At 36.6% G+C, this 72,089-nt stretch overlaps 3 protein-coding genes and 1 pseudogene across 3 annotated transcripts in view; all 4 read right to left on the bottom strand.

The window, feature by feature from the left end:
• Positions 1-5,030, bottom strand: part of LOC125471534 (eukaryotic translation initiation factor 4G-like) — a 7,857-nt gene extending 2,827 nt beyond the window's left edge. The window contains exons 1-3 of the mRNA XM_048572046.1: positions 4,652-5,030; positions 4,352-4,501; positions 137-2,132 (exon numbers count right to left, since the gene is read on the bottom strand). Of these exons, the coding sequence (XP_048428003.1) occupies positions 137-2,132; positions 4,352-4,501; positions 4,652-4,877 (2,372 nt within the window). The 5' untranslated portion in view covers positions 4,878-5,030. The remainder of the gene's footprint in view (positions 1-136; positions 2,133-4,351; positions 4,502-4,651) is intronic.
• A 20,676-nt stretch (positions 5,031-25,706) lies between these two features.
• LOC103964210 lies at positions 25,707-32,769 on the bottom strand (annotated as a pseudogene).
• Positions 32,770-40,789: 8,020 nt separating this feature from the next.
• LOC125471536 (eukaryotic translation initiation factor 4G-like) lies at positions 40,790-42,625 on the bottom strand. The gene is made up of 3 exons (XM_048572053.1): positions 41,961-42,625; positions 41,608-41,802; positions 40,790-41,508 (listed from the first exon to the last, which is right to left on the bottom strand). Exons 1-3 carry the CDS (start codon positions 41,990-41,992, stop codon positions 41,178-41,180), a joined length of 558 nt encoding a protein of 185 aa, XP_048428010.1. The 5' UTR covers positions 41,993-42,625; the 3' UTR covers positions 40,790-41,177.
• Positions 42,626-68,804: 26,179 nt separating this feature from the next.
• Positions 68,805-72,089, bottom strand: part of LOC103964209 (eukaryotic translation initiation factor 4G-like) — a 6,198-nt gene continuing 2,913 nt past the window's right edge. The window contains exons 4-6 of the mRNA XM_048572039.1: positions 71,123-72,089; positions 69,461-69,655; positions 68,805-69,364 (exon numbers count right to left, since the gene is read on the bottom strand). The exon at positions 71,123-72,089 is cut by the window's right edge and continues 1,599 nt beyond it. Of these exons, the coding sequence (XP_048427996.1) occupies positions 69,253-69,364; positions 69,461-69,655; positions 71,123-72,089 (1,274 nt within the window). The 3' untranslated portion in view covers positions 68,805-69,252. The remainder of the gene's footprint in view (positions 69,365-69,460; positions 69,656-71,122) is intronic.

Genomic DNA, 72,089 nt, shown 5'->3' with positions numbered 1-72,089 from the left:
ACATCTGAAAGATGCATTGAACTAAGAAAATTACAAAAAATAATTAGAAGTCTAAAGCATGCATGAGACAAGAATTTCTTAACCCCAAAAAAAGAAGTAATGCGACAGGACTGCTGTCTCAAAAATAAGAATATACCTGTAAAATTCTCTAATTGCTGCCAAAGACATATCTCTAAGACGGTCTTCAGTCAACACATTTTCTGAAGGAACATTTTGTGCAGCATCTCTGTGCACTTCCTCAATATTTTTTGGTCCTTCAACTTTGCTCCTCTGCTGCCATTTATTCTTTCTCAAATCAATTGCATCCTTCAACATGAACCTAACCCTAGAAGATAATTTCATGTTATTCGATAAGCTTTTCATCCTTTCAAAATATGCATCCATGTGCTTCTTGGCTTTCGGATGATCAATCATCTCCCCAATTGTGCTCATTAGTATGCACAAAGCTTCAATATCTTCCTCATCTGGAGTCTGTTGCTGACCTAGCAACTTTTTAATGCATTTGTGCATAATTCTCTCCGTCAACATTTTCTTTTTGTATAGTTCCCCAATTAATCTAATGTTACCCAATGTTCGTCTTCGCGCTTTGATTCCTTTCTCCTCTTCTTCTTCTTCAGACTGTTTCACCTGACCCTCTTCATTGGCCTTATAGGCCTCCTTTTGCTCTCTTTCTCCCCTCTCAAATTCCTTCTGGCACTTGCACAAAAGCAATCTCTTAAAAGTTATCTTTTCATTGTCTTCACTGAAACCAGGCAACTCTCCGGCAAGATAAAAACAGAAGTTAGCATACATCTCACAGAAAGTAGGCTCCATAACAGCCTTGTCAAAGATCTGTGAAGTGACACCAGTTAGAGTCGTCACATTCTCTATATTGACAGCTTTCACTTGCTCGAATAGTTTTTCAAAATTTTGAGGAGTTAACTCGTTCAGTATAGCCTTTAACTGCCTTTGCTTGGCCTGCTCTTCCTCACTCACTTTACCCACTTCATATTTCCTGTCAGCTTTGTGCATCACCTGTAATGGAGCATGAGGAGAAGGCATCAAGCCCTTAGGTTGAAAATTCGTATCTCTCTGCCACCTGTCAGCATCAGAATTATTTCTTTGCATCCCTCCCTGATGATCAACAGAGTGAGCAGGCCCAGGCAGGATCCCTCTAACATGCTGCTGAACTGGTGTCGGTGCACGTGGATTCCTCAAAACACCAAAATTTGGTCCTTGGCCAGTTCGGAAATTGGCAGCACCTCCCTTATTCCATCTATCATAATCCATTATTCCACTCCCACGACGGTCAAGTCTTGCGGCCCCTCCTTGCCTATCAACAATTCTTCCCGGACTAGGGAGCGAATCATAATCAATGGAAGGAGCAGCATTCACATTAGCATCCAAGATCTCTGCTATATCAGACTTAATTTCAAAACCTTCTGGAAGCTCAGTAAATTGCTCAGAAAACTTCAACAGGAAATCTCTGGAATATTTCTTCGCCCCATGTTCATGTCCATCTTTGTCAGAATCATCCACTCCACAGACCTGCTCTCCAGTATCTGAGGTTTCCAGTTTTGGGGGAGAGATGTCAGCAGCGTCTTCCCAATCCTCTGGCTCAGCTTTAACCGGTGCATCTTTCTCTCTCCCTACAGCATCTTGCTGAGGAGCATCAGTAGCTACCTGCTTTGAAATTATACTGGTCATAATACTTTCAGTGTTTTCAATACCCTTCTTTTCTTCAGGGTTCTTGTATGCCCCATAAAGATCAGAGGTCACGTCAGCAGCACCTGTCTTAGAAACAATTTCTTTTCTTTTCTTCTCCAAAAGAATTTCTTTTCTTTTCTTCTTCCCCTTTGAAATAGTACTCTTAGTTCCACTCAGTCCAGGTGTATCTGGATGTATAATGTCGACAGGAGTTTTACGAGAGCCGCCAAACTTCCTACTCTGTTGCTGGGGGCATTGTGACGCCCTGCTGATCCCCAAGTTGCCCATCTGAGGTATCCGAGGAACCATTTGGGGGGTAAAAGTCAGGTTCTGGCCCTGATGAATAATTCCATGGGGCTGCATTGGATGGGGCAGCATCCCATTCATGAAACCAGGGCTTATAGACCCAACCTGAATGGCAACGCCCTTGGACGTATCTCCTGGGCCTAAAACCAACAGAAAATATTAATACCTGATTATTTGCACTTATCAATATATCATATCAGCACCTAGGTTGCACGGACACTGCGAAACCCTAAGTGTCGGACACTTTGACACTCCTACTCCTCCGGCCGACACGGTAAACGGTTGGACACGGTCAAGACACTGGTCAACGGGTTGGACACGCCGCGGACACGGGTTCAAGGCTGTTTTTGAAATATTGAAACATATGGGCATTCTCACTGTGGGGGTGGAGACACCGGTTGGAGGGTGGGCGGCTGGGGATGGGCGATGGTGGCTGGGATAATGGGATGGAAGCAGTGGCGGATCCAGGATTTCAAGATCGGGGGTACCAAGATAAAAGTTCATTAAAAAAAAAAAATTAGACTAGTTTGGTTCCATAGCACTATTTTTTATTAAATTTGGTTCATTGAATAATCAAAATTAATCAACCACATCAAGTGGCCAAGTGGTAAGGGCGCGGATTTCGGCTCTTAAAATACAAAAAACAGGAAGGTCCCGGGTTCAAGGCTCCAAGCTAGTGAGTCTGCTTGACTGTGACCATGTGAAAGCTGAAATGCCTTTGTGAGTATTCTCCTTTCTTCTTCTTTATAAGCACTGCTGCATACACATCCATGGAGGCAACAAACCTTTCCGCTGCACCTGTCCAATGCAACAAACCTTTCCGCTGCACCTGTCCAAATTGTTGGAGGGTCCTGGAGGTCGATCACAAGTGTTTCTTCGAGTTTCCAGAGGGTCTCGAGACCTTCCGGGTCCCTATATGGATCCGTCCATGGATGGAGGGCTGGTAGTATTTAAGCTAGGGACAATCAGCCTAAAAAAATTGTTTTGTTTATATTTATAAATATAAATGATGTTATTATTATTATTTTTTCATTTATTTGTTTTTCTTTCCATGTATGCCTAGTTAAACATAGAGGTAAGCATATCCATTTTAGAGGCTTTATCACGAAGAATCCTTATACATCCATGTTTGTCACATCCCGGCCCGGGCCCCCACCACAACCCGGGCCCGCTCCACCACCGTAGCACGATATTGTCCGCTTTGGGCTTACCATTCCCTCACGGTTTTGTTTCTGGGAACTCACACGAGAACTTCCCGATGGGTCACCCATCCTGGGAGTGCTCTCGTGCGCTACTCGCTTAACTTCGGAGTTCCCAGGGAACCCGAAGCCAGTGAGCTCCCAACAGGCCTCGTGCTAGGTAGGGATGGAAATATACATTTAAGGATCACCCCTGGGCGATGTGGAATGTCACAATCCACCCCCCTTAGGGGCCCGACGTCCTCGTCGGCACACACGCGACCAGGGTTAGGCTCTGATACCAATGTCACATCCCGGCCCGGGCCCCCACCACAACCCGGGCCCGCTGGGAACTCACACGAGAACTTCCCGATGGGTCACCCATCCTGGGAGTGCTCTCGTGCGCTACTCGCTTAACTTCGGAGTTCCCAGGGAACCCGAAGCCAGTGAGCTCCCAACAGGCCTCGTGCTAGGTAGGGATGGAAATATACATTTAAGGATCACCCCTGGGCGATGTGGGATGTCACAATCCACCCCCCTTAGGGGCCCGACGTCCTCGTCGGCACACACGCGACCAGGGTTAGGCTCTGATACCAATGTCACATCCCGGCCCGGGCCCCCACCACAACACGGGCCCGCTCCACCACCGTAGCACGATATTGTCCGCTTTGGGCTTACCATTCCCTCACGGTTTTGTTTCTGGGAACTCACACGAGAACTTCCCGATGGGTCACCCATCCTGGGAGTGCTCTCGTGCGCTACTCGCTTAACTTCGGAGTTCCCAGGGAACCCGAAGCCAGTGAGCTCCCAACAGGCCTCGTGCTAGGTAGGGATGGAAATATACATTTAAGGATCACCCCTGGGCGATGTGGGATCTCACAATGTTTAATTATAAATTTGAAGTATTATTTTTAATATATGTAATATATATTATATTTTAATTAACGTGTCCTATCTGTGTCCTATTGTTTTTAGTTTTGTCGTGTCGCATGTTGCCGAATCTATGTCCGTGCAACTTAGATCAGCACGTTAAACTCATTACTAAATCGCCTATTTGGGAGAAAACTGTCAAGAAAATCTAGCATTGACGTCATAACGTTGCTATATAACAGTGAAAATAATGCCTACAATCCCCAACATCGAGTGCAACAACATCCCCATGGTCCAGAGTGTGAACTTACGCTTTGCTGGTATAGTGGGTTTTCTTGTGTCAGAAGTCACGGAGACAGATTGAGAAGTCGGAGGCTTTGGAACAATTTGGGAGCTTCTCTGAGGGGCTGATGCCTCAGCTGTCTGGGGAGCTGTGCTTGCAATGGGCACATCAGAACCTCCTATATTAAATCAATCGCAGGAAAACATTGCCAAGAAATGAAAATCAAACAAAATGGGAAACACAGATTTTAATCTCAGATTCCCAAAACAATCACGATATTATCCAATAAATTTCTAGACTGATAGAACTGAAACTTCGAAATCTGTACCATGCAGTTGGGGCTGTGAATTATGAGCTCCATTTTGTACGTCGCCACGTTGTGCAGGAACCATACCGGAAACCTGAGGACTTACACTGGTTACACTTACAGTGGCGCCGGTGCCCTTAGGGTAAGCGGGTGAGTATCCCCGGTGCTGCTGATTAGAGCTTGCAGATCGCCCTGTTTTCCGGTACCGAGTCTCGTTCTTATCCGACGTTGATTGATTGAAGGACATATATTCCTACGATTAATTCCGAAATTTTTTGTTCCTAAATCTTCTCTGCAACCAAAAATGCAGATCCACAAACCCCAAATCAAATCAATCAAACCTAATTAACCGAAAATCGTACCGTAAAGCGAGTGCTTAAGAGAATTATTAGGGTTTGATTGGAGTACCTTGAGAGTGAGGAGAAAGAATTAAGGTTTTATTCAGAAACCATGAGAAAGTGCAGAGAGTGATATGAGAAAGTGCAGAGAGTGATATGAGCGTAAGTGACTTTAAATGATCGAAAAAGACTTGTAATCCTTCGTACCAAGTTTTTTTCTTTCCTTTTTCCTCACTAAGCAACCTCCTCGCTAAGCAAACTCACTAACCTAAGATAACGGATCCAGATCATCTCCGGACCCTTCTGTGGGGATCCATCGGGATGCTTGCTTTCATTCTGGCCGTTAGATGAGATCGTGCGGCCAGAGATTTATTTATTTATCCATCTCCTCTCTGCAAAACGAGGTCTTCTTCCTCTTTCCTTTCATCTTAAGACCTTACTTTCTCTGCTCTTCCTCCTCCTCCACCTTCCCCATAAATTCAACAATTCAAAGTTTATTTATTTATTTATTTCTAATTCTCCTACGTGATGGATAACCAAGATTCAAGGAAATTCTTGTTCTGTAATTTTTAAAGCTCTAACTAGCTCGGTTCTTGGGTTGTCAAAAATTATTGGACGAAATTTTCGATATTTTCTTCATTGATTGTTTACAAATTGAGAGAAAGACAGACAGAGACGAAGGAAATGAATCCAAATTTAAAGAAAGAAATGGGGGTTCCCAATTCTTTCCCACGCCCAATGAGATATGCCTTCAACTAGCAGTTGATTCAGGGCATGTCCCTTGGACTTGCTTCAAGGCGCCCGAGGACTTGTGCCTTCATTTCCTCTATGGGCTAGGGTGAATACTACCAGCGGATCTGGTGAATCCTTGAATAGTCGTCCCTCTGCTAACCAAAAAGAAGCCACTGATGCGGATAAAAAAAGACGGGGTGGAAGGTTCCCAGGAGAGATTTGGAGCATAGGGAAAAAAGACTTTTGGAAAGGATTTTTCCAAATAAAAAAACCCGTAATTTAGAAATTAAAATAAAGTTGCGCAGAGATGGAGATGGAGATGGAAAAGGAGAAGACAGCACCAGCGACAGAGAAATATGAGCAAAATATTGCAGAGACCGGTGCAAGTGTGTTATGAACCTAACAAAGAGAAGGGGAAGACTGAAGAGAGACAACCGGAACGGAAGGAGAGTATACCTGCCGACCTCGTTTTGCGAAGAGGAGTTTTAAAAAAACAATTAATCTGTGGCCGCACGATCTCATCCAACGGACATAATGAAATCGTCCGGTCGGATCCCCAGAGAAAGATCCGAAGATTAGCTGAATCCTATAATAACGACAAAAACATAAAAAGTTTATTCGTGCCTATTTAATTTTCTAGTGTCACCTCTTGGTACTGTGTAATAGTGTTCAATTTTATTTGTAAATGAGAGATGTTAGATTTGATTTTCGTTAAAAATGAATTTGAACTACATTATTATTAGCTCATTATGAGGCTTAGCCCACTTCCTCATCCTTTAATGAAGATAATATCATATGTTAAAAAAAAAAAAATTCTAGTATCATTGCTGCTTTGTATTACGATTTAATAATATTAATTTTCAGTTGTAAGTGAAAGTTTTTCTTTTCTATCAATTTGGTGCACGCACACTATTTGATCAATTTAATAAAAGTTCAACAATCAATTCGGTCAAAGGCTAACTTGATACAATTTTAATACCTTATAGTGTCAACTAACCAATGTAGTTCGTCAATACTTATCAATTTTATTGTTTAATTTTCTTTAGTTTTTTACTTTTTATATGTTTCTATGATTATTATTTTTTGTTTGTTTTGCTTTGTGATCAGTGGCGAAACCATAGAGGCACAAAGAGGTGCAGCCGCATCTCTATCGTCTGAAATTGACCCTAAAAGCGAGAATTTGCACCCTAATTTCTCTGAACTTGCACGAAATAGACACAGAACGTTGCTGCTGCACTGTGCGAGGCTTTTCTGCCGGTACTATCGGCAAAAATTCGCCTCATCGATATAAGTGAATATCCGTTTAATATTGGTACTATTGGCGAATATTGAAGAAATAAGTCAAAATATTGGCCTTTCCGGTGCGAGCAACGATTGTTGCAAAAGTAGCGGTTCAAAAAACGTCGCGAGAAAGAATAAGCATGCAGTTCTTGGGTTTACTTCTGTAAGTTGAAATGTATAGTTTTAATTTTGTTGTGGCTAACAATGAAACTATAGCTGCAAGCACTTCTGATTTTTTTTTCTTCTTTTTTGTTCTTTTCTTTTTTTTTTTCAAATATTATAAACAAAAAAAAAAAAAAATCAACCTCAAACATGCCGTTCAGATAAGAAAAAAAAACCATAAAGTTTACGTTAAGATGAAATTATTAATCAAACCATTCTTAAAATTTTCTTTCTAGTTCAGAGTTTCATAAAAAATAGAAAGTAACTCACATTATATAAGAAATGTATTTTTCTTTTTAGTAGCATCGTTTGTATTAAAGAAATGCGCACCTTATATATTTTCATAAAAGAAACTCAATTTCATATACATGTGTAAAACATGGTATATAATGCAATATAATAAGATACATATTACTTAGCTTATATACCAAATGTCGTTCATATACAAATATTTTCTCAAAATATTCGTCGATATATTTGTAAGTTACGCTATCGGTATTTTCACAAAAATTGATATCTAAAACCTTGGATATTGTGAAAACACCAATGCGAAATAAAATGGAAGATCAATGGATGAGTAATAGTATGGTTGTTTACATTGAGAGATGTGTTTTTGCTTTTATTGATAATGAGCCTATTATGCGACGCTTTCATGACATAAAACCTTATCGACATCAATGTATTAATCAATTATGAATGACATTAACATTATTTACTATCTAAAAGGATATTTTTGTCTAAATTTTTTTGGGACATCTAACCCTTTTAAATTTTGCCCTCTCCGGACAACTCTTGGCTTCGCCACTGTTTGTGGTAGTGTTCATGCAGTGATATCTTTTGATGAAGCTTTTGTGTCTTGATATTTATGTTTGTGTTTCGGATGGACCATTTTGAGTTGTCCATTGTATCTTATTATTGTGTTTTACTAAAGCATTTTAGCCTAACAAAAAAGATGTACACATCTCTACCTTAGTGCATCAATCCCATGTGTCATTTTGTTTACCGCGTGTCGATAATTTTCTATTATATGCACAGGTCGTCTAATGAGTTTTGTTCTTGTTTACCGCTTCTCTTATGAAAATTTACTTATGTTAATTCATTCTTTTTCAATTACTAACTAGTCAATTTCTTAAAAAATTATATTGTTCATTGTTAGTTTCAATTTCTTTTACCTTTTAATCTTTATCTTCGTCTTTAGGAGATGTATTCTATTGAGTGTTTGAAGGATTTGAAAAAGAATTATAAATCCATGAAGTTTAATGGGGTTTCATAGACTTCATGTGAGTTTTAGGTGAATTCATTCAAAATCTTAGGGGAGAGAGGCCTAATTTCCTAATGCCTAAAAAACATTATAAAATTCTTCACTCTTTAAGATACTTTAAAATCAAATCCTTATTGAATACACATCGAGTTTTATGAACTACTTTAAAATCTTGAAGAATACACCCGGATTTATGTGGAACTCTATAAACTTCTTTAAAATCTTAATTGAATACCCCCTTAATTTTTAAGTATTGCAGATTTTCTATTAGAGAAATGCCAGCAGGACTTGCCTAAAAAGCAAGTCCAGCAAGACTCTTTATTCAAAAAGTTATAATTACATGAAGAATTGGACTTTTGTGTTTTTACAAAACCCCAAAAGTATGTGTTTTGCATTATAGCCCAAGTTGAGGTTATTGCATTTTAGCCCAAATTAGGATGAGAACAAAATAGTCTTCTTTTTAAATGAGAATTGGATTTTCATTTCATTTATTTCTATTTAAATCAATTCTACGGATACAAAGACCAAATGACATTATTGCATTCAAGTTTAATGAGTTAAAGTTTTAATTAATTAAAGAAATCATGATTATGAACCTAAGCCTTCGATAATTGAGTTAGGTGATAGGTCGTCTCTCAAATTTATTTGAACCATGGGAAAGTATAGATTAGATTTTTGTTTTAATTTGATATGATCAAATGTTGTAAAAGAGCACAAGCTTTTCTTTACATTAAAAGTACTCCTCTTATGTTTTTTTTTTTTTTGTAACAAACAATATTGTCTACACTAAAGGGGTGGGCTAAACCTCACAATGGACTAGCTATAATGTGATTCAAATTCACCTTTGGCGACAATCGAACTTAAGACATCTCACTTACAAGTCAAGATCGATCTTTACAAAATATCTTAACTTCTTTTTTTTCTTTCTTTAATAAAGATTTGATAGAAATGTAAGTTTCTCCAGTAATGTGACTTTCTATGTGAAAAGAAAAAAGGAAATCTATAAAGAATGAAAGAATATGTCTTTCCAAATCGATCTTACTAAACATCTTAACTTTGTCTTCTTCTTTTTTTTAATAAAGATTCCATTGTGGTGTAAAGTGTCTCCAATAATGTGAGTTTGGCCTTTACAGCTTTTATCTTTACCAAAAGCATGGATGTCATGGTTGATCTTTACTAAATATCTTAAACCTTTTATTCTTTTTGTTTTAATAAAAATTCAACTGGGAATTTTGCACATACACCACTTGGACGATTATGGTTTCTGCAAATATCCCTTAAAGAATTTCTTTTGACAACTAACCATGGTTCAAAACAGACTAAAGGCCAACAATACCAATACATAGAAGCCGACCAAATGAACAAAATTTGGAGACTGATTAACCAAACAATAGTCCCAAAATCACCAAGACACATAATTGAAAAGGAATACCAGTTGACCGTAGTACTAAAATCAATCACCATTCCTAGACCGAGATCCAACACTAGCTCATGTTGGATCAAGTTAAAGGTTAATAGTCATCCTAAGGCCTTAAGGCAACTATACAGTCCATCAAAGAATACAAAGTTTATGTTAGTAGTACCATAAAATCTTGCTTTAAAAATGTTTTACAAGCATAGTGGGAGTATCATATGCTATTAAATCAATCACATGGACCAATAGTTGTAATAAGACCAAATTGTTTTAATGTGATTAAAATGCATGCTTATATGTGAAGAGCAAAAACCCTCAACCAATCAAATATTAAGTTGACTAGTGAGAGGGTTTTTTTAACATTCTTTTGTGGCCTTCCATCATGGTAGGCTCTTTTCGAATGTACACAAGTGCACCGTGCTTTAACCCTACATTACAAGGGCGCAAAACCTGCATTTACATTTAAGGAGTCTATTCTACGCATTTCAGCGTCCTTCCTCTCCAAAGAGTCTGTGACCCAAAGAGATATCATCGACGGATGGAAGCTTGGTGAGTTCAACTCTTTAATGCATAAAGCAACCTCTTTCTCGTCTCCAGCACTGAAATAGAAGGGAAAACAAAATTAAGGAAGAGCATACGAAAAATCTTAACAAGGGTTATCAGAAGTTGTATAATACATCAAACTATATATATCTAGAACGAATCTAAGACGAGTTCTTGGAAAGCCAATGACTGAACATCAACAAGATGTATTTAAATCTTTAATGTCAAAGATTGGGAGCATCCACCAAGGTCTGACGCTGACATCAAGTGGATGCATCAGGGCAAGAATGAGTTGTTATATTATGGTAAGAAGAAAGCAGGGGAAAACGAGGCTGACAACAATTAAACTAAACACATTTAGGGGGTGCAGTCAAATTCGGATTTGAAAGAATTTTAAAAGACTTTAAAATCTTAGTGTAGTCAATTAAAGGATTTAAAGGATTTTAGAATCCCTTCAAATCTAGGTGTAGTCAATTAAAAGATTTTAGAATCCATTTAAATTCAGATGTAGTCAATTAAAAGATTTTAAAGTATTTAAAATCCATCCAAATTTAAGTGTATTAAAAAAAATTCAGATTTTGGAGGATTTCAATAAGTTGTGGATTTTATGGGATTGAAGAGTAAAAAGTATATATAACCAAGAGTAAAAAGGATCCAAACCCACCCCCTAGGATTTCAAATCCTTCCACCACAATTCACTACAATTCATTCAAATTCTTTAAAATCCATATAAATTTTGTTGGAGTCTTTAATCCTCTTTAATCATATCAAATCTCTCACTTTTAAAATCCATTAAAATCTTAGTTTAACTACACCCCCTTAGATATCACATTACTTGTCATTACACTCACTGCATACAAGTCAACCTAGAAGTTTCCAAAGTAGCAGGTCAAATGTTGTACGAAGTCTACAATTCTCCATGCAAAATAACTTCCCAAGGTTTCTCAATATCCTTTAATGCACAACAATAAATTCAGCAAAACATTACGAGGGCAGATAACCTTCCAAAAAATTAAGACATACATGGAAAATTATAAAATTATCCAAACTTATTTCTATATCTGCGCAAGTTATGCAAAGAAACCCTATAGTATATTTTTCGATAGATGTGAAAAAAAAAAAAATAAATGAACATTCAAACAATTGCAATCATGTGGTTTAACTAAAACAACTAGCCAACTGCATAGGAAGTGAATTTTCCAATTGAGACCTAACGATTATAGATGAGTAGGTTACCAAGAAGAATGTTAGAGTAGATAGAAATCACTGTCTTACGGCCTACATTCTTTTATTTTCTTTTCTAACACAGATATTCAAACTTAAGGACCTCTACCTACACCTTGTTAACTACATTGCAAAATATAAAGTTGGTACAGAGGAAAAGGAAGATGATAGAGAGAAAACCAAAGAGATTGTATTGATTGAATGGATAAAATGTATACAAATGAACTTTTGGAAATGATAGCTATATAATCCCTTATATAGCCATATAACCTACTTACAATAATACCCCTCTAACTATATTTCTGTTATATCAGTTATTACTCCCCCCTCAAACTAAACTTGGAGGATCCAAGTGAAGTTTGAGCTAGCTAGGTATTTGAGACTGATCTGGAACTACAAAACGAAGATGTCTGCACTGCTTCAACCCCTGTCTCTTGCAGTTTGGAGCAGTGTATGATAGTCTGGAGTTGTTGAAATTAAGGCACTGTGTGACTGGACCCTTTTTGGAACCTCTGATTTGCTGCAAACTGGTGACGTGCTTCTTGAATTTACCTTGAATGCAACCAAGAACTCACTGAATACTTGGAGAATGGCACTCTAAGAAACTAAATCTACCAAGGAGAATGACACTCCAAGAAACTAAATCTACCAAACTAAATCTTCCAAGGAGAATGACACTCCAAGAAACTAAATCTACTATGGAGAATGACACTCCAAGAAACTAAATCCTCCAAGGAGAATGACACTCCAAGAACCCAAATCAACCAAGGAGAATGACACTCCTTTTCACTTCGCTGACATGAAACTTAACAACAAAAAAATTATACCGGGAGATTGATACTCTGTTGCTTTTCTCAAAATACACAAATCTCAGATATAATACTCCTCAGTATGAATAACCTTCTTCATTCTTCACACAAAACGAAATCATAGAGAGTCCAAGTCACAAAAATTGTAGATCAACCTGCACAATACCACCACGGCCGAGGCCAGAGTTGCCTTCAACAATACCTGGATGTTGCGACATAAACACAAATCACACAAGCCTCATAGATCACATGTGACCAAACTCCACCAGGGTCCCAGAAGTTCGACAGAAAGAGAAGAATACCATCTAACACCAAAGGACGGAAATATACAAAGCCAAACCATGTTGCTCAATGGAAACGCTTTGCTCGTAGATTCATCCAGGATCATTCCTAGCTTAAACCCTGTGTATGTAAATGCATCGGAACCAATTTTGGTCGGTCTGTCCTCAATGTCCCAAGAATCGTTGGAAGCATCCTCATTATAAACAACCATTCATAATTTTTCAAGATGATTTGTGAAAATGATGAACCTGATGTCGAGATAGGCATACCAGCTGCTCACGAAACCATTAAAAACCACCAAAAAACCCAGAAAAGATTCATTCTAATTGTTCAGAATTCAGAGAAAAGGAATTGAAAACATAACCTGCACAAAAAAATCTTGAGTTGTGCATTTTGTCAAACATATATACTGCACAAAGTTTTGAGATGTCCTCCACAGTAGAGAGCAGAGCATTGATCAAAGCCACAGAAAATAAAATTCAGAGAGTTGATCTGGAAACACCACCAAGAATTCAGAAGCCTAATCTTGTACCAAGACACCAACATAATCACTCTTGCTCTCTTACTTTTGTCCGATCAAAACGCGAAGGCAAACATTAACAGACAGATCAAGAAACGGGGTTTCCATCTCTCTATCTCTCTCTGGTGTTAATAGACAACCATTCCCTTGTGTCGTGCGGTTTCCACTTCAAACCCACAAATCAAGAACTCATCCATCACTTCCTCCGCGACTTTCTGATGAACAGACCGCCGTTACTGCTGCCAGATCCGAAACCTTTGAGATATGGGAAGCCTATGAAACTTGATTTTGAAACCTTAGACGATATAGTTGAAAACCATAAACAATTCATCTCTGGAATCACAGATAACTAGCGGAAGCAGTAAAGATCACACCACCAATAGTCATAATCTCAATCCGAAAAAAAAATGAAGAAGAAAGAAAGAAAAAGAAACTAATGAAAAGCAAAAGGGAAAAGGAATTGACCACCAGGATCCATGGCATGAGCCTGGTGACTCTGATACCTTGTTAACTACATTGCAAAATATAAAGTTGGTATAGAGGAAAAGGAAGATGATAGAGGGAAAACCAGAGAGATTGTATTGATTGAATGGATAAAATGTATACAAATGAACTTTTGGAAATGATAGCTATACAATCCCTTATATAGCCATATAACCTACTTACAATAATACCCCTCTAACTATATTTCTGTTATATCAGTTATTACACCTTACTCATCCCATGCCACTTGAGCTTTGCTCATGGATCCCATATTCTGACACCAACTATAATAAGATACATATTACTTAGCTTATATACTATATATCGTTCATATACAAATATTTTCTCAAAATATTCATCGATATATCTGTAAATTAAGCTATTGGTATTTTCACAAAAGTCAGTATTTAAAACCTTGGATATTGTGAAAACAGCAATGTGAAACAAAATGGGAGATGAATGGTTGAGTAATAGTATGGTTGTTTACACTGAGAGAGGTGTTTTTGCTTTTATTGATAATGAGCCTATTATGTGACGTTTTCATGACATAAAACCTCGCCGGCAACAATGTATTGATAAATTATGAACGACATTAACATTGTTTACTATCTAAAAGGATTTGGTTGTCTAAATTTTTTTGGGACATCTTACCCTTTTAAATTTTGCCTCTCTCTCGACAGCTCCTGGCTTCGCCACCGTTTGTGGTAGTGTTAGAATTTTTTTTTTTTTTTTTTTTGACATCTTACCCTTTAATATAGATAATATCGTTGGTTAAAAAAAAAAAATTCTAGTGTCATTGCTACTTAGTATTACGGTTTAATAGTATTCTTTTTCATTTGTAAGTGAAGGTTTTTCTTTTCTATCAATTTGGTGCAAACACACTATTTGATCAATTTAATGAAAGTTCAACAATCAATTCGGTCAAAGACTAAATTGTTACTATTTTAATATCTAATAGTGCAAACTAACAAATGTAGTTCGTCAATACTTATCAATTTTATTGTTTAATTTTCTTGATTTTTAACTTTTTATATCTTTCTATGATCATTATTTTTTGTTTGTTTTGTGATCAATGGTGAAGCCATAAAGGCATAAGGAGGTGCGGCCGCATCTTCATCGTAAAAAATCAACCCCTAAAAGCGAGAATTCGCACCCTGATTTCTCTGAACTTCAATGAAACCGACACAGAACGTTGTTGCTGCACTGCAGATAACTTTTTTTTTTTATCGATACTATCTGCAAGAATCCACCCCACCGATATGAGTGAATATCCATTTAATATTGGTACTATTGGCGAATATTGAAGAAATAAGTCGAAGTATCGGACTTTCCGGTGCGAGCATCGACTATTGCAGAAGCAACAGTTCAAAAAAGTCATGAGGAAGAAACAAGCATGCAGTTCTTGGGTTTACTGCTATTTAAGTTGAAATGACAATTTTATTTTTGTTGTGGCTAACAATGAAACTACCGCTGCAAGAACTCTTGATTTTTTTTTTTCAAATATTATAAAAAAATCAACCTCCAAAATGAAAACATGCCCTTAAGATAAGAAAAAAGAAACATAAAGTGTACGCTGAGATGAAATTATTAATCAAACCATTCTTAAATTGTTCTTTCTACTTCAGAGTTTTATGAAAAATAGAAAGTAACTCACATTATATAAGAAATTGTTGCAGTCCTATTAGATTAGGAATGTGATTGTGTAATGCCTAGTGTATCTAGGAATATCTCTTATATTCCTATTAGGAGTTGATTACCTATTAAGAGTTGTAATCCTAAAAGGGTAAGGAATTAACCTTCCATACTACTATAAATAAAAGAACAATGGGGTGAAATAGAACACACATCACAATTACACATCTCTCTCTTCTCTCTTTATGCCGCACCCTCTCTCTCTATATGACCTCCATAATCATTCAATAAATTATGTCTACAACACGTTATGAGCATGCTCTTGATGTTGAGCTAACAAGAGTTTGATCTTCAATCAGGTGAGTATTACGTTTTAATCATTCTTATTATGATTAATCCATTATTTTATTGAATTGATCTACATGCCATTGATTCAATTTAATTTTTCTATGTTGAACGTGATACAACGCATTGGAGATGCAATTCCGGCTTTTTGAGAAGGATCTTCTACAAATTCAAAGGCTTTTGTGGTTTTCTGTCAATCAGGTACGCTTAAAATGAAGGAAGATATTTGAAATGACCATGAAGCATGAAAACATTCCCCATGATGCATGAACCCCCTACATTTTTATTTACCTTCCGATATATATATATATATATTGTATATGTTCATATATTTGTCTATACATATATATATACACACACATTTCATGCATTACGGAATTATGCTGTGTGGAATTTGTGAGTCAAAGCGTATAAATAAATTAGAAGCAATTTAGGGTTTGTCAAACCCTAACTATGTCGAAAAAAAAAGAAAAAAAAATTTGGGCATTATGCGGCACCACCGCCGTACCTCCACCATAGTAGCAGCCTTCTAGGCTTGCTGCAACCACATGGACACCCACTCGAGCCTTTAGCCTAGTTAACTTGCATCGGCACGAAGCCCAGCCTGCTCCCTAAGGAAGCTTGCTGTAGACTTCCTAGCCCGTCCTTGTGAACTTGGCCCAATCTGCTAACAAGCTTTGTGCTTGTTGGGCTTTGCATCTGCCACAGCCTGTGATTCTATATGCCAGCCCATGTGGCTGGGCTTGTCCCATGACCCAATGAACAGAGCTTCGGCTGGGCTTGCCCCTGCACCATGGTCTTGACCCACATATGCCAATAGCTTGTTGTTGGGCTTAAAAACCCTTGGCCCGTGGCCTGTTGCCACTTTTGTGCTATTTTTGCAACCAACCCAAGCATCTAGGGCTTTGCCTTACTCATTGCACCTAGCCCAATTTTTTGGGCTATGGTTTTTTTAAATAAGTGATATTTAAATAATTTTAACCCAAATGTCATTATTATTTTTGCTTCTACGATTGACCTCGAATGGTCCCGATCTATTGAATTAATTAAAAGTAACCAGCAGTTCATTAATCTGACATGACATCCAAAATTATTGGCCTGAAGCCCACTTTTGGACATTAACGATTCAATATTTTATTTCTCTTCTTTGAACTATTGACTCACTTTCGAGTCTCGAAGCGCTCACACTTGAGTTCCTAAAGCAAATCAAATCCACTACACTTAAATCAGCATATTGCATTATGTGTTCTAGCAGGAATCTCTCTTTTATATAGTAAACGTTCATAAACTAAATTGAACTTGTAGTTTCAAATTTAGTGACCTTGAAACCCGAAGTTTTCATAAAAAAATATACCCATGAAAACCTGACGTTTTTCATGCAAACCATGTCTTAGAACTCGAATGTTCTAACTTTGATGCTTATGGATGATTCATTCCTATAGCACCAATCACAATCTTGTTCTCTCCAATTCAATGGATTGTCGAACTGTCACAAGTTTGATTTCCCTTATCTGGATGTTTTTAATAGAAACCACTTTATGTGGGTTACAAGACATTGCTTGAAGCACACCATGATTACGTCCATGAATGTGTACAATTATGAAGTTTATAAATCTGATTGAATTTTGACTAGAGAATACTTTTCTCGTCCTTTTTTCTAACTTGCTTATGAAGCACCAAGTGTAGAAAGTAGAAGTTTACCAAATTCTCAGATTTGATTACTACCACAAATGTGAAAGAAAGGTATGGACCCAGTTCAACTAAAGTCTATCGAATGGCTCAACCCAGTTCGGTCAAAGCCTACCGAATGGTGATGCCCTACTTCTGCAGGAATGCATATGGTCTGCTTCGACAGAGATGCACTGAACGGTACTACTTTGCGTCGGCAGAGACCTACCAAACAGACCCCTCTAGCTTCGGCTGGAGCCTACTGAACCCAATTTGGGGTCTGTCTCTCTCACCATCCAATTTTGAGTTTGTTTTTATAATATATGGTAGAATCAGGGCCTGCCAAGGTGTGGCATCATGCCCGAAGCATGATCCTTGGCATCTAAGACCTAAAACTTCAAGAATAAGGGATATTATTCCCGAACCTCAACCCTACAGAATCTACTTCCATCTCGATTGAATAGATCATTGGTTATGCACCTGTTTATGCCTCTACCAATGTCATTGAGGAGTACCATTCTCGTAGTCAATTTGTGAGACTAATTTTGCTTCACCAAATACTGTTGGAAGAGTAGAATTTTGACATGGATGGCCTTGTTGGCCGAATCCCCATAGTAAACCATTTACTTTGTGAATACTTTTCCATGTTCTTGGATTCAAGTTTGGTGTATGTTTTAATTATGGATAATCTTATTGATATTGTCCTCGAATATGAGTTAATTGAATCATGTTTCTTGTATACGTATGATCAAATTCAATTAAACACGTGATTAGGTAGGAATGTGGGAAAGTTAGTCGTCTGGATGAATGCGATACTACGCACACTAAATTTACACCTAAATCACATCTCTAACAACGACTTCAGGTCTATCCAACCCGATTAGGAACATTGGCATGCTCCTCGTTGTATGAATGGTACTGAATTACCATTTAAGATGCCTTATATTCTCACTGTTCTGGGTTTTTAAGGATATTCGAAATGACAATGATCATAAATGAAACCATCGAAGAAAATAGAGTGGAATATCTTTACACCACCTCTAAAAATGAGCATGCAGCTTTGATTTGGGGCCAATCAACACATTTTCTTACTCAAAGTAAGGATTTTGTGCCTACAAGCACACTTTGCCAAGCCTGCTCATTAGGGAAATTGATTTCTATATCATTCCTTGCAATGATACAACACGACTCTCATAATGGATTCAGGGGAATATATGTGGACTAATCCAAACAAAATGCAGACCATATAAATACTTATGGTTTTGGTTGATGAATCGACAAACTGGTTGCATGTTTGTCCACACACATTGCTGCTAAACCTCTTGGCCGATTAAGGGTTCACCACCCTACTTATCCTATAAAGTCCGAGAGACTGGATAATGCCGGAGAGTTTATATTAACCGTTTGCAATAAATTATTACCTGTATTTTGGGTTTATAATTGAACATCGAATTCCCATGATTCACCCCAAATAGCCTCGCCTAACGATCATAAAGCGCAATTTAAATGATTGTTCAGATTTTGGTAAACATACCAAGTTTTTGGTTTCTGCCTAGGGCTATCCAATCTTGTACGCAGTTATGTTGGTCTGCCTTGAGCCCCATTGCCACCCAACCATTTTGACGTTACAGTTTTACAGTTGGTTATTGGGTACGAACTTGACATTTTTCGTATTTATGCATTTATGTGTGCATTCCATGTGCCAAGTTGCGCTGCCGCAACGTACCAACATGGGTTATCAAAGAAGGATGTGAATCTTTGTCAATTATGATTCTCCTTCATACTAGCTCTCTTAGAGCCCTTCCATGCGATATATTTACTACTCATTTGCAGGTTGTCACTTCAATGAGACAGTCTTCTAGCTGTTAGGGGGAGATAAAAATGTTAACGTTCCTGTAGAACAGCAGAAGTTGTGTGGATGTTGCCCACTATGTCTCGTCTCGATCCCTATACTGCACAAGTGTGATAAGCAGATGCAATGAATTCTAGCTTTAAGAATGGTTCCCCAGACACATTCCTCTTATCTAGCTGAAGTGACGAGATCATATACTAGCTGCAAACATGCATGCAAGGATAAACGTACTTAATGGACGTCGAGTCAACATCCCTAGAGGGTGTGCCACCCCTGTTGGACTATTTGGACGCCCCTGTTGGACGGTCTAGTACACGAGCGAATAGCCTATCAATCTGTCTTGGCTTGGAACATGACAAATCACTCGGTTCGTAGGATTCACATCCCGAGAAGAGGAAGACACCAAACAAATTGAATCTATACTCGATCGCTGTCTCAAATCATTTCCATCTCACGAGATTAATCCAGATTACTCCTGAGACTTAAAGTTCTTGGTCCAGTATACTAGTTTGGATGAGCTAAATGGAATTGAAATGAGATTACCATCGATGATGTTTCACTTATATAGTAGCTGCCAACATAAATGAAAAGTGAGGATATCGAACTGTGTTCCATTGATTAAGTGACAACGTAGAACTGATTGGACAACTGAAATTACAATCTAGGTTAAATTCCTTACCAAAGTGTGTTTTGGACCCGCTGTTCCTACACTGCCCAAGGTAACTCTGTTGTGTTACAAATGGGAAAGGAAGCGTTATGAGATGAATGAAATAGTGCGATATGATGCACGTCTTACGATGAAAGGTTTCTCTCAAAATGTCCTGTGATTAATAGCAGCATTATGAAATGTGGTTAGTGTTTTCTCCATGGGGATATAGATATAGAGATTGACATGTAAGTTTTAAAAGAATTACATGGACTGGTTCAAATAGTTCCAAAACCACGGAACACCTTCTTAACTTGTTTGAGACATTCACTTACAATCCGACGGATGTGGTATACTCGTCTAAGTGATTATTTGATCGGTCAGGGATATGAATGAATGCTCTTGCGCGTTAAACTATGAAGTTTTATTCTGAATTGCTAGAGTTACATTTTATGTTGTTGACATGAATCTCACTAAGACTCTAGAAGAGCTTGAGAAAACTGTCTCGCACTTGAAGATGGAATTTGAGACGAAGGATCTTAGGAAAACTCATTTATGCCTTGACCCAAAGTTAAAGTATTGTTTTGACGGTACCTTGGTCTACCAGTCGAACTACATCCCGAAGGTGTTACCTTGGAGTAAACCTATGGTCATCCATACATTATATGCAAATGAGACCGTTGAAGAGGTTATGGAATCCGAAATTCCATATCTAAGTTCAACTTTGCACTTCATTGTACTTAGCTCATTATATTAGATAGGACATCTCCTTCACTGTTGATCTATTGGTAAAGATACAGCACCATGCCTACACGCAACCACTAAATTGGTATTAAAAACATACACTGAAGGTACTACAAGGGCAAATCCCAACGCATCTCGAAGGGATCCGACCCCCCTGATCCTCGGAATGATATTTGCCTTATTTGTTATGCTGATGCAGGTTACTTATCAAACTCGCACTAGGCAAAATCCCCAAATGGTTATGTCTTTACCGTCAAGGGATATTGCAATATCTTGGAGGTCTAGGATATAACCTTAGTTGCAAAATCTTCGAATCGTTCCAAGACTTGCCTCACTTTACTACGCCACAAGTGAGACATGGTTAGGAGTTCTTGTTGAGCATATTCGAAGTACTTGCTGTTTTCTATCCATCATTGAGTCCTAATGATGATCCATGAAGATTATGCTGCATGCATCCACCCGACCAAGCCATGATATATCAACGAAGTCAACACCAAGACATATTACGTCTACATCTACATTAGCAAAGCATCATGATATTGAAGTCATGCAAGCTGATCCCAGACAACCTTGCCGACCCTTACACGACGACACTGCCGAAGTCAACCTTCCAGAAGCTTGTCCGAGGAATTGGTATGCCTAACTATCATATGCAATGCTTGTAGTTCTCATTTGGAAGTTTTGTCAAACTCAAGGGGAGTATCCAGAAGTATACTCACTTGATTTTAATGTACTCTTTTTTCCTACGATTAGGAGCATTTTTCCCATTGGGTTTTTGCTACCTATCCAGGTTTTAACGACACACCTATCCTGGGCTGATTATACCCTTGTGAGTTCTTCTACTTACGTCCAAAAGACGTATAGTTTTGACTTAATGCAACTTCTCACTTTTCTCCTTAGTCTATGGGTTTTCTCCCACCTTGGGTTTTGCCATAGCGAGGTTTTGTGAGTTTTACCTTTTTATGCATTCTTCCGTTGATTTGAGACTTGCATTCGCTCATTGTGCTGATGACTTCATCAACTTTACTTACTTCATCATTGAAGACCTGATGTGCCATTCACTTGAGTATTTTCACACTTAAGGGGGAGAATTACAACTTTATTAGATTAGAAATATGATTGTGTAAATCCTAGTGTATCTTGGAATATCTCCTATATTCCTATTATGAGTTGATTACCTATTAAGAGTTGTAATCCTAAAAGGGTAAGGAATTAACCTTCCCTACTACTATAAATAAAGGCACAATGACGCGGAATAGAACACACCTTACAATTACACATCTCTCTATGCCGCACCCTTTCTCTCTTTATATGGCCTCCATAATCATTCAATAAATTATGCCAACAACAAAATTGTATTTTTCTTTTTAGTAATATCGCTTGTATTAAAGAAAATATGCACATTATATATTTTCGTAAAAAACTTAGTTACATATACATGTATAACACAGGGTATACAATGAAATATAATAAGATACATATTACTTACCTTATATACTAAATATCGTTCATATACAAATATTTTCTCAAAATATTCGTCGATATGTCTGTAAATTAAGCTATTGGTATTTTCACAAAAATCGATATTCAAAATGTTAGAAATTGTGAAAACACCAATGTGAAACAAAATGGGAAATGAATGGTTAAGTAATAGTATGGTTGTTTACACTGAGAGAGGTGTTTTTGCTTTTATTGATAATGAGCCTACTATGCGACGCTTTTATGACATGAAACCTTGCCGGAGGTAATTTATTGATAAATTATGAATGGCATTAACATTGTTTACCATCTAAAAGGATTTGGTTGGCTAAATTTTTTTGGGACATCTTACCCTTTTAAATTTTGCCTCTTTCCCAACAACTCTTGGCTTCGCCACTATTTGTGAGATCAACTCGTCAACTTAATGTTGGGAATGCGTTGAAATGCAATGAAAGATGATGTGAGGACTTGCAATGATGGAGTTGTACAACTATTTTGCTACATATGGATGAGCAACATGGAATGTGAGATCACATGCTTTTGTATTCAGACCAATATTTAAGTTCATGGATGGTTCACACCATTCTTTCTTAGGACTACACCCGTGGCTTGATTCTCCTTTCGGGAGATATGTAGGCAGTCTTTTTCGGGTTCAACCACACCCCTTAATCAACACTATTCTCCCCTCGCTGGAGATCAAGGGCAAGTCCGACTTATGACCATGCTTTTACAAAAGCATGGGCTCAGAAAATCATGGTCTCAAATATTGGTTAGCCAATCAACTTTTCAAAAATTGGTCTGAGTACAAAAACATGTGATCTCACATTCCATGTTGCTCATCCATATGTAGCAAACTAGATGTACAACTCTATCATCCCAAGTCCTCACATCATCTTTCATTGCATTTCAACCCATTCTTAACATCAAGTTGACGAATTTGGATTAAGGCAAATTCTCCAACGCATTCCTTATCAACAAAAGACTATATGCAATCTCCATAGAAAACCTTTGGTATTACATAAAGAGCCTCCCTCCCACAATCAATGTTGAACAGAGGTTTGTATCTCCCACCATTGATTGCCATTAGAACAGGGCAAGCATCTGCTCTGATGCCAATTGACATTACACAAGCGTAGTAAATGGGATTCAAATGTAAACCCAAAAATGGGAAAGCTGGAACCCACAAGTTTAGAGAGAAAATTTCAAAGGTTAATTGATTTAATTCTTGAATGATGATTACATAGAAGACGAAAGGTTCAAATACACTTAACTTTGCCCTAGGAAAGCTTAGGAATCTTAGGAAAATTAAGATGACATAAATTGAACGAAAAGCCAAAAGTACAATTTTAACTTTAAAATGCTGTTTTGGGAGTCTAAAATGACCTTAGATGACCTTAAACACGACGGGCTCATGGGATGACTATGACTCTTGTTCTGCTCACAATTCTATTCAAAACGATATATTATACGCCCAATTCTAATACCAAAATACTTCTTATTGCCTTTTATGTCGCCATATCAAATGAATCCAATATTTCCCAACTTTAATTCTTCTTTTTTCAAAATTTGAAACATTTTATTTTCTTTATCTTTCTTCGTCGGAATTGACTCATATCTTGTCTTATATCAGACTCCTCTACTTAAAAAAACTCAACCTTGAGTTCTTCTTAAAACGATCTTGATAGCTAGTTGGCAACTCCCTTGTTAAGCAAATAAATTCTTCAAGTTGAGAAGCATTGAAAGTTCAACTCGAGAAGCCCAACTATCAGTGAAATTAGGTGAAATATCATCAAATTAATTCCGTAAACAAGATTGAAATATGCCATCGATCATCAAAATATTTTCTTTCCCCAATTTTTTTGTTTGGTCAACAATGGAATTTAACCCCTATTTAGTAGATTGCTGATTCTCCAAAAGTCATAGCAGCTCATAATCACCCATACCTTGAATTTCTTGGGTCTCCACTTGTGGGTTGTCATGTTTTAGGAGATCTTCAACAAGATTCTCAACAAGCAAAATTACTTGTTCATTTCTTCCACCTTGACCTCCACCGTTTCTTGGCATAATGAAATATCATTCTCCATCACTTTAGCTTCTTTTCTAATGAATGCTTCACCAGTACTTGCCAAATACAATTTGTATAAATAAAAAAGGAATTGCTTAACAATTAGTCACTTCAACCAACGCCAAGTGATAGGATTTTACCTTGTTGTCGTCTAGACTCTTTCATTTGATCCTACCATAAACGCACATCACCCTCTAAACAAGAAGCAATGATCTTCACTTTCTTCCTTTTCGGAATTGGTTGTATCTTGAAAAGTTTCTCTACATCCTCAACCCACAAAGAGAAAACCTTCAATGCAATCACTTCCCAAGAAAATAGGAATATCTTCAACATCAACTAGATGAGGTTGGCTCGGGGCAATTCCCTTTGCGCACGCCGCATCTATTGCCATTCCCTTACAAACAACATCGCTTAAGGTTTTGCTTCTCCCATAATCGATTGCCAAAGAACAGGGCAAATCCCTACTTCGATACCAAGTAACGCATCACGAGCGTGAAGGATTACAAACATAAATCCTGAAGAACAAAGAATTCTGGAGTCCACTAGATTTTGAGAGAAAATCGAAAAGGTTCTTTCATTAATTTTGAAATTGATGAATTACACTGAAAGCCAAATACCTTAAAAAGACATAAACACAGCCTTGGGGAAGCACAAGGGTGTTAGGAAATTAAAATGACATGAATTCCGACAGAAATTGAAAAGTTCAAAATTTATTACAAAGTTTATTTTGCAGTTTTGGACTTTTAAACAACCTCGGATAGCTAAAATTCATCATACATCGCAGCAAAGTAGTGAGTTTGAATTGAGACGTCGTGCTCTTTTTGAAAAGGTATCATGGGCTCAAAACAGAGCTCGAACCCAAAATATATGAATTCCCGCTGCGTCCTTTTGTCTTCCTTCAGTTCATTTGTCAAGCAACCAAAAGATCCCAACACAATATTCCTCTTCCTATTTAAGTTTTAACGCCATATTTGGCGTTTGAGTGGAGATTTTCTCTAATGCGCTATTCCTTGTTAGTTTTAAAGCGCTCCATTTTCTTTACTTCTTAAAAATTCACCCCAATCTTATCCTACATCATTGTTTACAGTAAATCATTTTGGTCATTCCGTGATAAATTTGTCAATATATTCGTTAAATTATCACGTAAACGATCATATGACTACCTTTTTAAGATTATTTTTGTCAAACAAACCCCTCCACTTAACGAGAATAGTACCATAGCAGAATCAGTGCGTACTGACTCTGATTAATTTATGTCCATTAACTAGAAGAAAAAAAAAATACACCACCAAATATAAGCTAGAAAAAAGCGCCTGGCAGCTGGATTTGTTTTCTTATAATTTAGTTTAATTTAAAGTAGAGTATAAATTTACCCCTTCATCATTTCATTTAGTGCAAATTTATCGTTGTATATCTCATAAAAGAAGGTAGGGTATCAAATTATCAATTCTATAGATCTATACAATTAACTCGTTACTTTTCTCTCGCAACACAAACAATATATTCATTGAAAGGATGGGAGGAAGCAATTGTTTCATCATAAACTATCCTAAATGCATATCCAAACCATTCAACCAATTGCTATATTCACAATAATTTCAAAAAAATTAAAAATACACTTCACTCGAAATAAATACAAAAAGAAAATGCAAAGTTTTGAGGTCTTAATAATTTACAAATACATAAGAATTTGCAGTTATTTACATTTTTTTGGGATATAATAGAATACATACACGATATTATGCATACTTCGGTACAAAAATTCTTCATTGCAGGCATATAATTATGAGTTTTTGAACGCTACCAGTCATGAATTCCTTCTAGCACGATTACAATGAGCATCACTAATCTCTAAATAAATTTCTCTAGAATCCTTCATTTGAGAGGATCTAAGGGCCGAAAAGTCTCCAACCGCAAGTTGGAGGACGTACGGATAATCTCCGTACGTCTTCAAACCCTTCTCCGACTTGAAAATCTTCAAGACGTTCCCAGGAATGTTGCCTGCAAGCCCTACTTCCAGAAGAAGCCCTGGCTCCTCTCCATCTTCGTGTATTAATTGACCGATCTGATTCAAGGTAACGACATTCCTAAAATGACCTGTGCAAAGATAAGGCCAAGAAACACTGGTGCTCTCGGGGCATCAATCACCGTATCCTCGAAGGTCGACAGAACAATTTCAACAAACCTGGGCAGATAAAAGAAGAAATTAAATAATAGAAAAATGCACAATACCGAGAAGACCATCAATTTCAATAACCAAATGCAGATGTAAACTTTCCCTTAACCTTTGATGAGCTGAGATTGACTCAAAGTTCCATCATGGGTCTTTGTGAGGTTGACTAGAAGCTTTGCCAAGAGATCTCTTTCAGCGTCCTTCCTCTCAAAAGAGTCTGTGATCCAAAGAGATATCATCGATGGATGGAACTTGGTGAGTTCAACTCTTTAATGCGTAAAGCAACCTCTTTCTCGACTCGAGCACTGAAAATAGGAAGGAAGACAAAATTAAGGAGGAGCATATGAAAAATCTTAACAAGGGTTATCAGAAGTTCCATAATACATCAAACCATATATATCTAGAACGTAATCTAAGATGAGTTCTTGGAAAGCCAATGACTGAACATCAACAATATGTATTTAAATCTTTAATGTCAAAGATTGTGAGCATCCGCCGAGGTCTGACTCTGACATCAAGCGGATGCATCAGGGCAAAAATGAGTTGTTTTAATATGGTAAGAAGAAAGCAGGGGAAAACGAGGCTGGCCACAATTAAACTAAACACATTTAGTTATCACATTACTTGTCATTACATTCACAGCATTCAAGTCAACCTAGAAGTTTCCAAAGTAGCAGGTCAAATGTTGTACAAAGTCTACAATTCTCCATGCAAAATAACTTCCCAAGGTTCTCAATATCCTTGAATGCACAACAATAAATTCAGCAAAACGTTACGAGGGCAGATAACGCTCCAAAAAATTAAGACATACATGAAAAATGACAAAATGATCCAAACTTATTTATTTCTATATCTGCGTAAGTTATGCAAAGAAACCCTAAAGTATATTTTTCAATACATGTGAAAAAAAAAACGTAAACATTTAAACAATTGCAATCATGCGGTTTAACTAAAACAATTGGCCAACTGCGTAGGAAGTGAATTTTCCAATTGAGATCTAACAATTATAGATAGAAATCACTGTCCTACGGTCTACATTCTTTTATTTTCTTTTCTAACACATAAATTCAAACTTAAGGACCTCTACCTACACCATACTCATCCCATGCCACTTGAACTTTGCTCATGGATCCCATATTCTGACACCAACTACATTTACGAGAATCCGAACGAATTGTGTCTACCACTTTATAACATAGCATACAAGTAATCGCACAAAAAAATCCATCACAACTAACTCAACTCCTCTACTTTGATTTTTTTTTTCTTTTCCATCCTGTCTTCTGTACCAGCCCCTGTGGGGTCCATTCAATGCCAGAGACAAACAACCCCGATTCTATTTATGCAACTTGAAGTTGACCAAAAATCCTGGAAGATGACCAACCATTGCTCCTAAGTCCTATTCATTCCCCTGGCACAGAACACACATGCCCCACTTTCCCTTCAAGAATTGAATGCATAATCACGTTAAGCAAATCACATCTGAAAGATGCATTGAACTAAAATACAACAAAAATTAATTAGAACGGTCTAAAGCATGCATGACAAAAGGAATGAGAAAGGACTGCTCTCTCAAAAAATAAGAATATACCTGTAAAATTCTCTAATTGCTGCCAAAGACATATCTCTAAGGCGGTCTTCAGTCAACACATTTTCTGAAGGAACATTTTGTGTTAAAGCTACTCCATATGCATGTGTGGGTGGTGAAGTTGGAAGAGTTCTATCGAAACTATGAACATTAGGTGAAGATAACATAGTTGATCCTCTTGGACTAGGAGGCCCCCTTCTAGCTGATGGATTGATTCCAGGACCACGGACCAGCCTACTAGACTCTGCTTGTCGTTCGTGTGCAGCATCTATGTGCACTTCCTCGATCTTTATTCGTCCTTCAACTTTCCTCCTCTGTTGCCATTTTTTCTTTCTCAAATCAATTGCATCATTCAACATGAACCTAACTCTAGAAGATAATTTCATGTTATTTGATAAGCTTTTCATCCTTTCAAAATATGCATCCATGTACTCCTTGGCTTTTGGATGATCAATCATCTCCCCAATGGTGCTCATTAGTTTGCACAAAGCTTCAATATCTTGCTCATCTGGAGTCTGTTGCTGACCAAACAACTTTTCAATGCATTTGTGCATTATTCTCTCGGTCAACATTCTCTTTTTGTATAGCTCCCCAATCAAGCTGACATTACCCAACCTTTGTCTTCGCGCTTTGATTCTTTTCCGCTCTCTTTCTTCTTCAGACTGTTTCACCTGACCCTCCTCATCAGACTTATTGGTCTCCTCTTGCTCTCTTCCTCCCCTCTCAAATTCCTCCTGGCACTTGTTATAAAGCAATATCTTAAAAGTTATCTTTTCATTGTCCTCACTGAAATCAGGCAACTCTCCGGCAAGATAAAAACAGAAGTTAGCATACATCTCACAGAAAGTAGGCTCCATAAGAGCCTTGTCAAAGATCTGTGAAATGACACCAGTTAGAGTCATCGCATTATCTATATTAACAGCTTTCACTTGCTCGAATAGTTTTTCAAAGTTTTGAGGAGTTAACTTGTTCAGTATAGCCTTTAACTGCCTTTGCTTGGCCTGCTCTTCATCACTCACTTTACCCACTTCATACTTCCTGTCAGCTTTGTGCATCACCTGTAATGGAGTATGAGGAGAAGGCATCAAGCCCTTAGGTTGAAAATTCGCAGATCTCTGCCACCTGTCAGCATCAGAATTATTTCTTTCCATCCCTCCCTGATGACCAACAGAGTGAGCAGGCCCAGGCAGGATTCCTCTAACATGCTGCTGAACTGGTGTCGGTGCACGCGGATTCCTCAAAACACCAAAATTTGGTCCCTGGCCAGTTCGGAAATTGGCAGCACCTCCCATATTCCATCTATCATCATCCATTATTCCACTCCCACAACGGTCAAGTCTTGCGGCCCCTCCTTGCCTATCAACAATTCTTCCCGGACTAGGGAGTGAATCATAATAAATAGAAGGAGCAGCATTCACATTAGCATTCAAGATCTGTGCTATATCAGACATAATTTCAAAACCTTCTGGAAGCTCCGTATATTGCACAGAAAACTTCAAAAGGAAATCTCTGGAATATTTCTTCGCCCCATGTTCATGTCCATCTTTGTCAGAATCATCCGCTCCACGGACCTGCTCTCCAGTATCTGAGGTTTCCAGTTTCGGTGCATGCGGATTCCTCAAAACACCAAAATTTGGTACTTGGCCAGTTCGGAAATTGGCAGCACCTCCCTTATTCCATCTATCATTATCCATCATTCCACTCCCGCGATGGTGAAGTCTTGCAGCCCCTTCTTGCCTGTCAATAATTCTTCTGGGTTCAGTGGTGGTCACAACTGGTACAGACTCCTCAGTTGGAGCATCTGAAGAAGAGGACAAAAGATTTGAAACCTGTTTTTCAACTGAAGCAGTAGCAGTTGCACTTGCAGATACTTTTTCCATCACCGGCAATGATTTAAGGATGGATTTGGTCACCCGCGGATTGCATAATTTCTCCTGATTGTCTCAAAGGCTTGGATAATTCACCTTTTTCAACAACAGTTGAGCTGTTTGGCAATGGGTCGACAACCTTCTGTCCAACCGTTCCAGCAGGTGGTTTGATTACAACAGGACCAGTTGCGGATGGAACAGAGGCACTTATATTACGTACATCGCGTGCATGTTCCAGGTTAGGTGGATCCAACACATTGTGTACAAGGGACCCAGACTTGCTAACAGGCAGGGTACTATGAGATGACGGATTAATGAAAGGTACATGTTGGGAAGCCTGGCTGCCTGGATAGCTGAACCTCCGTGCCTGTGAATTGGGTGGCATATGACTACTAGTTAAGGGATGAGAACTTGGAGCAGGATAATATAGGGGACTGGATTGTAAGAATTGGCATAATAGCCGGTGGTAGTATGAGGATGTGCAAATGATGGAATAGGCTGGGATTGAGGAGGAATGTTTGGGTGAGTCCTGGGGGCTGATGGCCCACCATCTGGATATGAATCTGTCCTCTTATCAAGCCTCAACTCTTCATGTGTATCTGGATGTGTAATCTTCACAGGAATTTTACGAGGGCCGCCAAACTTCCTACCCAGTTGCTGGGGGCATTGTGACGCCATGCTGATCCCCAAGTTGCCCATCTGAGGTATCTGAGGACCCATTTGGGGCTGCATCTCATTCATGAAACCAGGGCTTATAAAACCACGCTGAAAGGCAACGCCCTTGGACGCATCTCCTGGGGCTAAAACCAACAGAAAATATTAATACCTGATTGTTTGCATTTATCAATATAAATGATGTTATTATTATTTTTTCATTTATTTGGTTCTCTTTCCACGTGGGGTATGCTTAGTTAAACACAGAGGCAAGTATATTCATTTAGAGGCTTTATCACCAGGAATCCTTATACATCCATGTTTAACTATAAATTTGTAGTATTATTTTAATATATGTAATATTTATTATAATTTATTATATTTTAATTGATGTGTCCTAACTGTGTCCGTATCCTATTTTTTTAATTTATCGTGTCGCGTGTCACCATATCCATATCCGTGCAACTTAGAACACATTACTAAATCACCTATTTGGGAGAAAACTGCCAAGAAAATCTAGCATTGACATCGTAACGTTGCTATATAACAGTAAAAATATGCCGACATTCCCCAACATCGATTACAACAACATCCCCATGGTCCAGAGTGTGAACTTACGCTTTGCTGGTGTAGTGGGTTTTCTTGTGTCAGAAGTCACGGAGACAGATTGAGAAGTCGGAGGCTTTGGAACAATTCGGGAGCATCTCTGAGGGGCTAATGCGTCAGCTGTTTGGGGAGCTGTGCTTGCAATGGGTACATCGGAACCTCCTACATTATATCAATCGTAGGAAAACATTGCCAAGAAATGAAAATCAAACAAAATGGGAAACGCAGATTTTAATCTACAAAACAATCATGATATTATCCAATAAATTTCTAGACTGATAGAAGTGAAACTTCGAAATCTGTACCATGCAATTGGGGTTGTGAATTATGAGCTCCATTTTGTACGTCGCCACGTTGTGCAAGAACCATACCGGAAACCTGAGGACTTACACTGGTTACACTTACAGCGGCGCCGGTGCCCTTAGGCTAAGCGGGTGCGTATCCCCTGTGCTGCTGATTAGAGCTTGCGGATCGCCCTGTTTTCCGGTACCGAGTCTCGTTCTTATCCGACGTTGATTGATTGAAAGACATATATTCCTACGATTAATTCCGAAATTTTTTGTTCCTAAATCTTCTCTGCAACCAAAAATGCAGATCCACAAACCCCAAATCAAATAAATCAAACCTAATTAACCGAAAATCATACCGTAAAGCGAGTGTTTAAGAGAATGATTGGGGTTTGATTGGAGTACCTTGAGAGTGAGAGTGAGAGTGAGGAGAAAAAATTAAAGTTTTATTGAGAAACCATGAGAAAGTGCAGAGAGTGATATGAGCGGAAGTGACTTTAAATGATCGAAAAAGACTTATAATCCTTCGGACCAATCATTTTTCTTTCCTCTTTTCCTCACTAAGCAACCTCCTCGCTAAGCAAACTCACTAACCTAAAATAACGGATCCAGATCATCTCCGGACCCTTCTGTGGGGATCCATCGGGATGCTTTCATTCTGGCCGTTAGATGAGATCGTGCGGCCAGAGATTTATTTATTTGTTTATTTATCCATCTCCTCTCTGCAAAACGAGGTCTTCTTCCTCTTTCCTTTCATCTTAAGACCTTACTTTCTCTGCTCTTCCTCCTCCTCCACCTTCCCCCTAAATTCAACAATTTAAAGTTTATTTATTTATTTCTAATTCGCCTACGTGATGGATAACCAAGATTCAAGGAAATTCTTGTTCTGTAATTTTTAATGCTCTAACTAGCTCGGTTCTTGGGTTGTCAAAAATTATTGGACGAAATTTTCGATATTTTCTTCATTGATTGTTTACAAATTGAGAGAAATACAGACAGAGACGAAGGAAATGAATCCAAATTTAAAGAAAGAAATGGGGTTCCCAATTCTTTCCCACGCCCAATGAGAAATGCCTTCAACTAGCACTTGATTCATGGCATGTCCCTTGGACATGCTTCAAGGCGCCCGAGGACTTGTGCTTTCATTTCCTCTGTGAGCTAGGGTGAATACTACCAGCGGATCTGGTGACTCCTTGAATAGTCGTCCCTCTGCTAACCAAAAAGAAGCCACTGATGCGAATAAAAAAAGACGGGGTGGAAGGTTCCCAGGAGAGATTTGGAGCAGAGGTGCGAGATGAATTAGCCCATAGGGAAAAAAGACTTTTTGGAAAGGATTTTTCCAAATAAAAAAACCCGTAATTTAGAAATTAAAATAAAGTTGCGCAGAGATAGAGATGGAGATGGAAAAGGAGAAGACAGCACCAGCGACAGAGAAATATGAGCAAAATATTGCAGAGACCGGTGCAAGTGTGTTATGAACCTAACAAAGAGAAGGGGGAAGACCGAAGAGAGACAACCGGAACGGAAGGAGAGTAGACCTGGCGGACCCGTTTTGCGAAGAGGAGTTTTGAAAAAACAATTAATCTGTGGCCGCACGATCTCATCCAACGGACATAATGAAATCGTTCGGCCGGATCCCCAGAGAAAGGTCCGAAGATGAGCTGAATCCTATAATAACGACGAAAACATAAAAAGTTTATTCGTGCCTATTTAATTTTCTGGTGTCACCTCTTGGCACTATTACGTAATAGTGTTCATTTTTACTTGTAAATGAGAGATCTTAGATTCGATTCTCGTCAAAGATGAATTTGAACCATATTATTATTAGCTCATTATGAGGCTTAGTCAATTTGAACCACATTATTATTAGCTCATTATGAGGCTTAGCTCACCTTCTCACCGTTTAATGAAGATAATATCATATGTTTCAAAAAAAAATATTTCTAGTGTCATTACTGCTTAGTATTACGATTTAATAGTATTAATTCTCACTTGTAAGTGAAATTTTTTCTTTTCTATCAATTTGGTGCACGCACACTATTTGATCAATTTAATGAAAGTTCAACAATCAATTCGGTTAAATGCTAAATTGATACAATTTTAATACCTTATAGTGTAAACTAACCAATGTAGTTTGTCAATACTTATCAAATTTATTGTTTAATTTTCTTTATTTTTTAACTTTTTATATCTTTCTATGATCATTATTTTTGTTTGTGTTTTTTGTTTTTTTTGCTTTGTCATTAATGGCGAAGCCATAGATGACACACCCCGACCGTGGACGAGGCGTGCTGGCCGTCACGAGAAAGTGACATAACTATGTGCACAGTGCAGAAGCAAAATTAATAATAAAAGTACGAATAAATAAAAACCAAACTACTAAACAAGGTAGTACAAGTGCAAATGTGAGTGACGAATATTCAGAGCACAGGAAACCTAAGTATTGTCCAAAAGAACGAATACAAAATACACAACGCCAAAAGGTATTCCTACGTTTGAGATATTCTGTCAGAACCACCGAACAATCATCGTGAACCATCCAAGCTGCCACTAACTAAAACTTGGAGGGGCGCAAAACAGAAAGTGTGAGTGGGCAAAAACAAAGCTTTTCAAAATCATTTCAATATCAAAAGTTCTAACCCCTCGCCGTAAAACCTGTATATTATCCCAGAAACCAGAATATACATACATACATATATATATATATATATATATATATATCCATAAGCATGATTAAAAGTATGCCATGACAAATGTCTCAACATAAGAATGAAGGTAATCTAGGTGACGTTAAACAATATAAATAACATGTCAGCCGGAGTCACCTAACGTGACCTGTACAGCTGAATCTAGTGCTCATGTCCACAACTCACTAACTAAAACCTGCACACAAGTCGGAACCACCTAAAGTGGTCTGTACGACAGGATTGGGTGTAAATCAGTACGCTCAAGTGCTACGATCACGTGAAGACTTGGTGAATAATCACGGGTCACCTACGAGTCAGAACCACCTATAGTGGTCTGTACGACAGGATTGTGCACCTAACTTGGATCCAAGATGAGCGTGTGGTATGAGAGGTGAACATCACGTGAAAGACTGTGCCCTACTTTGGGCGGGAGCACTAACACCGGGGATGCAGGTTATGAGCTCTCTATGCATCACACATAACCACTAACTCACAATCATAACCCATACGCTTACCTGGCACTTACCTGTGCGTCCACAGCACCAACATATATATATATATATATGCAACCACAAATCCATAAATAAATACGCAAACATTATGCATGGCCTTTAAAACATATAAACACTTATATTTGATTTTCTGGGAAAAACACAAGTATATAGGTATATACGGAAAACCAAAAGCCCACTCACTGGTATGTGGAAGGGTCGTAACCCCCTTGCCTCAAGTGACCGCGCTCGTCCTCGGGATAGGTCTCACCTATATGCGAAACAACTATAAAGACGTTAATTTAAAGCACATAACCAACATTACGTAATAACTTCTCATACAATAGTCAAATGGGGTGTGCGAATACACCAACGCGATCTACTCAACCTCACGAACATCCCCATATTTTTTGAAAATTTTTTCCGACGTCGCACGCGTTGGCCACGTGCCAGACACGCTGACGGCGTCAATTAACATCGTCAGGAATATTCCGTTAAAACTAACAGATTCCGTTAAAGTTAACCTGACGCCGTTAGAAATATTTCGTCCAAACTGACGGAATATTCCGTCGCCTTCTCCGGCCAACCTCCGGCTCCGTCGTCATCGCTGGAAAACTGGAAAAAGTTCAAACCTTCGTTTCTCACTCGTTTTTCAACCAAATTTCATGAAATTGGTACCAAAATGAAGCTTACAACTAGTAGAACGAAACCTTACCACTTTCAAGACCTAAAATCCACGAAATCTCGTCGGAAAAACTTTAAAAAATCTAGCCAAACCTGCAACTCACGATCCCAACTTCCAAAACCTTCAAACGAACCACGCCGAGCTTCCTAAGGACCTCACCAAGCTTCCTACAAGCTTCAATTTCCTTAAAAAACAACATTTCATGTGTGCATGAACAGTGACCAAAATCGGGGATCCATGGTTCGATGTGAAAAAGAAGGATTTCCTACTTGAAATAGGTATGGTTGAACTCGTATAAACTTCACGAACACGAAGGTAAAATTTTCTTCCTCGATCCGTAACGTTTTCACCGCTTTTTGTTCTTGTCCGTACCAAGAAGAAGAAGGGAGAGAAAGAGAGAAAGACACGAGACAGGGAAGACATAGAGGATAAGAGTGGGTGTGTGTGTGGTTCAGATGTTGCCAACCAAAACCCCAAAACAACCACACCACAAAACATAACCACTAGGGGCAAAAACGTCACTTCACACCTACGGTATAAATAATTCGGGACGGGCTGTCACAATAAAGGCACAAAGAGGTGCGGCCACATCTCCATCTACGGAAATTGACCCTAAAAGCGAGAATTTAGGCCCTAATTTCGTTGAACTTGCACGAAATAGACATAGAATGTTGCTGCTGCACTGTGCGCGGCTTTTTTTTGCCGGTACTATTAGCAAAAATTCGCCTCATCGATATAAGCGAATATCTGTTTAATATTGGTACTATTGGCGAATATCGAAGAAATAAGTCAAAATATCAGCCTTTCCGATGCGAGCAACGATTGTTGCAGAAATAACGGTTCAAAAAAGTCGCGAGGAAGAATAAGCATGCGGTTCTTGGGTTTACTGCTACTTAAGTTGAAATGTATAGTTTGAATTTTGTTGTGGTTAACAATGAAACTATAGCTGCAAGCACTTCTGATTTTTTCTTCTCCTTTTTTTTTTTTTTTTTTTTTTTCCAAATATTATAAAATAAAATAAAAAATCAACCTCAAACATGCCGTTAAGATAAGAAAAAAAAAACATAAAGTTTACGCTAAGATGAAATTATTAATCAAACCATTCTTAAATTTTTCTTCTAGTTCAGAGTTCCATAAAAAATAGAAAGTAACTCACATTATATAAAAAATGTATTTTTCTTTTTAGTAGCATCGCTTGTATTAAAGAAATGCGCATGTTATATATTTTCTTAAAAGAAACTTGGTTACATATACATGTGTAAAACAGGGTATATAATGATATATAATAAGATACATATTGCTTAGCTTATATACCAAATATCGTTCATATACAAATATTTTCTCAAAATATTCGTCGATATATCTGTAAGTTACGCTATCGGTATTTTCACAAAAATTGATATCTAAAACCTTGGATATTGTGAAAACACCAATGCGAAATAAAATGGGAGATCAATGGTTGAGTAATAGTATGGTCATTTACACTAAGAGATGTGTTTTTGCTTTTATTGATAATGAGCCTATTATGTGACGCTTTCATGACATAAAACCTTGTTGGTATCAATCTATTAATAAATTATGAATGACATTAACATTGTTTACTATCTAAAAGGATTTTATTGTCTTTTTATGGGACATCTAACACTTTTAAATTTTGCCCCTCTCCGGACAACTCTTGGCTTCGCCACTGTTTGTGGTACTGTTCAGGCAACAATATCTTTTGATGAAGCTTTTGTGTCTTGATATTTATGTTTGTGTTTTGGATGGACCATTTTGAGTTGTCCATTGTATCTTCTTATTGTGTTTTACTGAAGCATCTTAGCCTAACAAAAAAGATGTACACATCTCTCCCTTAGTGCATCAATCCCATGTGTCATTTTGTTTACCGCGTGTCGATAATTTTCTATTATATGCACAGGTCATCTAATGAGTTTTGTTCTTGTTTACCGCTTCTCTTATGAAAATTTAATTATGTTAATTCATTCTTTTTCAATTACTAACTAGTCAATTTCTTAAAAAATTATTGTTCATTGTTAGTTTCAATTTCTTTTACCTTTTAATCTTTATCTTCGTCTTTAGGAGATGTATTCTATTGAGTGTTTGAAGGATTTGAAAAAGAAGTATAAATCCTTGAAGTTTAATGGGGTTTCGTAGACTTCAAGTGAGTTTTAGGTGAATTCATTCAAAATGGGAGAGAGGTCTAATTTCCTAATGCCTAAAAAACATTATAAAATTCTTCACTCTTTAAAATACTTTAAAATCAAATCCTTATTGAATACACATCGAGTTTTATGGACTACTTTAAAATATTGAAGAATATACCCGGATTTATGTGGAACTCTATAAACTTCTTTGAAATCTTAATTGAATACCCCCTTAATTTTTAAATGCTGCTGATTTTCTATTAGAGAAATGCCAGCAGGACTCGCCTAAAAAGCAAGTCCAGCAAGACTCTTTATTCAAAAAGTTATAATTATATGAAGAAGTGAACTTTTGTGTTTTTACAAAACCCCAAAAGTATGTGTTTTGCATTATAGCCCAAGTTGAGGTTATTGCATTTTGGCCCAAATTAGGATAAGAACAAAATAGTCTTCTTTTTAAATGAGAGTTGGATTTTCATTTCATTTATCTCTATTTAAATCAATTCTACGGATACAAAGACCAAATGACATTGTTGCATTCAAGTTTAATTAGTTAAAGTTTTAATTAATCAAAAAAATGGTGATTATGAACCTAAGCCTACGATAATTGAGTTAGGTGATAGGTCATCTCTCAAATTTGTTTGAACCATGGGAATGTGTAGATTAGATTTTGGTTGTAATTTGATATGATCAAATGTTGTAAAAGAGCACGAGCTCTTCTTTACTTTAAAAGTACTCCTCTTATGTTTTTTTTTTACTTAAATTTTTTTTTTTTAACAAACGATATTGTCTACACTAAAGGGGTGGGCTAAACCTCACAATGGGCTAGCGATAACATGGTTTAAATTCACCTTTGGTGAGAATCGAACTTAAGACATCTCACTTACAAGTCAAGATCGATCTTTACAAAATATCTTAACTTCTTTTCTTCCTTGTTTAATAAAGATTCGATTGAAATGTAAGTTTCTCCAGTAATGTGACTTTCCATGCGAAAAGAAAAATGGACATCTATAAAGAATGAAAGAATATGTCTTTCCAGATGGATCTTACTAAACATCTTAACTTTGTCTTCTTCTTTGTTTTAATAAAGATTCGATTGTGGTGTAAAGTGTCTCCAATAATGTGACTTTGGCCTTTACAACTATTATCTTTACCAAAAGCATGGATGTCATGGTTGATCTTTACTAAATATCTTAAACTTTTTCTTCTTTTTGTTTTAATAAAAATTCGATTGGGAATTTTGCACATACACCACTTGGACGATTATGGTTTCTGCAAATATCCCTTAACCATGGTTCAAAACAGACTAAAGGCCAACAATACCAATACACAGAAGCCGACCAAATGAACAAAACTTGGAGACTGATTAACCAAACAATAGTCCCAAAATCACCAAGACACCTAATTGAAAAGGAATACCACTTGACTGTAGTACTAAAATCAATCACCATCCCTAGACCGAGATCCAACACTAACTTGTGTTGGATGTGTTGGATCAAGTTAAAGGTTAATAGTCATCCTAAGGCCTTAAAGGCAACTATACAGTCCGTCACAGAATACAAAGTTTATGTTAGTAGTACCATATAATCTTGCTTTAAAAATGTTTTACAAGCTTAGCGGAAGGATCATATGCTACTAAATCAATCACATGGACTTATAGTTGTAATAGGACCAAATTGTTTTAATGTGATTAAAATGCATGCTTATATGTGAAGAGCAAAAACCCTCAACCAATCAAATATTATGTTGACTAGTGAGAGGGTGTTTTGAACATTCTTTCGTGGCCTTCCCCCATAGGAGGCTCTTTTCGAATGTACGCAAGTGCACCGTGCTTTAACCCTACATTACAGGGGGCGCAAAGCCTACATTTACATTTCAAGAGTCTATTGTACGCATTTGATGTTGTCAAGGTAGGCAACGAGTATGACCTATAAGAAGACATTCTGAGGTCATACTTAAACCCCTACACTAACAAGCATGGTGGATAAAACTTAACTAAGTGAATGAAGTGCCAACGAGAAGCATTTTGAGGCATAGATTCTCTAGAGGCCAAATAAGATGGGTACTTACATAAGATGTAAATGAGTAAGTGTACTCTCTCATCATTATTAATGCTAGCTCATTATTAGATTTGATGAGGTGGGCATAGTAATGGTGAGCCTCACATACCCTATTAAGAGTTTCCTCCAAAACTCTTGAATTTCAATGAAGGATAGGACATTTGACCAAACGTGGGTAGTGCTATTTGATTTAAAGACCCGGATCAAATGGTTTAAAATCAATCAATTTATATTCGTTATGTATTGTTTACCGATATAATTGCAACACGCTATCCAAAACTTGACAAAGAAAAGCCGAAGGCTTTAGTTTTCGTACTTGGTACCACAATCCCATAGTTTTGTCTTGAATGGATTGTATATGTATGCAAGTAGTCCCATCCTCTTCCTATTAATAATGTATTATTGGAAGAACATGTTAGATATATGTCTAACATAATGAGGATGACACAACGAGATAGACCTTAGTTGCCACTTCGTCTAACCATGCTGAAATTCTTGCTTTACATGAAGTAACTCGGGAATGCTTTTGGTTGAGAGCAGTAGTAAGCCATGTTCGAAGCTCCTGTGATCTTTACCCTGCCGTTGATATCCCGATGACAATCTATGAAGACAATGCAGCATGCATCGAACAACTCAAGAAGATTGAAGTCACGCAAAACCGTTCACAAGACAATCTGGCCGACCTCTTCACCAAATCACTGCCGAAGGCGACGTTTCAGAAGCTTGTTCAAGGAATTGGTATGCGTAAACTTTCTGAGTTGTAACATTGCTAGTTCTCTTTGAAATTGTGTCAAACTCAAGGGAGTATCCTGAAGAATACTTGCTTGATCTTAATGTACTCTTTTTCCCTACGATTACTAGCATTTTTTCCATTGGGTATTTGCTACCTAACTAGGCTTTAAAGAGGCACCCACCTTGGGTTGATCATATCCCTGATGACGCCCCGTAGACGTTTCTTTTGACTTTGCATTACTCACGCATTTTTCCTTATACTACATATTTTGTCCCTACTCTGGTTTTTGCCATAACCTTAGGGTTTTTTGTGGGACTTACTTCCTTATGTAAGTTCCTACCTTATTGAGAATAGTGTGTTCCTTAGAATCAATGTCAATGAGTCGACTTCCTCAACTTCTACATAATGCTGAATTTACCTTGAGTATTTACACACTCAAGGGGGAGTGTTGTAAACTTCCTATTAAAGTGTGATTGTGTAAATCCTAGATTAGATTTGATTCTAGTTATCCTTTCCTATTACAACTTGTATTCCTTGGGGATAAAAGATTCCTTTCCCCTTATTACTATAAATAAAGGCACTATGTAGGAGGGATAACACACACATTCCCTACATTCCTACAAACACATATTTCTCTCTACACTCTCTCTCCCTCTCTGCCGCCAGCCCCTTTCCCTTTGTCAGATAAAATTGACCACAACACTTGTTACTTTTCTCTCGCAACACACAATATATTCATTGAAAGGATGGGAGGAAGCATTTGTTTCATCATAACCTATCCTAAATACACATCCGAACCATTCAACCAATGGCTCTATTCACAATAATTTCAAAAAAATAAAAAATACACTTCACTGAAATAAATACAAAAAGAAAATGCAAAGTTTTGAGGTCTTAATAATTTACAAATACATATGAATTTGCAGTATAGTTACATTTTTTTGGGATATAATAAAATACATACACGATATTATGTATATTGTAATCATAGTTTCGGTACAAAAGTTCTTCATTGCAGGCATATAATTATGAGTTTTTGAACCCTACTACTCATGAATTCCTTCTAGCACGATTGTAATGAGCATCACTAATCACTAAATAAATTTCTCTAGAATCCTTGATTTGAAAGGATCTGGGGGACGAAAGGCTTCCAACCGCAAATTGGAGGACGTACGGATCTCGTTCAAACCGTTATCTCCCTTCTCTGACTTGATAATCTCCAAGACGTTCCCAAGAACGTTGCCTACAAGCCCGACTTCCAGAAGATGCCCTGGCTCCTCTCCACCTTCGTGTATTAATTGACCGATCTGATTCAAGGAAACGACATTCTCTAAAATGACCTTGGCAAAGACAAGGCCACGAAACTCTGGTGCTCTCGGGGTATCAATCACGGTATCCTCTAAGGTCGACAGAACAGTTTCAAACCTGGGCAGATAAAAGAAGAAAATAAATAATAGAAAAACTCACAATACCGAGAAGACCGTCAATTTCAATAACCAAATGCAGATGGAAACTTTCCCTTACCCTTTGATGAGCTGAGATTGACTCACAGTTCCATGATGGGTCTTTGTAAGGTTGACTAGAAGCTTTGCCAAACGATGTCTTTCAGCGTCCTTCCTCTCAAAAGAGTCTGTGACCCAAAGAGATATCATCGACGGATGGAAGCTTGGTGAGTTCAACTCTTTAATGCATAAAGCAACCTCTTTCTTGTCTCGAGCACTGAAAATAGAAAGGAAAACAAAATTAAGTAAGAGTTGTATAATACATCAAACCATATATATGTAGAACGTAATCTAAGACGAGTTCTTGGAAAGCCAATGACTGAACATCAACAATATGTATTTAAATCTTTGATGTCAAAGATTGCGAGCATCCACCAAGGTCTGACTCTGACATCAAGTGGATGCATCAGGGCAAGAATGAGTTGTTTTAATATGGTAAGAAGAAAGCAGGGGAAAACGAGGCTCACCACAATTAAACTAAACACATTTAGATGTCACATTACTTGTCATTACACTCACTGCATTCAACTCAACCTTGAAGTTTCCAAAGTAGCAGGTCAAATGTTGTACAAAGTCTACAATTCTCCATGCAGAATAACTTCCCAAGGTTTCTCAATATCCTTGAATGCACAACAATAAATTGAGCATAACATTACGAAGGCAGATAACCCTCCAAAAAATTAAGACATACATGAAAAATGATAAAATTATCCAAACTTATTTCTATATCTGCGCAAGTTATGCAAAGAAACCCTATAGTATATTTTTCAATAGATGTGAAAAAAAATAAAAATAAATAAACATTTAAACAATTGCAATCATGTGGTTTAACTAAAACAGCAACTAAAACAACTGGCCAACTGTATAGGAAGTGAATTTTCCAACTGAGATCTAACAATTACAGATGAGTTGGTTACCAAGAGGAATGTTAGAGTAGATAGAAATCACTGTCTTACGGCCTACATTCTTTCATTTTCTTTTCAAACACAGATATTCAAACTTAAAGACCTCTCCCTACACCTCACTCATCCCATGCCACTTGAGCTTTGCTCATGGATCCCATATTCTGACACCAACTATACTAAGATACATATTACTTAGCTTATATACTAAATATTGTTCATAGACAAATATTTTCTCAAAATATTCGCCAATATATTTGTAAATTAAGCTATCGGTATTTTCACAAAAGTTGGTATTTAAAACCTTGGATATTGTGAAAACACCAATGTGAAACAAAATGGGAGATGAATGATTGAGTAATAGTATGGTTGTTTACACTGAGAGAGGTGTTTTTGCTTTTATTTATAATGAGCCTATTATGCGACTCTTTCATGACATAAAACCTCGCGCGGCAGCAATGTATTGATATATTATGAACGACATTAACATTGTTTACTATCTAAAAGGATTTGGTTGTCTAAATTTGTTTGGGACATCTTACCCTTTTAAATTTTGCCTCTCTCCGAACAACTCCCAGCTTCGCCACTATTTGTGGTAGTGTTAAAAGAAGAGGTATTCATCATTTTCCCCCTTGAACTTGTGACCATTGGTCAATTTCCCCCCTCAACTTTAATTTTAGCCAATTCCCCCCCTCAACTCTCATAATTAGTCAATCTCCCCCTCAACTCCCCTCAACTCTCATAATTAGTCAATTTGCACCCTACTATTAATTTTTTTTATTTTAATTTTCCATCTATTCTTTTTTTTAATTTTCAATCTTTCTAATAACTTCCAACAAAATACTAAAATTAACATAAACTCACCTGCATAATATAGGGTTAAATGTACAAAAACATAAACAATTAGTATGAGATGGGTTGATTATAAGAAAAAGTTATGAATCGGGTTTAAAGCATGTAGAAGAAGAAATAATAACAAAAAGAAATAATAATCCTAAACTCATGGATGAGACCTATTTCAATAAAATGGGTTATTCTTAATACGGAGTCGAAAATTATGAATAGACTAGCCATTTTTTCACTAAAACTCGATTCTCCGCAATTTACTTGAACTTAGCTTTCACTTTTATAAAGAAAATTGTATTCACACACAAAATTTACACATCAATCCTTTTCATTATCAATTTTGTATAGTAAAAAATCAAATAAAATTACTCTATACTGATTTATTATGACTAATAATACTATCTATGATAAATTGTAAAATTCTAAATTTTAATCTATTTGTAATAGGATAAAGATATAGGAACATGATTAACATACATCTTATTTAGTTTCTTACACACACTTGTTAAAAAAAAAAAATTTGGACATCTTACCCTTTAACATAGATAATATCGTTGGTTAAAAAAAAAAAAATCTAGTGTCATTGCTGCTTAGTATTACGGTTTCATAGTATTCTTTTTCATTTGTAAGTGAAGGTTTTTCTTTTCCATCAATTTGGTGCAAGCACACTATTTGATCAATTTAATGAAAGTTCAACAACCAATTCGGTCAAAGACAAAATTGATACAATTTTAATATCTAATAGTGCAAACTAACAAATCTAGTTTGTCAATACTTATCAATTTTATTTTGTAATTTTCTTGATTTTTAACTTTTTATATCTTTCTATGATCATTATTTTTTGTTTGTTTTGCTTTGTGATCAATGGTGAAGTCATAAAGGCATAAGGAGGTGCGGCCGCATCTCCATCGTCGAAAATTGACCCCTAAAAGCGAGAATTCGCACCCTGATTTCTTTGAACTTGAACGAAACCAACACAGAGCGTTGTTGCTGCACTACCCCACAACTTTTTTTTATCGATACTATCGGCAAGAATCCACCCCACCGACATAAGCGAATATCCGTTTAATATTGGTACTATTGGCAAATATCGAAGAAATAAGTCGAAATATCGGACTTTCCGGTGCGAGCAGCGACCATTGCAGAAGCAACGGTTCAAAAAAGTCGCGAGGAAGAAAGAAGCATGCAATTCTTGGGTTTACTGCTATTTAAGTTGAAATGCATAGTTTTATTTTTGTTGTGGCTAACAATGAAACTACAACTGCAAGCACTCTTGATTTTGTTTTTTTTTAATATTATAAAAAAATCAACCTCCTAAATGAAAACATGCCCTTAAGATAAGAAAAAAGAAACATAAAGTTTACGCTGAGATGAAATTATTAATCAAACCACTCTTAAATTTTTCTTTCTAGTTCAAAGTTTTATAAAAAATAGAAAGTAACTCACATTATATAAGAAATTGTTGTAGTCCTATTAGATTAGGAATGTTATTGTGTAAATCCTAGTGTATATAGGAATATCTCTTGTATTCCTATTAGGAGTTGATTACCTATTAAGAGTTGTAATCCTAAAAGGGTAAGGAATTAACCTTCCCTACTACTATAAATAAAAGCACAAAGGGATGAAATAGAACACACCTCACAATTACACATCTCTCTCTTCTCTTTATATGCCGCACCCTCTCTCTCTCTATATGGCCTCCATAATCATTCAATAAATTATGTCTACAACATGTTATTAGCACGCTCTTGATGCTGAGCTAACAAGAGTTTGATCTTCAATTAGGTGAGTATCACTTTTTAATCATTCTTATTATGATTAATCCATTATTTTATTAAATTGATCTACATGCTATATAGTCAATTTAATTTTTCTGTGTTGAACGTAATACAATGTATTGGAGATGCAATTCTGGCTTTTCGAGAAGGATCTTCTACAAATTCAAAGGCTTTTGTGGTTTTCTGCTAATCAGGTACGCTTAAAATAAAGGAAAATATTTGAAACGACCATGAAGTATGAAAACATTCCCCATGATGCATGAACCCCCTACATTTTTATTTACCTTCCAATATATATACTGTATATGTTCATATATTTGTCGATATATATACACACACACACACACCTACATACATTTCATGCATTACGGAATTATGCTATGTGGAATTTGTGAGTCAAGGCATATAAATAAATTAGAAGTAATTTAGGGTTTGTCAAACCCTAACTATGCCCAAAAAAAAAATAAATAAATAAAATTTGGGCACTGTGCGACACCACCGCCGCACCTCCACCATAGTAGTAGCCCTCGGGGCCTTGCTGCAACCACATGGACACCACCAGGCCTTTGGCCTAGTTAACCTGCATCGACATGAAGCCAAGCCTGCTCCCTAAGGAAGCCCGTCGTAGACTTCCTAGCCCGTGTTTGTGAACTCGGCCCAATCTGCCAACAAGCTTTGTGCTTGCTGGGCTTTGCATCTGCCATGGCTAGTGATTCTATATGCCAGCCCATGTGGCTAGGCTTGTTCCACAGCCCAATAAACACAGCTCCGATTGGGCTTCGCGTAAGCCAACCCTCAAGCCAGCCTCGACTGAGCTTGTTCCCGCACCATGGTCTCAACCCACATATGCAAATAACTTGATGTTGGGCTTAAAAACCCTTGGCCCCTGGCCTATTGCCACTTTTGGGCTGTTTTTGCATCCAACCCAAGCCTTTAGGGCATTGCCCTACCTCACCTAGGCCAATTTTTTGGGCTATGGTTTTTTTGACTAAATGATATTATTTAGCATTTTGAATAATTTTAACCCAAATGTTATTATTATTTTTGCTTCTATGATCGACTCCGAATGGTCCCGATCTATTGAATTAATTAAAAGTGATCAGCAGTCCATTAATCTGACATGACATCCAAAATTATTGGCCTAAAGCCCACTTTTGGACATTAACGATTCAATATTTTATTTTTCTTCTTTGAACCATGGACTCACTTTTGTAGTCCCGAAGTGCTCACACTTAAGTTCCTGAAGCAACTCAAACCTTCTACACTTAAATCAACATATTGCATTATGTGTTCTTGCAGGAACCTCTTTTTTATGAATTAAATGTTCATAAACTAAATTGAACTTGTGGTTTCAAATTTAGTGCCCTTGAAACCCGTTTTCATAAAACAATATACCCATGAAAACTTGACGTTTTTCATGCAAACCATGTCTTAGAACTCGAATGTTCTAACTTTGATGCTTATGGATGATTCATTCCCATAAAACCAATCACAATCTTGTTCCCTCCAATTCAATGGATTGTCAAACTGTCACAAGTTTGATTTCCCTTATTTGGATGTTTCAACCACTTTATGTGGGGTACAAGATATTGCCTGAAGCACACCATGATTACGTCCATGAATGTGTACAATTTTGAAGTTTATAAATCTGATCAAATTTTGACTAGAGAATATTTTTCTCGTCCTTCCTTCTAACTCGCCCATGAAGCAACAAGTGTAGAAAGTGGAAGTTTACCAAATTCTCAGATTTGATTACTACCACAAATGTGAAAGAAAGGTATGGACCCAGTTTTGCTGGAGTTTACCAAACGGTATGGACCCAGTTCGGCTAGAGTCTACCGAATGGCTCTGCCCATTTCGGTCAAAGCCTACCGAATGGTGATGCCTTGCTTCTGCAAGAATGCATCGAAAGACATGGTCTGCTTCGGCAAAAATGAACCGAATGGTACTACTTTGCATCTGCAAAGACCTACCAAACAGACCCCTCAAACTTCAGTTGGAGCCTACCGAACCCAATTCAAGGTCTGTGTCTCTCACCATCAAATTTCGAGTTTGTTTTTACAATATATGGTAGAATTAGGGCCTGCCAAGGAGTGGCATTATGCTCGAAGCATGATCCTTAGCATCTAAGACCTAAAACTTCAAGAATAAGGGATATTATTCCCAAACCTTAACCCTACAAAATCTACTTCCATCTCGATTGAACAGATCATTGGTTATGCACTTGTTCGTGCCTCTACCAATGTTGTTAAGGAGTACCATTCTTGTAGTCAATCTGCGAGACTAATTTTGCTCCACCAAACACCGTTGGAAGAGTAGAATTTTGACATGGATGGCCTTGTTGGCAGAATCCCTTAAGTAAACCATTTACTTTGTGAATACTTTTCCATGTTCTTGGATTCAAGTTTGGTGTATGTTTTAATTATGGATAATCTTATTAATATTCACCTTGAATATGAGTTAATTGAATCATGTTTCTTGTATACATATGACCAAATTCAATTAAACACATGATTAGGTAGGAATGTGGGAAAGTTAGTTGTCTAGATGAATGCGATACTACGCACACTAACTTTACACCTAAATCACATCTCTAACAACGACTTCAGGTCTATCCAACTAGATTAGGAACATTGGCACACTCCTCGTTGTATGAATGGTACTAAATTACAATTTAAGAGACCTTATATTCTCACCGTTCTGGGTTTTTAAGGATATTCGAAATGACAATGATCATAAATGAAACCATTGAAGAAAATAGAGTGGAATATCTTTACACCACCTCCAAAAATGAGCATGCAGCTTTGATTTGGGGCCAATCAGTTGTGTCCCTGGGAACACGTTACATGTAGCCAACCTGGAGCCTGGTGATTGACTTACTTGCTTTGGCACAATCTTTTTTAGAACACTTAGGTCGAACAATGGTGCTACAACGCATTTTCTTACCCGAAGTAAGGATTTTGTGCCTACAAGCACACTTTGCCAAGCCTGCTCATTAGGGAAATTGATTTCTATATCATTCCTCGCAATGATACAACATGACTCTCTTTTCACAGTGGATTTAGGGAAATTTATGTGGACTAATCCAAACAAAATGCAGACCATATAAATACTTATGGTTTTGGTTGATGAATCGACAAACTGGTCGCGTGTTTGTCCACACACATTGCTGCTAAACCTCTTGGCCAATTAAAGGTTCACCACCCTACTTATCCTATAAAGTTTGGGACACTGGATAATGTCGAAGAGTTTATATCGATGGTTTTCGATAACGTATTACATGTATTTTGGGTTTATAATTGAACATCGAATTCCTATAATTCACCACAAATAGGCTTGCCTAGCAGTCCTAAAGCGCAATTTAAATGATCGCTTGGATTTTGGTAAACGTACCAAGTTTTTGGTTTCTGCCTAGGGCTATGCAATCTTGTACGCAATTATGTTGGTCCGCCTTGAGGCCCATTACCGCCCAACCATTTTGACGTTACAGTTAGTTATTGGGTACGAACTTGACATTATTCATATTTATGCATTTGGGTGTGCATTCCATGTGCCAAGTTGCGCTGCCGCAATGTACCAACATGGGTTCTCAAAGAAGGATGTGAATGTTTATCAATTATGGTTCTCCTTCATACTAGCTCTCTTAGAGTCCTTGCATGCGATCTCTTTACTACTCATTTGGGGTTTGTCATTTCAATGAGACAGTCTTCCTACCGTTAGGGGGAGATAAAAACGTCAACATTCCTGTAGAACGGAAGAATTTGCGTGGACGTTGCCCACTATGTCTCATCTCAATCCCCATAGTGCACAAGTGTGATAAGCAAGTGCAATGAATTCTAGCTTTCAAAATGTTTCCCTAGACGTATTCCTCTAATTTAGCTGAAGTGACGATATCCTATACCAGCTACAAACATGCATGCAAGGATATACGTACTTAGCAGACATCGAGTCAACATTCCTTAAGGGTGTGCCACCCTTGTTGGACGGTTTGGAAGCCCCTGTTGGACAGTCTAGTACACTGGCGGATAACCAATCAATCTATCTTGGCCCGGAGCATAATAGATCACTCGGTTTGTAGGATTCACTTCCTGAAAAGAGGAAGACACCACACAAAATGAATCTATGCTCGATCGCTATCTTAAATCATTTTCATCTCATGAGATTAATCTAGATTACTCCCGAGACTTGAAGTTCTTGGTGCAGTATACTTGTTTGGATTAGCTAAATGAAATTGAAATGAGATTACCATAGATTATGTTTTCACTTATATGGTAGCTACTGACATAAATGAAAAGCGAAGATATCGAACCGTGTTCCGTTGATTTAGTGACAACGTAGAACTGATTCGACAACCGAAATTACAATCCAGGTCAAATTCCTTACCAAAGTGTGTTTTGGACTCGTTGTTCCTACACTACTCAAGGTAACCCTGTTGTGTTACAAGTAGGAAAGGAAGCGTTATGAGATGAATGAAATAGTGCAATATAATGCACGCTTTACCGCGAAACGTTTCTTTCAAAACGTCATGTGATTAATAGCAGCATTATGAAATGTGGTTAGTGTTTCTTCATGGAGATATAGATACAGAGATTGACATGTAAGTTCCCAAAGAATTACATGGACTAGTTCAAATAGATCCAAAACCACAGAACACCCTCTTAACTTGTTTGAGGCGTTCACTTACAATCCGACAGATGTGGTGTGGTATACCCGTCTAAGTGATTATTTGATCAGTCAGGGATATGAATGAATGCCCTTATGTGTTAGACTATGAAGTCTTATTCTGAATTGCTAGAGTTACATTTTATGTCGTTGACATGAATCTTACTAAGACTCTAGAAGAGCTTGAGAAAACTTCCTTGTACCTGAAGATGGAATTTGAGATGAATGATCTTAGGAAAACTTGTTTATGCCTTGACCCAAAGTTCAAGTGTTGTTTTGAAGATACATTGGTCTACCAGTCGAGCTATGCCCCGAAGGTGTTACCTTGAAGTATACCTATGATCGTCCATACATTATATGCAAATGAGACTCTTGAATTGGTTATGGAATCCGAAATTCCATATCTAAGTTCAACTTTGCACTTCATTGTACTTAGCTCATTGTATTAGACAAGACATCTCATTCACTATTGATCTATTGGTAAAAATGCAGCATTGTGTCTACACGCAACCACCAAATTGGTATTAAAGACATACACTGAAGGTACTACAAGGGTAAATCACAATGCATCTCGAGGGAATCTGACCCCCTTGATCCTCGGAATGATGCTTGCCTTATTTGTTATGCTGACGCATGCTACTTATCAAACCCACACAAGGCAAAATCCTCGAATGGTTATATCTTTAATGTTAAGGGATATTGCAATATCTTGGAGGTCCCAAATATGACCTTAGTTGCAAAATCTTTGAATCGTTCCAAGACTTGCCTCACTTCACTACGCCATAAGTGAAACATGGTTAGGAGTTCTTGTTGAGCATATTTGAAGTACTTGCTGTTTTTCATCCATCGTTGAGTCCTAACGATGATCCGTGAAGATTATGCCGCATGTATCAACCCGACCAAGCCATGATATATCAACGAAATCAACACCAAGACATATTACATCTACATCTACATCAGCAAAGCATCATGATATTGAAGTCATGCAAGTCGATCCCAGACAACCTTGCCGACCTCTACACGACGACACCGATGAAGTCAACCTTCCAGAAGCTTGTTTGAGAAATTAGTATGCCTAACTATCATATGCAATGCTTGTAGTTCTCATTTGGAAGTTTTGTCAAACTCAAGGGAAGTATCCAGAAGTATACTCACTTAATCTTAATGTACTTTTGTCCCTCCAATTAGAAGCATTTTTCCCATTGGGTTTTTGCAACCTATCTAGGTTTTAACGAGGCACCCATCCTGGGCTGATCATACCCTTGTGAGCTCTTCTATTTGCTTCCAAAAGACGTATAGTTTTGACTTAATGCAACTTCTCACTTTTCTCCTTAGTCTATGGGTTTTCTCCCACCTTGGGTTTTACCATAGCGAGGTTTTGTGAGTTTTACTTTTTATGCATTCTTCCGTTGATTTGAGATTCGCATTCGCTCATTGTGCCGATAACTTCATCAACTTTACATACTTCATCATTGAAGACTTGATGCGCCATTCACTTGAGTATTTACACACTCAAGGGGGAGTGTTACAGTCTTATTAGATTAAGAATGTGATTGTGCAAATCCTAGCATATCTAGGAATATCTCCTATATTCCTAATAGGAGTTGATTACCTATTAAGGGTTATAATTCTAAAAGGGTAAGGAATTAACCTTCGCTACTACTATAAATAAAGGCACAATGGGGTGGAATAGAACACATTTCACAATTACACATCTATCTATGCTGCACCCTCTCTCTCTATATGGCCTCCATAATCGTTCAATAAATTATGCCTACAAGAGAAGTGTATTTTTCTTTTTAGTAATATCACTTGTATTAAAGAAAATACGCACATTATATATTTTCATAAAAAAATTAGTTACATATACATGTATAACACAGGGTATATAATGAAATATAATAAGATACATATCACTTAGCTTATATACTAAATATCGTTCATATGCAAATATTTTCTCAAAATATTTGTCGATATATCAGTAAATTAAGCTATCGGTATTTTCACAAAAATCGATATTTAAAATCTTGGAAATTGTGAAAACACCAATGTGAAACAAAAATGAGAAGTGAATGGTTGAGTAATAGTATGGTTGTTTACACTGAGAGAGGTGTTTTTGCTTTTATTGATAATGAGTCTATTATGTGACGCTTTCATGACATAAAACCTCGCCAGCAGTAATGTATTCATAAATTATGAACGACAATAACATTGTTTACCATCTAAAACGATTTGATTGTGTAATTTTTTTTGGGACATCTTACCCTTTTAAATTTTGCCTCTCTCTTGACAACTCTTGGCTTCACCACCGTTTGTGAGATCAACTCATCAACTTGATGTTGGGAATGCGCTGAAATCCAATGAAAGATGATGTGAGGACTTGCGATGATGGAGTTGTATAACTATTTGCTACATATGGATGAGCAACATGGAATGTGAGATCCATGTGAGATCACATGCTTTTGTACTTAGACTAATATTTAAGTTCATGGATGGTTCACACCATTATTTCTTAGGACTACACCCATGGCTTGATTATCCTTTCGGGAGATATATAGGCAGTCTTATTCGGGTTCAACCACACCCCCCCCCCCCCCAAATCAACACCATTCTCCCTTTGCTAGAAATCATGGGCAAGTTCGACTTGTGACCATGATTTTACAAAAGCATGGGCTCAGAAAATCATGGTCTCAAATATTGGTTGGCCAATCAACTTTTCAAAAATTGGTCTGAGTACAAAAGCATGTGATCTCACATTCCATGTTACTCATCCATATGCAGCAAAATAGATGTACAAATCCATCATCCTAAGTCCTCACATCATCTTTCATTGCATTTCAGCGCATTCCCAACATCAAGTTGACGAGTTTGGATTAAGGCAAATTCTCCAGTGCATTCCCCATCAACAAAAGACTATCTGCAATCACCATAGAAAACCTTTGGTATTACATAAAGAGCCTCCTTCTCACAATCAATGTTGAACAGAGGTTTGTATCTCCCACCATTGATTGCCATTAGAACAAGGCAAGCCTCTGCAGTGATGCCAATTGACATTGCACGAGCATGGTAAATGGGATTCAAAGGTAAACCCAAAAATCAGAAAGCTGGAACCCACAAATTTAGAGAGAAAATTTCATAGGTTTATTGATTAATTCTTGAATGATGATTACATAGAAGGCGAAAGGCTTAAATATACTTAACTTCGCCCTGGGGAAGCTTAGGAATCTTAGGAAAATTAAAATGACATAAATCGAACGAAAAACCAAAAGTACAATTTTTATTACAAACTTTAAAATGCTGTTTTGGGAGTCTAAAACGACCTTAGATGACCTTAAACACGACGGGTTCATGGGATGACCATGACTCTTGTTCTGCTCACAATTCTATTCAAAACAATATATTATATGCCGAATTCTAGTACCAAAATACTTCTTGTTGCCTTTTATGTCGCCATATCAAATGAATCCGATATTTCCCAACTTTAATTCTTCTTTTTTCAAAATTTGAAACATTTTATTTTCTTTATCTTTCTTCGTCGGAATTGACTCATATCTTGTCTTATATCAGACTCCTCCACTTAAAAAGAACTCGACCTCAAGTTCTTCTTAAAACGATCTTGATAGCTAGTTGGCAACTCCCATGTTAAGTATATAAATTCTTCAAGTTGAGAAGCACTGAAAGTTCAACTCGAGAAGCCCAACTTTCAGTGAAATTCAGTGAAATATCATCAAATTAATTCCATAAACAAGATTGAAATATGCCATCGATAATCAAAATATTTTCTTTCCCTAATTTCTTGTTTGGTCAACAATGGAATTTAACCCCTATTTAGTAGATTGCTGATTCTCCAAAAGTCATAGCAGTTTATAATCACCCATACCTTGAATTTCTTGGGTCTCCACTTGTGAGTTGTCATGTTTTAGGAGATCTTCTTCAACAAGATTCTCAATAAGCAAAATTACTTGTTCATTTCTTCCACCTTGTGTAAGAACTTTTGTGTGAGAAATGGTCCAAACCATTTAATAAAGGAAATATGGTTATAATATACATTACATACATTAAGTACACATCTTTAATATTAGAAAGCCAGCAATCAACTTTGGTGTCTCAAGGCTTCACCAAAAAAATCTAGACTAAAATAACCCTCAAACAAAAAAAAACAAAAACCGACACAGTATAATACATTAAAAAACTTATGGACATTTTTGTCAGAATACAAAAATATAAAATTTGTTTTATTAACAGAAAAAGAAAAAGAAAAAGAAACAGATAACTCCTCCATTTTAGGAGAGAGAACAACCAACCCACCCACGTCTATCTTCTATTCCCCCATTTTCTGATCAAACTTCTTCCTCACACAATTCCACGTACAACTCTATTCATTCTGTTTTCTAACTGCAGCCTACCACTCCATATTCTCTCCTTCTTTCACTACTATTTCTCTACAGGTTTCAGTTTTGAAATTCTTGATAGGAGCGCCCTTCATTGGGTTAGAGAGGTTTGTGAAGAAAAATCATTACCCACTTTCTTTTTTCGAATTAAAAAAAAAAAGTAGGGTTTAATTTTTACTGTTGTTTGATTTAGTTCTCAGCATCATTCGTGGTATTGTAGTGATTCACTACCCGATTAATAAAACCCATATTTTAATTCTTTTAATTTTATGGATTTTTGGCATCTGATTTTGGTTTTTGAATAAATCAAATTTGTTTACTGTTAGTCAAATTTGTTTAGATCTTTTCATCGGGGGTTACAAACAGCAACGCTCTCTTCCTGAAGAATAGCGAATTTGGTCTCGGTTTGAAGAAAATTTGAAGCCCATAAAAGATTGCATCTCCTGCTGTCGATTTGATTTGGGTAATTGTCTGCTTTGAATGTAATGTGCTTGCGAGTGTAAATTTGGATTTTAAATGGGTTTTTTGTTCAAATTTTTTTGTTGTGATTTTGGGAATTTTGTTTTGTAGCTTCGGATTATAGGTGATGATGGTTAATTTGGTTTTGTTTTCGATTTCAGGAGATTGGGTTTTTCGAGTTTGTGACTGTTCTTTGGAGCCTGCGAAGACCTGTGTGTTTAAGGTCAGTGAATTTGAAATTCCAAGGTTTTGATTCTATTTGCAGCCTGAGGTGTGATTTTAACCCAGATTAGTTAATATAATTAATTTTTTTTTTCTGATTATGTAACTGAAGTAGCTAAAGTTAAGAAAGAACAATTGTGGCTTAAAGTCTTCATATTTGAAAGTTGAATCTCAGTCTTTGAGAGGCTCTTTTGAACGTGTGCTCACGTATGCAGTCCAAACAAAAGTGATATTAAATTCAAGCCAAGAATAGGAAATTTTGAAGTACATGTTATTCTGTTTCTGCAAGCAATGTCATTGCTTCCCTTAGACATTAGGTATATGCCAAATCTAATAAAATTTTAATATGCGATTTTGTGATAATCTTCCATGGTAAGTGACTTTGGTTTGTTTTGGTTGATCTGAATTTCAAATTTTCAGTTGAATTGTTTGTTTTGGTTTGCTGCGCATGATATGAGCTTCAAATTAGATAATTTATGTGTGTTAATGCATCCACTCGAATCAAGGGACATAAATAAACGTGGTTTGTAGGTTTTGCAGAGAAAAGGTCCCGCGGAAATCATTTCATGTTTTCGTTTCATATTTTCTAATTTGGGTGTTTCAAATTTGTTTCTATTGGCATGAATTAGTTTATTTTTAATTTTGTTGTCATGTTTTAGCTCACTCTTCCACTTATGAAAAAATTCCAAGAACAAAGACTAATTATTTTCTCCTGTTTTGTGGTTAATTTATGAAAACAGGGGAATTATGAATGTTGTGAGACTTCACTTCTATATGGTCTGATGCATAAATGTGTTTGATGTTATTTTATGAATATGTTAAATGGGTTAAGATGCATATCGTTGTTTACAGGGTATAAAAAATAGTTAGCTACTTTTTTTTGTGCTTTGGGGATTTTATCAGATTTGAAAAAAGACAAAGATGAAATTAATTTTGAACAAATTAAAGAATGCAAAATTTTGTTATTTGGTTATTGATTTATTAATGGTAATGAGCTATTCAACTTTTTTTATTTTAATTGTGAGAGTTTTCTAACTTTCTTCATGTCTTGGGTTCTCTTTTGGATTCGTTCTCTGTGTTTACATGGGTTTTGTTTGTGAGTTCCTTTTTTATGCGTGTTGTTTAGATTGGTGGTTTGAATGTGTCATTTGGTTTTATTTTTTATTCCAGGAGTTGTGGGTCTTCATTTTTTGGGGCCTTTTTCTCTGCCATTGTAACATTTTCGTAATAGAGGTAAGTAATTTAGAGTTATATGCGATTTTGTGATAATCTTCCATGGTAAGTGACTTTGGTTTGTTTTGGTTGATCTGAATTTCAAATTTTCAGTTGAATTGTTTGTTTTGGTTTGCTGCGTATGATATGAGCTTCAAATTAGATAATTTATGTGTGTTAATGCATCCACTCGAATCAAGGGACATAAATAAACGTGGTTTGTAGGTTTTGCAGAGAAAAGGTCCCGCGGAAATCATTTCATGTTTTCGTTTCATATTTTCTAATTTGGGTGTTTCAAATTTGTTTCTATTGGCATGAATTAGTTTATTTTTAATTTTGTTGTCATGTTTTAGCTCACTCTTCCACTTATGAAAAAATTCCAAGAACAAAGACTAATTATTTTCTCCTGTTTTGTGGTCAATTTATGAAAACAGGGGAATTATGAATGTTGTGAGACTTCACTTCTATATGGTCTGATGCATAAATGTGTTTGATGTTATTTTATGAATATGTTAAATGGGTTAAGATGCATATCGTTGTTTACAGGGTATAAAAAATAGTTAGCTACTTTTTTTTGTGCTTTGGGGATTTTATCAGATTTGAAAGAAGACGAAGATGAAATTAATTTTGAACAAATTAAAGAATGCAAAATTTTGTTATTTGGTTATTGATTTATTAATGGTAATGAGCTATTCAACTTTTTTTATTTTAATTGTGAGAGTTTTCTAACTTTCTTCATGTTTTGGGTTCTCTTTTGGATTCGTTCTCTGTGTTTACATGGGTTTTGTTTGTGAGTTCCTTTTTTTATGCGTGTTGTTTAGATTGGTGGTTTGAATGTGTCATTTGGTTTTATTTTTTATTCCAGGAGTTGTGGGTCTTCATTTTTTGGGGCCTTTTTCTCTGCCATTGTAACATTTTCGTAATAGAGGTAAGTAATTTAGAGTTACTCTTTTCAGCCTATTATGTAAGAAAGTGATAATTCTTTTCGCATATTCTGAGGTTTCAGTTTTGTATGATCTAAATGTCAAATGTGTTTCATGTTATTTTATGAATGTATTGAATAACTTGGAATTTATGTGATTGCTCATAAGAAATATAAAATACTTAATTGCTGTTCTTTGTTTTTTAGTAAAGCCTCTCAAAAGTGAATGATACAACATAGAATTACTTTGTATAACCTAGCATAAAAGAAGTGAAGCCTTTTTATCAGTCACATGAACCGTCATAAAAGAAGGTAAAAAATGATAAGACTTGGTTATATCATTCAAGATTTATTAATTGGTAATTAGTTTTTGAACTTTTTAATTTTAGTAGTGATTTTTGTTGGGTTTCATTACTGTTGGCTTGATTTGTTTCAAATCATGTTATCATAGCTTGGAAAAGATAAATTGGAGTTTTTTATTTACTTTGGGATACCCTTTTTTATTTGGTTAGGAAGAAGCTGAGAATAGGCAAGACGATACATTGTGTGGTGAAATAAGTGTTATGGGTTAAAAATTTATGTGGTTGGTTGTGGGGTATAGAGAATGGTTGGATGTTTTCTTTGTAGGTTAGTGATATTTTAAGCTTTGAAAAAACAGAGAAATAATTTTATATTGAAACATGCAACGGGAAAAAAATTGCAATGAAAGGTGTTACTGTTTATAAATGTTAGGTTTATGACTAATTGCAATTTGCAAAGGTCTTTTAATTTTTCTTCCTGGTGTAATTTATGACTTATGCAATGGTTTCAGTTTAGTGTATTTTATTTTTATCTTTATTTTTATTTTTATTTTTATTTTTTATTTTTTATTTTTTATTTAAAGGATCATTGTAATATTCGAGTTTTGTGGTTTTGATTTCTCATGTCTTGCTATTTTGTAGAGTTTTCTGCAATTTTTTTGGGTTACTAATAGTGTTGGCCTAATTTATTTATCGTATGTGTGTGACTAATTTACTTCACAACTCTGAAAAAACAAAAGGTTATCTACAGTCTCTGAAAAAAACAATCAGTGGATATAATGTTCTGTCACTTACATTTTACGTCGGGACATTTCTTTCATTTTAGATTTTTTTTTACCCCTTTAAAGCAGAAAAATAATGCAATTATGATTAAAGTTTCGTTTTTGGTACTTCCCTAATCCTGTGATTGAGTGGAGGGTATAGCCGAAACAGGAAAAACTTATGCACACAACTTTCTTGATGTTAACAGCGGACCAGTTCTCATAGTGGATGCTTCTAAGCATCTTTCTGCTGTAAGTTTTATATTTTTCGCCATGTCCACCTCCATACCATATAATCTTAATATTTTTGAGGTGTTACATACAAATTTTTATCAATAAAATAGTGCTACTTTTTAACTTAAAACATGCAGACAAATTTGTGATTGTTCTATCAATTAATGGAATTGTCTTCTACATTTGATTTTGCTTTCAATTCTTCTTTTTATTTTAATGAAATTTCTAATCTTCCTTTAATCATGATTACCTAATCGATTTCCCTTTCCGTTTTTTATCCGCCATTTTCTCTAATTTTGTTCATCAAGATGTGGTCTGCATTTTCTCTTTTCCATTGTATTTGAAATTCACTAATTCAACCTCAAATGGTTGTCGTATTCATCTCACAGATATAAGCAATGTGTAGATCTTTCACCGAAGAGTTTGACAACGACTGTTGAATAGGATAAATACGCAGGTCGGTCGTGGAATTTCTTCTACTTTTGATTCTTTTTTTTTTTCCTAACCACCTTTCATAAGTGGAATTTCTTCTCTTCATTTTTCCAGTTTTGTTGAATTTATTTTCTGTTCACGTCTTTCTTTTCGTTCACAAGTTTATTATTTCTGTTGGGTTCTTAATATGGATGAGTTGGTTGTGCTTATAACATATTAGCCAAAATGTTTAATGTAATATGAAGTTATATGGTCCGACTAATTTAGACGGATTAGGATGTTTCACTCCCACATCAGTTCCTCTACGTCTCTGGCTTTGCAAACAGAGCGGAATGGTTATAAAGAGGAAATAAACCGTCAGAAAAAAAATGGGTACAAAATTCCAACAACGTGACCTCATAAACTTGACTAAAAGCTTTCAAGAGGAGTAAATGAATTTTCAATACAAAAATGGAGCGGTGGTTTTGGATTTTTTTTTTTAATTTAGGTTTACTTCTGAATTCATAAGTTAATAATTCCTTTTGATTTTTGTTTTGGTTATCCTTTTTTATCTTGCAAATTCATGACGAAGGATCGGGGTACAGAAGTGCACGTTCATTCATTTGCTCAACGTTTACGGTTTTACGGTGTCCTTGAATTTTTAATAATGCTTTTTGTTTTGGATTTTTTCTTTTGGTTCAAAATTGACTGAATCAGTCCTTAACAGTTCGTATATTGTACAAAGGAGTGTTATGTAATGTTCCATATTCCTATGAATAGCAATGCCATTGTGGTTGTTTTCTTGGCACCATGAAGATGCAGTTGACCCACGTTAATCTACTTTCTGCATGGAGTTTCGCGCTTCCAAACTACTGCAGGTATTTCTTCTTCAATGATTTAGAGCCAGGGGTTGTAATGATTGCTTTCAATATACAACCAGTGTATGTTTTTCCTTCATTTTCTCTATAACCTATTGTATAATTTTCTCTAATATATACGTGTTATTGCCCAGCCTCATTGGCCACTGGGTCAAGGTGAAGCATCATGTTATATGTATGAAGGGATACAATGATTTGGTGTTGTTATCGTAGAAAGTGGGCTTGCAGGTAAAATGTTAAGTTTATGTCCTAAGAGCTCTCTCTCTCTCTCTCTCTCTCTGCGGGGGCTGTGTGTTGATTTCAGAGTTGTTCTTACATTTTTTCCCTCCCCCTCTCTTTTCTGTCTGTTTTTGTAGTTGATCTTTTCCCTCTCTCAGGTCATTCGACGGAGGTGGCTTTTTTGTTGTGTATTTCTTCATTCGTGCACTGTGCGCAAATCGGCTTTAAAGGGCAGTCATGTTTCTTCTTTATTGTCATGTGGTTTTACAATGTGGTATACCATTTTTATTTAACCATGTTCAATTGGGTGGTGCCTTATTCTTGCCGCTCTGTAAGTGAAGGAGAATGTTTTGCAGAGTTGCGATGAGTCACAAACTTTTTAGGCTGTTTGGTTGGTAAAGATAGCATAGTATGCGAGAAAAAAAACTGGGAAATATAGTAGTAAGTGGACATGAAAAAGATCATGATTAATGAGACTAAACCATTAAAACAGAGCATGATTAAAGAGGCCATGATTTATTAATGGAACCATGACATTACAAGTTAACTTTATGTTTTTGGATGTACATATTGTTTATCTTTTGTTTTGAATCAGTGTCTCAAAAAGTTACAGGATTTGGTCATGATATATTGAAGAAACGTGACCTACGTCGTATGATTAAACATTAACATTATTTCGTTTACAATAATCTAATTGATGCCGAAATCCTATCTGGACAATTTGCTGGAACTAGAGTGTTTTTACCAAGAATCTCTTTAAAGACCACAGAAAGTGCAGGACTCCCATTCGAAATGATGAGAAAACAGTTTCCAGTGAAATTGAGTTTTGCACTAACTATAAATAAATCACAAGGGCAGACAATACCAAATGTGGGTATTTATCTACCAGATCACGTATTCAGTCATGGACAATTGTACGTGGCTTTATCAAGAGGAGTTTCAGCGTCTACAACAAAAGTCTTGGTAAAGAAAGGAGAGTTACACGGTAACGAAGGAGTCTTCACAAGAAATGTTGTGTACAAAGATATTTTGCTTCCCTCGAATTCAACATAAGGTTACATTCTTTCTTTTAATGTTTAATTCCCTTTTTCAACTTTTAATGCACTTCAATTACAAATAATGCTAATATTTGATTTTAACCAAACGCATTAAATTTTCAACAGGACGGAATGATATGAGTTCATTATATTTTTTGGTGTCATGTGCATCAAGGTCGATTAAATTTCTTGGATTGTTTTTATACTTTTTATTTAACTTTTAGTTGCAACTAAATTATAAGGATCTTCTCTGTTATTTATTACTTTTTTTTTTTACATATTCTAGACAAAATACTTTAGATTCCGCCTGTATTATTAGATATGATAATCGCCTTTATTTTATGTTTCTATACTTTGAACCAATCCTCGCATATAAATACATCTAAAATGTGTAAGTTGCGTGTAGCGTGCCGTGATTTAAAAAGTGTCTTTCGCACGTGCTTGAGAACACCGTAATAGGCATTGCTGCGTGTGAGAGAGTATCCACGTCAACAACTTCAATTTATTGCTTCCAATTAGGAGCAGTCATCTTCTAGATTTCATACCTCACCTCCAAACTTGGTATCATACTTTCTAAAGCACATACATTGACAACCACAATGGAACAAAACTAACATAATACACATTTAGGGGCGCGTAGCGCCCGTGATGCAAAAATGCCTCTCGCACGCACGTTAGTGCGTGCAGAGAGGCTAGTTTAATATAAAGTGAGAAAACCATATTACTTGTACAAATTATGGATGGAAGACAGTTACAAAACTTGAAGAAAACTGACAGCAACTGCTACCATGATAGGTGGAGCAGTTGTGTCCTATAAGTCAGGTTTTGATCCCCTTTCTCGGGTAAGTTACAAGGTTTTCATAAAGTGAACGCTCGCCCTATCGAGAGTAAGAGTTCCATTCCATTTCCAAGAGAAAGGAAGTTCCAAATCTCATCTCAATCATCTCGTCTACGACGGCAAGTAAGTACATCCCTAGTTTCTGCAAAATGATGATTTAATGAATATTATGACTATTATAAATGCATGCGTGTATATTAGTTTGTAGTTCATCATGCAGGGTTGATCTTGATCTCTGAATGAAGCATATAATTAAGTTTTACATGTGGTATCAGAGCCACCAACTTCTGCAATGAACTCAAGAACTTGATTATGATAAATACACTGCTTGCATATAATGTTCACATTTGCTTCCGCTGCTTCTGTTTCTTTTTGTTTTGAATTTTGTTCTTAGTCATGATGAATTAACTACTTAAACCCCAGCTTCTGTTCTTGTTCTTAGTTATAACCGTACACAATCATTTACTTATACGATCTGCTACTGTAACGCACAGAACTTCAATGATCATTCTTTTTCCATATGATCTTGATAAATTTTTAATATGCTTTTGTGCTGGGGTTAATGATTCACATATATTACAATATGCTTACTTGTGTATTGGATTCCACACTAATTTCCTGGGTTAAACTGATCTTGCCTATATAACATGCATGCCATAGTTATAGAATCGGTATGGCCAAAACCAAGTCATTTTGACCTAAATACTAGAATTATGAAGAATTTGATTATTTCCTTCAAGAACATAAATATTGGGACCCTGAATATTAAAAAAGAAAACCCCAAAAGGCACAGTAAGATTTTGATCTTCATAACTTAAATTGCGGTTTTGGAGGCCTAAACGGTCTCGGATGGCTAAAATCACCCTTATGTCACAACAAGGTGGTGTGTTTGAATCACAACGTCATTCTCTTTTCGGAAAGGTATCATGGGCCTAAATCAGAGCATGGACGAACAATTTGTAAATTTCCCGCTGGGTTCTTTTTACAAAATTTCTGTTAATTTCATGAAATCATTTGATGTCTAAATGAATCACCAAAGTTTTTATTTATTCTTTTGCTCATATGATTTCAATAAAGATGATCAGTTTGTGGTTTATATACATTTAACTAGTAGAATATTTCCAAAGAATGAATCTACTGGATCGGTTGTAAACCAATGTATTGTGAGTTATAAAAACATGTAGTGCATGTATATCTTCTTGCCTAAAGGTGTGGTATTTACATAGTGTTGCATAATTTTGTGCTTGGCTATACAAGATTTGCAATTCATATCTTTTGTATATATAGAAAGTGTCTTGCCTAAAGGTGTCACGGGTTCTATAGATTTTGTATGACTTCTTGTCATTCTCATATGAATTTACAAATCCTTATGAAACCATTATGTTAGTTTCAATATGTTGAGTCTCATATTGGAAATAACTTTAAAGCTTGGAAACAAAAGATTGAAATGCATTTAGGCATGCTGGAATTTGATGTTGCTTTCAAGCTACCTTAACCAACTGCACTAACTGAAGAAAGCACGCCACAGCAAAGGTGTAATGTGGGAAACGGATAATCAAATGTCCATTCTCATAATGCAAATGCGATGGAAGATCACATAGGGGAGGAATTTCAATTTGTGATTTGGCTAAGGAATACATGGCAAAGAACAATGTTTGGTCCTTGGTTGTAGGATCTCATGACATCAAGCCAATTGGGGTGTATGTGGGCATAGTTATGATCAGCACAAGGATGCTTTATTTAGTGAAATTTTGTTTGTATCTGGCAAACAAGGTCTGGTGTGGTACATGTTTTTGTTGAATCCACCGAAAACACTGATGTTGACAAAAATGCACTGCATGGTGAGTATGTGCAAGGGCGGTGTGTTTTACCATTTCAGATTTATACATAAACTCTTCCCATTGAGAGTTTGGTAATATTTTTTATCACACGAGAGAAGAAGAGTGTATTGCTGCAGTGATCTTCATGGCGTCAAATGCAGATTAAGCTTCCTTAGTTGAAAATATGGTGGTGGAGGGACCAACCAGTTTGAGTGTTAAAGCCATTGGAAATATTGATTTAAAAATATCCAATGGAGACAGTGACACTCCTCATAACAAGTGAAATGTGCCCGGGAACGACAAGTTGCCAAAATGAGTTGCTTCTAAAAAATAGTTGGCAATCTTCTCTGACAAAAGTTGGAATTGTTGAATACAATAGTAATGTATTGACCAAATCCCTAGAAAAGTCATTGTTTCCTTGCTCTGCGAAAGTTGTTTCATTTGGTTTGTTTTATAGTAATTTACCATTTATGGACTTCATTTCTAACAGTGATTCAGTGTCAAATGAGTGCAGGCAGGAAAGAGTTCATGAGTCAGAGAGTGATAAGTCTATAAATACACATTTGACTTCAACTGGTCCGTATTTCAAATCTGAAATTTTGTTTAATATGTTTGGTTTTAGAATGAACTGTTTATACAAGTGCTGCTTCAGGGTGTTTTCAAGCAATTGACATTGCTTTATTGGATTTGTTTTCGCACAAGTTGATCCTGTAACTTTGAATACTAGTGATGAAAGTGAAAATACTAAGAAAAATAATGTACTTCTGGTTGCTAGATCAGATAGATGGGTAATTCAGTGTGTTTCCTTGGTGAAGCTTGACGAATGTCCAAATATTGGCTCAGAAGTACAACGAACAGATTTCCAGTTTACTGATAAACTTCTTATTTGTCTAAATGCATCTGGCTTAGTTGTTTTCTATGGATTAATGTCCGGTGAGTATGTTGCACATTTAAGTATTTCACAGACTTTAGCACTCAACCCTCAGTTGGATTTTCATAAGCAATGAGCATTGTCTCTAGGTTCTGAGAAACACAGTACTAAGTTTGATGGAGTTGATTACAAACGAGTTTTGCAACATGGTGATTATTCTGGTAGGAGAATGTTTACAAGGTTGATTGCTACTTTACATACCTCCTTAATAGATGTTGTTGATGATTGTGGTGTAATATATGTGATTTCAGCTGGTGTATATATATCTACCAGACATGTGTTATGAAAATGGGAAGTTTCTTTCACATATTCAACACCTAAGGCTAGGCATGTTGGATGCTTGTGATATAGGTCACCAAAGGGTATATTCTAACATATCTGGTTCACATAATTCTATTACTCTATCCATGACGTATGACAAATCTTCTTTCCTGGATGCTTGTGGAAGTAATGTGCTTAGAAACCAAGAGCTGGACGGTAAGCAAGAAGGGAAGGGATCCGGCTCATTTTTGGGTGGATTTTCTGCTTCAAAATTAACAGATCAGAAGCCTACTACTCTGAAACGAAGCCACACTTGATGCGCAAGATCTTTCTTCTCCCACATAAGTTTAGTGAAGTTGATCCTATCTGTTTCTCTCCATTAAGAATTACTCGACTTGTTAAGAACCGGAATGTGATGAACCCGAAGGTTCTGCATGCTGAGTTCATAGATTGTGATGACAACTTTTGAATACACTATGTGAAATGTTTTATCTCAAAGGGAAGGAAGAAGCCTTTATGGTTCAAAGCACAAGGGAAAGTTGAAAGATTAAAGGCAAGGCTTGTGGCTAAAGGATTTACACAAAGAGAAGTCTTGACGAGGACATTTATGTGAAGCAACCACCATGATTTGTTGAAAGGGGGAAGGAGAATCAGGTATGCAAACTCTACAAGTCCATTTATGATTTAAAACAAGGTCCAATTTAGATTTATGGTTCTATACGTCAATGATATATTGTTGGCAAGCTCTAACGTCCAATTGTTAAATGAGACCAAGCAAATGTTGTCCAATAGCTTTGACATGAAGGGTTTGGGTGAAGCTTATTATGTATTAGGCATTGAAGTTGTAAGTGATAGAATGAAAAGAATTATATTGCAGTGGGGGTGATGTTCCCATTGCCAAAGGTGAGTGTGATGTATGTATGGTTTGCACTAGACCGGTTTTGGCTTTTTGGCTTTTGCACTGAGTGTGTTTGGTAGATTTCAATCAAATCCTGGCATTGCACACTGGAACGCAAGTAAATGGTATTGAGATACTTAAAGAAGACACAAGCTTCTGTCCTAGGTTTTCATCAAGTTGAGAATTTGGAAGTGATTTGTTATAGTGATGCAGAATTGGGTATGTTTTCATATTAGCTGGTGGTGTAGTCTGATGGAGAAGTAGAAAACAAGCCACTAGAGTATATAGGTTGTTTTTTAAGCAATGAGGCAAGGTGAGTGGTTAAGAAACTTGATCTATGACATGAAGATAGTGAGAAGTGTTGAAAGACCAATTAATATTTTTGTGACAATACCTCAATAACAGAAGGTAAGAAGCTTCAAAACTCATAGATATTAAGTATTTGAAGCTCCTAGATGAAAACAGAAAAGGAACTGTCGATCTAGAGCATATTGGTACTTATCACATGGTTGCATATCCATTGACAAAAGCATTACATGTAATAGCATTTCAAAGGCATTTTGCCAAATATAGGAATACAAACAATTATAGATCATGTTTGAGTATGGGAGTAAAGTAATTTTCCACTGATCATGTTTGAATGTGGGAGTAAAGTAATTTTCCACTGACTTAAGTACATGTTTTGATTAGAAATTGTGCTTATAATGTTCACTTGTATTACATGACGATGTAATTCTTTTGAAAAAGCTCAAGACTAATCGGATACATGTTCATGTTTGCATTTTACATAAATAAAGTATAAAGGATGACATCTGCAGTGTCATTATTGTTATGTCAAGCAATGTGGGAGTCATGCTTGCAGTTGAAGGTCTTCTCATTTGAGTTTTCTCTAAATATAGTCTCATTTGGATTTGATTAGTTTGTGGTTTTAGCATAAATGATACTATTACTGTATTATATTGTCTAGAATTCAACTAATGAATCTTTGAGTACGAATGAAAGGTTTCTTTTGATAATCATATTTCAGTGATCACGTACTAGTAGTTGGACACAATGTTGTAAATGGTTATGACCATTCTCATGTGGGAGAATGTAAGAACTTTTGTGTGAGAAATGGTCCAAACCATTTAATAAAGGAAATATGGTTATAGTATACGTTATATACATTAAGCACACATTTAATATAAAGTGAGAAAACCATATTACTTGTACAAATTATGGATGGAAGACAGTTACAAAACTTGAAGAAAACTGACAGCAACTGCTACCATGATAGGTGGAGCAGTTGCGTCCTATAAGTCAGGTTTTGATCGCCTTTCTCGGGTAAGTTACAGGGTTCTCATAAAGTGAATGCTCGCCCTATCGAGAGTAAGAGTTCCATTCCGTTTCCAAGAGAAAGGAAGGTCCAAATCTCATCTCAATCATCTCGTCTACGACAGCAAGTAAGTGCATCCCTAGTTTCTGCAAAGTGATGATTTAATGAATATTATGACTAGTATAAATGCATGCGTGTATATTAGATTGTAGTTCATCATGCAGGGTTGATCTTGATCTCTGAATCAAGTATATAATTAACTTTTACACCTTGATCTCCACCGTTTCTTGGCATAATGAAATATCATTCTCCATAACTTAAGCTTCTTTTCTAATGATTACTTCACCCATACTTGCCAAATACAATTTGTATAAATAAAAAAAGAATTGCTTAACAATTAGTCACTTCAACCAACACCAAGTGATAGGATTTTACCTTGTTATCGTCTAGACTCTTGCATTTGATCCTACCGTAAACGCACATCACCATCTAAACGAGAAGCAATGAGCTTCACTTTCTTCCTTTCCGGAATTGGTTGTATCTTGAAAAGTTTCTCTACATCCTCAACCCACAAAGAGAACCTTCAATGCAATCACTTCCCAAGAAAATAGGAATATCTTCAACATCAACTAGATGAGGTTGGCTCGGGGCAATTCCCTTTGCGCACAACCCATCTATTGCCGTTCCCTTAAGAACAACGTCGCTTAGGGTTTTGCGTCTCCCATAATCGATTGCCAAAGAACAGGGCATATCCTTGCTTTGATACCAATTGACGCATCACGAGCGTGAAGGATTACAAACATAAATCTTGAAGAACAAAGAATTATGGAGTCCACTAGATTTTGAGAGAAAACCGAAAAGGTTGTTTCATTAATTTTGAAATTGATGAATTACATTGGAAGTCAAACAACTTAAAAAGACATAAACACAGCCCTGGGGAAGCTCAAGGGTCTTAGGAAATTAAAATGACATGAATTCCAACAGAAATTGAAAGGTTCAAAATTTATTACAATCTTTATTTTGCGGTTTTGGACTTCTAAACAACCCGGATAGCTAAAATTCATCATACATCGCAGCAAAGTAGTGAGTTTAAACTGGGACGTCGCGCTCTTTTCGAAAAGGTATCATAAGCTCGAAACAGAGCTCGAACGCAAAATATATGAATTCCCATTGCGTCCTTTTGTCTTCCTTCAGTCCATTTGTCAAGCAACCAAAAAATCCCAACACAATATTCCTCTTCCTATTTTAACACCATATTTGGCATTTGAGTGGAGATTTTCTCTAATGTGCCATTCCTTGTTAGTTTTAAAGCGCTCCATTTTCTTTACTTCTTAAAAATTCACCCCAATCTTGTCCTATATCATTGTTCACTGTAAATCTTTTTGGTCATTCCGTGATAAATTTGTCAATATATTCATTAAATTGTCACGTAAACGATCACATGACTCTTTTTAAAATTATTTTTGTCAAACAAGCCCCTCTACCTAACGAGAATAGTACCATAGCAGAATCAGTGCATACTGACTTTGATTAATTTATGTCCATTAACTAGAAGAAAAAAAAATACACCAAAAAAAATAAACTACAATAAAGCATCTGGCAGTTGGATTTGTTTTCTTATAATTTAGTTTAATTTATAGTAGAGTATAAATTTACGCCTTCATCATTTCATTTAGTGCAAATTTATCGTTGTATATATCATAAAAGAAGGTAGGGTATCAAATTATCAATTCTATAGATCTATACAATTAACTCATTACTTTTCTCTCGCAACACAAACAATATATTCATTGAAAGGATGGGAGGAAGCATTTGTTTCATCATAAACTATCCTAAATACATATCCAAACCATGCAACCAATTGCTATATTCACAATAATTTCAAAAAAAAATTAAAAAAAAAAACACTTCCCTCGAATTAAATACAAAAAGAAAATGCAAAGTTTTGAGGACTTAATAATTTACAAATACATATGAATTTGCAGTTAGTTACATTTTTTTGGGATATAATAGAATACATACACGATATTATGCATACTGTAATCATAGTTTCGGTACAAAAAGTCTTCATTGCAGGCATATAATTATGAGTTTTTGAACGCTACCAGTCATGAATTCCTTCTAGCACGATTACAATGAGCATCACTAATCTCTAAATAAATTTCTCTAGAATCCTTGATTTGAGAGGATCTGAGGGCCGAAAAGTCTCCAACCACAAGTTGGAGGACGGACGGATAATCTCTGTACGTCTTCAAACCCTTCTCCGACTTGATAATCTCCAAGAGGTCCCCAAGAATGTTGCCTGCAAGCCCTACTTCCCGAAGAAGCCCTGGCTCCTCTCCATCTTCGTGTATTAATCGACCGATCTAATTCAAGGAAACGACAATCCTAAAATGACCTTGGCAAAGATAAGGCCAAGAAACACTGGTGCTCTCGGGGCATCAATCACCGTATCCTCTAAGGTCGACAGAACAATTTCAAACCTGGGCAGATAAAAGAAGAAATTAAATAATAGAAAAATGCACAATACCGAGAAGACCAATTTCAATAACCAAATGCAGATGTAAACTTTCCGCTACCCCTTGATGAGCTGAGATTGACTCAAAGTTCCATCATTGGTCTTTGTGAGGTTGATTAGAAGCTTTGCCAAGAGATCTCTTTCAGCGTCCTTCCTCTCAAAAGAGTCTATGACCCAAAGAGATATCATCAACGGATGGAAACTTGGTGAGTTCAACTCTTTAATGCATAAAGCAACCTCTTTCTCGTCTCGAGCACTGAAAATAGAAAGGAAAACAAAATTAAGGAGGAGCATATGAAAAATCTTAACAAGGGTTATCAGAAGTTGTATAATACATCAAACCATATATATCTAGAACGTAATCTAAGATGAGTTCTTGGAAAGCCAATGACTGAACATCAACAATATGTATTTAAATCTTTAATGTCAAAGGTTGCGAGCATCCACCAGGTCCAACTCTGACATCAAGTGGATGCATCAGGGCAAGAATGAGTTGTTTTAATATGGTAAGAACAAAGCAGGTGAAAACGAGGCTGACCACAATTAAACTAAACACATTTAGATATCACATTACTTGTCATTACACTCACTGCATTCAACTCAACCTAGAAGTTTCCAAAGTAGCAGGTCAAATGTTGAACAAAGTCTGCAGTTCTCCATGCAAAATAATTTCCCAAGGTTTCTCAATATCCTTGAATGCGCAACAATAAATTCAGCAAAACATTACAAGGGCAGATAACATGAAAAATGATAAAATAATCCAAACTTATTTATTTCTATATCTGTGTAAGTTATGCAAAGAAACCCTAAAGTAGTCTTTAAGCTAGTTGTAGGAGGGTGGTCCGGGACAAATCTATGCACTTCAACTTGAACACTGTGACAGCTAACCTGACTATAAGACTGGATACTTTTCAATAGATGTGAAAAAAAATACATAAACATTTAAACAATTGCAATCATGCGGTTAAACTAAAACAGCAACTAAAACAATTGGCCAACTGCATAGGAAGTGAATTTTCCAACTGAGATCTAACAATTACAGATGAGTTGGTTACCAAGAGGAACGTTAGAGTAGATAGAAATCACTGTCGTACGGCCTTCGGCCTACATTCTTTTATTTTCTTTTCTAACACAGATATTCAAACTTCAGGACCTCTACCTACACCTCACTCATCCCATGCCACTTGAGCTTTGCTCATGGGTCCCATATTCTAACACCAACTACATTTACGAGAGTCCGAACGAATTGTATCTACTACTTTATAACATAGCATACAAGTAATCGCACAAAAAAAATCCATCACAACTAACTCAACTCCTTTACTTTTGATTGTTTTTTTTCTTTTCCATTCTGTCTTCTGTACCACCCCCTGTGGGATCCATTCAATGCCAGAGACAAACAATCCTGATTCTATTTATGCAACTTGAAGTCGATCAAAAAAACTGGAGATGAGCAACCATTGCTCCCAAGTCCTATTCATTCCCCAGGCACAGAACACACATGCCCCACTTTCCTTTCAAGAATTGAACGCATAATCACATTATGCAAATCATAGGCAGATTTTTTTAGCACGCAGAGAATTATCACATCTGAAAGATGCATTGAACTAAGAAAATTACAAAAATTAATTAGAAGTCTAAAGCATGCATGAGACAAGAATTTCTTAACCCAAAAAAAAAAAAGTAATGAGACAGGACTGCTCTCTCAAAACTACGAATATACCTGTAAAATTCTCTAATCGCTGCCAAAGACATATCTCTAAGACTATCTTCAGTCAACACATTTTCTGAAGGAACATTTTGTGTTAAAGCTGCTCCATGTGCACGTGTGGGTGGTGAAGTTGGAAGAGTTCTATCGAAACTATGAACATTAGGTGAAGATAACATAGTTGATCCTCTTGGACTAGGAGGCCCCCTTCTAGCTGATGGATTGATTCCAGGACCACGGGCCAGCCTACTAGACTGTGCCAGTAGTTCTAGTGCAGCATCTCTGTGCACTTCCTCAATCTTTTTCGGTCCTTCAACTTTGCTCCCCTGCTGCCATTTATTCTTTCTCAAATCAATTGCATCCTTCAACATGAACCTAACCCTAGAAGATAATTTCATGTTATTCGATAAGCTTTTCATCCTTTCAAAATATGCATCCATGTGCTCCTTGGCTTTCGGATGATCAATCATCTCCCCAATTGTGCTCATTAGTTTGCACAAAGCTTCAATATCGTCCTCATCTGGAGTCTGTTGCTGACCTAACAACTTTTTAATGCATTCGTGCATAATTCTCTCAGTCAAAATTTTCTTTTTGTATAGCTCCCCAATTAATCTAATGTTACCCAACATTCGTCTTCGCGCTTTGATTCTTTTCTCCTCTCTTTCTTCTTCAGACTGTTTCACCTGACCCTCCTCATCGGCCTTATTGGCCTCCTCTTGCTCTCTTTCTCCCCCCTCAAATTCCTCCTGGCACTTGTTCAAAAGCAATCTCTTAAAAGTTATCTTTTCATTGTCTTCACTGAAATCAGGCAACTCTCCGGCAAGATAAAAACAGAAGTTAGCATACATCTCACAGAGAGTAGGCTCCAAAAGAGCCTTGTCAAAGATCTGTGAAATGACACCAGTTAGAGTCCTCGCATTATCTATATTAACAGCTTTCACTTGCTCGAATAGTTTTTCAAAGTTTTGAGGAGTCAACTTGT

Source organism: the organism of the source record quoted next, unplaced genomic scaffold (assembly GCF_019419815.1).
Source record: "Pyrus x bretschneideri cultivar Hongxiangsu unplaced genomic scaffold, Pyrus_bretschneideri_v1 Contig109, whole genome shotgun sequence".
NCBI lineage: Eukaryota > Viridiplantae > Streptophyta > Magnoliopsida > Rosales > Rosaceae > Pyrus > Pyrus x bretschneideri.
This window is presented reverse-complemented; position numbering and strand designations above follow the sequence as displayed.

Bases quoted from the DNA above. Each gene is read 5' to 3' on its own strand.
- LOC125471536 (XM_048572053.1), bottom strand. From the start codon at position 41,992: ATGCATCCACTTGATGTCAGAGTCAGACCTTG. The intron at 41,803-41,960 runs GTGGATGCTCGC...TTCTATTTTCAG, and splicing joins GATGTCAGAGTCAGACCTTG to TGCTCGAGACAAGAAAGAGG. The intron at 41,509-41,607 runs GTAAGGGAAAGT...TTATCTGCCCAG, and splicing joins CAATCTCAGCTCATCAAAGG to GTTTGAAACTGTTCTGTCGA.